At 37.3% G+C, this 60,948-nt stretch overlaps 2 protein-coding genes across 4 annotated transcripts; one reads left to right on the top strand and one right to left on the bottom strand.

Annotated features, from left to right (window-relative positions):
• The first annotated feature begins 614 nt into the window (after positions 1-614).
• LOC111147509 (mediator complex subunit 23) lies at positions 615-43,134 on the top strand. Of its 3 annotated transcripts, XM_022503531.1 has the most exons (30): positions 625-716; positions 1,081-1,112; positions 1,266-1,353; positions 4,042-4,166; positions 5,152-5,263; positions 6,789-6,887; positions 7,492-7,593; positions 8,252-8,321; positions 9,590-9,702; positions 11,187-11,282; positions 11,841-11,858; positions 16,938-17,138; positions 18,970-19,113; positions 21,164-21,309; positions 22,284-22,529; positions 24,473-24,615; positions 25,705-25,879; positions 26,784-26,947; positions 29,559-29,683; positions 30,725-30,930; positions 31,019-31,199; positions 32,196-32,366; positions 32,795-33,011; positions 34,650-34,886; positions 35,834-35,999; positions 36,751-36,823; positions 37,570-37,784; positions 38,924-39,044; positions 40,017-40,148; positions 42,012-42,864. In XM_022503531.1, exons 1-30 carry the CDS (start codon positions 678-680, stop codon positions 42,162-42,164), a joined length of 4,110 nt encoding a protein of 1,369 aa, XP_022359239.1. In that variant the 5' UTR covers positions 625-677; the 3' UTR covers positions 42,165-42,864. The 3 variants fall into 3 exon arrangements, with proteins under 3 accessions (XP_022359238.1, XP_022359239.1, XP_022359240.1); XM_022503530.1 differs by lacking the exon at positions 11,841-11,858 and having other exon boundaries at positions 615-716; positions 42,012-43,134; XM_022503532.1 differs by lacking the exon at positions 11,841-11,858 and having other exon boundaries at positions 29,571-29,683.
• Positions 43,135-45,092: 1,958 nt separating this feature from the next.
• LOC111147595 (arginase 1) lies at positions 45,093-56,955 on the bottom strand. The gene is made up of 8 exons (XM_022503722.1): positions 56,806-56,955; positions 53,242-53,314; positions 50,428-50,602; positions 48,102-48,261; positions 46,727-46,821; positions 46,107-46,211; positions 45,774-45,910; positions 45,093-45,590 (listed from the first exon to the last, which is right to left on the bottom strand). Exons 1-8 carry the CDS (start codon positions 56,860-56,862, stop codon positions 45,424-45,426), a joined length of 969 nt encoding a protein of 322 aa, XP_022359430.1. The 5' UTR covers positions 56,863-56,955; the 3' UTR covers positions 45,093-45,423.
• Between the last annotated feature and the right edge of the window lie 3,993 nt (positions 56,956-60,948).

Here is a 60,948-nt window from a genome sequence, read left to right as displayed (position 1 = left end):
GTAGACATTATTGTTTGACTAATTAAAAATCAGTAATAATGCGTTCTTCTTTTTTTTTTTTAACCTTTATTAAAAGCCTGCTATGTGTCAGGCACTGTTCAAGGCATACTTGAGAAGATATGGTTCCTGTCGTCAAGGAAATCGTGGTTTCAACTCCTGGCTCCGGAAAGTCAGCAGCTCACAGACGTTAGGTTGATCAACGATGCAGGAGGAGCTCTTCTCCCTGCCTGCGATTCCCTGGGCTCCAAGCTTCTTTCCTTCCCGGTAGGCAAAAGCATTAGTCCAGAGCAGGAAGTAACTCCCGCTCCAGCCGGCAGGTGGCGGCCTGCAGCCGACGACGCCTAAGCGTGACGTAGGCTCAAGGCTCCACTTGGGGGCGCTCTCGTCTGACTAGGCGGGCCGTCCTTCCCCGGCAGAACCAACGGGCTGAATCCTGGTTTCTTCAGGTTTCATTATCTGCGCGCACCAGAAGCTTTCCGGCTTCCGTGTGGGCGCCGGCGGTTAGCTGGGCCGGGGCGGGGGAATCCTCTTTGGCGGGGCGCTTGAGAGAAAAAGCAACCCCCGCGAGCGGACGTTTCCTGCGGGCGTCTCCGCCCCCCTGCCGGTCAATTCCCGGAGCTCGGGCCTCACCCGGGCCGCGCGCCGGGCGTCCAGGGCAGGCGGGGGCGATAGTACAGATGGAGACGCAACTGCAGAGCATTTTTGAGGATGTGGTGGTGAGTGGAGTCGCCGGGGATGCGGGGCGGTGGCTGCAGAGGGGAGACCCCGGGAGCCCGACCCCCCCGACCCCTCTCCTACCTTTCCTTTGTTGTAACACCTTGTGTGCCTGCCGGGGTTTAGCGAGTCCCAAAATGCTGTCAAATTCAAAGTCTCCTTTCAAGTCCAAGCGCCCTTCGTGACAGGCCAGGCCGGAAGTGATATTTTGTGCGGGTCGGCGGTTGAGGTGGCTTGTCCTGTGTTATTACCTTGTAATATTTTCCTCAGGGAGGTCCCAGTTTTGTTTTGTTTTTTCTTTTCTTTTGTTTTTTCTTTTCTGTTTTTTCTGTTTTTAACATCGCTTTTTGTTTTTGTTTTTTACAGAAAACGGAAATTATAGAAGAGGCTTTTCCTGGGTGAGTTATCTGTGCGTGGCAGGTTTTTGTAAGCGTGTCTTTGTAAGATTTTCCTAAGCTTTGTCTTGGAGGTATCTAAGGTCCATGAGATTCTGGTTATGTGGAATGACCCTTTTGGAACTAGTAGCAAATAATGTGATTTTTGTTTTTTAGAATGTTTATGGACACCCCTGAAGATGAAAAAACAAAACTAATTAGTTGTCTGGGGGCCTTCAGACAGTTCTGGGGTGGTCTTTCTCAGGTGAGTACTGCATTGTTACCACATTCAGCTGATGGGTTTTGACGCCTGCCTTTTTACATTATTTTGATGTTGCTGTTAGGGTCCTTCCGGAAAGGGAGGCGGAGAAATGTCCTCATTTGTTGTTTGTATATTCTGGTTTCCATTTGTTTCAATTTGCATTCTTTTTTTTTTTTTTTAGAAGATTTCTTTTTTTTTTTTTTTAAGATTTTATTTATTGATTGATTTATTTGACAGACAGAGATCACAAGTAGGCAGAGAGACAGGGAAAGAGAGAGAGAGGAGGAAGCAGGCTCCCTGCTAAGCAGAGAGCCTGAAGTGGGGCTTGATCCCAGGACCCTGGAGTCATGACCTGAGCCAAAGGCAGAGGCTTTAAACCACTGAGCCACCCAGGCACCCCTAGAAGATTTTTTTTTAAAGATTTTATTTATTTATTTGACAGAGAGAGAGATCACAAGTAGGCAGAGAGGCAGGCGGAGAGAGAGGAAGAAGCAGGCTCCCTGCTGAGCAGAGAGCCTGATATGGAGCTCGATCCCAGGACCCTGAGATCATGACCTGAGCTGAAGGCAGAGGCTTAACCCACTGAGCTACCCAGGCGTCCCCTCAGTTTGCATTCTTCCAGTGGAGAACTGGTAGTAAGAATTCAAACTGATGACAGCACAGTGTGAGGTGTCTTTAAAATAATCTCCATGTTACCTTACATAAAACCATTTTCGTCCTATTCTGATTTATTTGGTGCATGTGAGAACAGCTCTGGTAGGGATTGTAAGAGATATAAATTACATTAATTTACTCAACCAAGTAACTAGCTAAAGCATTGATACAAAGATACTTTGGTTAAAGATACTATAGTAAAGAAAGATGCTACAATAAGGATACTATAATAAAGATACAAATGTATTCTTTTTTTAAGATTTTATTTATTTGTCAGAGAGAGAGAGTGTGTGTATGCACAAGTGGGGGGAAAGGCAGGCAGAAGGAGAAGCAGACTCCCCACTGAGCAAGGAGCCAGATTGGGACTCGATCGCAGGACCCTTTGATCATGACCTGAGCCAAAGGCAGACACAACTGAGTGAGCCACCCAGGCGTCTCTACAGAGATATTCTAACAAAAATGAGGAAAGGAGCAATAAAACTTAGTAACAAAGAACAGTCACCAGAAAATGTATACATGAAAAAGACAAAATGTATGATCCTTAAAGAGCTGGTGTTCAGTAGTGTTTTATCTTTTCATGGTGTATTTTTGGTAGGAAAATGAGAACTGTTTGCATTTGAGCCTCTGGTGGTAAGACTTGCTACGCAAACATGGCTCACATCATGGCATACGTTCATTTTTTTAAAATCTTGTTTTAATTATCTTCTAATGGGTAATCTTTTTGTATGACTCCAGATGCAAAAGGTACCAAAAGGAGAACCCAATGTATAATCTACCTTCCATCTCCCTTAGCTTAATTACTGCTCTTTTTCATATCACCAGCCAGTATCCCCAGTTTGTTGCCTTCTGGAAATATTTTACACATATAGGATTCCATTTTTATAGAACATTCATATAATGTGTTCACTGTTCATTAGCACCTTTTCCCTCCTGCTATTCACTTCTGAAAGTAATTCTACATCAGTCCTTTGAAAGTTACTTCTGCCTTCTTTTTTACAGCAACAGAATCTGTTATGTGGCTGCACCTTCCTTTATTTAACCAGTCCCCTACTGACTGACACAGGTTATTTCTTAACTTCTCCACTCTCAACAATAATATAATGAACAATATTATGCACAAGTCATTGAATAAATTCCTGGAAGTAGTATTGCTAGGTTAGAGGGTATGTCTATTTATAATTTTTATAGAAATTGCCTAATAGCTTTCCATGAAAGTCTTAGCAGTTTATACTCCTCTAGCAGTAACTAAGGGTATCTGTTCCCTAGGGTCTCACAGTAGGGTATTCCTGAAATTTTTGATGTTTGCCAATCTAAAACAGAAATTATAACTCTTAAGTTATTTTGCATTTCTTTGGTGTTGAACATCTTTTCAACGTATTTTAATTTTTTTATAATCCATTGAACATTTTATGAATTAAGGATGGCCCTTATTTTCAGGAAGTTTGTATTCTAATGGGGGAGCCAGGAAGAAAATAGCTATTTCTAAATCAGCAATGTACATTCAACAATAGCAGTGTGTCTGAGAGACAGTGGTAGTGCAGACCAAGGGGACATGTAGGTTCTTCTTGAGGGCATCCTAGAAGTAAGACTGATATGGGGACTATATTTTGGTATCAGATTTAAAGCTATACAGGTCTAGAAATTTAAAATGTCATTGGATTCACAATTGGGCTCTTAGGGATTAGATTCACGTAATTCTCATAAGGCTTATATACTCATAGTGGATTTTTTCCCCCCACTGACACATCCTTGTTAGAGTTTTCTGTTGACCATGGGTATGTTAATAAAATCTTACTCCTTTTGGAGGTCCATGTAATAAAAATGGTGGGAGTTTATAGAACTGTATGATTTTATGCTTAATATAACTGAAATACTAAATCTGAATTTTTCCACTTTTAAAAATTGTTTCCCCCTTTAATGTTTATAGTGGAGTATTTAATTCGTAGTCTTGATACACTCCCAGACGTAGTATTAGGTATTTGTCAGTTTTAAAATGTCGCTTTAGATCTAAAGTGTAATCATTTTCTAATTTTCCAGGAATCTCATGAACAGTGCATCCAGTGGATTGTTAAATTTATTCATGGCCAGCATAGTCCTAAAAGAATTTCTTTTCTTTATGACTGCTTAGCAATGGCAGTGGAGACTGGTCTTCTTCCACCCAGGTATGTTTAATGCCAGATATGAGCAATCCAAAGAATTTTTTTTTTTAATTAATGTTTGGAAATTGGTCTATATTGTTGTTATAAAAGGATGAAGGAATGAAGAAGGAAGTTAGGCTCAACAAATAATCCTTCATAAAACCTTAGGTTTTAGTTTCTAGGATGTAGTATTCCTAGAATTGTATACTTAAAGGCTCAACACCAGGCAGGCTTTGCCTTTCAGTCCAAGGGCTAGGATTACTTAACATTTTATTAACATTCATGGTTATGGTGGTTGACTGAGCTCAGTAGGCAATTTTATCTCAGGGTCTTGTGATTGCACTCCGATCGTGGTTACAGCTGTAGTTAGGACAAAGGTTTCCCCATTCATATATCTGGTGGTTGATGCGTGACTGTCTTCTGGGCCTTAGCTGGGCCTATCAGCTGGAACCTACATAGGCCCTGTCCATGTGACCTGGACTTCTTCACAGCATGATGGTGTCAAAACCAAGCTTTCAAAAGAAGGCCAAGCAGATGTTGCATTATCTTGTCTTGGGGGTTGTAAGTATCCCTTTTGCCATTATCTTAGGCCTGCCCATGTTTAAGGGAAGAGAACGTAGATACTTCTCCCACTTCTTCATGGGAGGAGTATCATTACCACCCTTCAGAAGAACATGTGGGATTGAAAATCTTGTTGCAGCCATCCTGGAAAAATATAATCTACCACAAACTGATAGATGGTAAACATTTAATCAATAGCATTTGGTAAATTTCTTTCTAGTAAAAATATAACACAATATTACTTAGTTATGTTTTGTGTTCTATCTTTCACACTAATAAAAAATGTAATATACTATGTATGTAATTTTTTAAAAGTATTATTGAATAGTTATATACCTTTCTGAAGAACATTATGACAGATATAATATCCAGAGTACACAGACCTTGGCTATTGGAGAACTTGGCAAAATTGTGTCTTGTAACTGGAATGGATATTCTTATTTTCTAGGATGGTTTGTGAATCCCTGATAAACTCCGACACACTTGAATGGGAAAGAACACAACTTTGGGCCTTAACATTTAAACTGGTTCGGAAAATAATTGGGGGAGTGGATTATAAGGTATTTTTTCCTTATTATAAAAAGTAATCACTTTCAGACATGAATAATTTTTTCAGTGTGTATCTTAATTTCTTATGTAGTAGTATCTTATCTTATGCAGTAGTATCTTAATTTCTGATGAGAGAAATGAAATGGAAGTGTCTACAAAATCTGGTTTTTGTTGTATTTCCTAAATTAATTTAGGAAACAAATTTCCTAAACAAATTTCCTAAATTTGTTATATTTCCTAAATTATTTTGTTGTATTTCCTAAAGGGATTTAAAATTGCTGTGTTTCCCACAGCTTATCTGCTTTCCTCCCAATAGTCTTTAAAATGCAGATGGCTAATATATTGTTATGATGAGTAGAGAAGTCACCAGGCAAACTCTGGGCCCCTTCATCCCACAGATTGAGAATGTGGTGGCCTGTTGCAAATGAAAGAGCACAGAGCAGGGGTGTGTGGAACTGTGAAGTGTTGTGGGCATCAACTGATAAAGGGAGAAAGTCCTGCTTCACTTCTGCTTTGACCTCCTTTGAAGACATATCCTTCAGCACTTCTCTTGAGCCAAACTAACAGCATAGCATATACTCTCTGTGTATCTTAATACAACTCAGCATCGTCCTTGCTGCAGAACCATTCTCCTTCTTTCAAATCACTTTTGTTGCTGTCCTTTTTGAAATAATTGCCAATGCCTGACCCAGTGCTTTATGTCTGTATTTTCTCTAGTTTAAATGACTTAACTGGTAATTACTGATTTGAATCATGATTTAATACAAAATTTAATCTAAGAAGTTGTTTGTTTTGTTTTGTTTTGTTTCTTCCCCCACCTAGTTTCCTTAGCAGGTTAACATGAAGTTTTTACCTTCTTATTTGTATGGTGCTTTATAATTGTTTCTAATTTCTGTCATGTCTATGTTTTGTCTATCTTTTTTACAAGATTGATCACACAGCTTATACTCAATAAATGCATGTTGAATGAAATTTCTTCTCCATGTATCAGATTCTTCTCTGAAGTAATGTAACTGATAATAGATCAGCAGAAATGACCATTTAACAGAATAGCTTTATTGGATAAGTTTGAGTGATTAGGTATGTGATGAATGAGAAGGGGGAATGAAGTTAGAATATGACAAAGGGAGTGAGCAGAAGGAATCACCTGCCAGAAAGTTTAACATTAAGGCCCATGTCTGATATTTTCAAATTCTGTTCAGATTATTTCTGCCTCTCAGCCCAATTTAAGCGTTTTGGACCATTGTAACAATGGAAACTCTTGTAATGTGAGGGTCCAGAAAGCAGAGTGTGGCAAGATTAATTTTTATTTGTAAGGGACTTTCTTTGTTCATTCATATTGTTAGACATTCTTTAGAATTCTATTTTGGAACATGACTCGTCTTTTGGGCTAATGTTAGGGACTTGAGTGTTAGCTTTGATTGAAAATGTGATCTGGGAGGTAACTTTTTTCCTGAGCATGTAAGTGTTGAAACCTTTAGGTGTTTTAACTAGGACCGGGGCACTACTTAACTGTGGGTTTTTTTCTTGTTACAGGGGGTTCGGGATCTCTTAAAAGTGATTTTGGAGAAAATCTTGACAATTCCCAATACAGTGAGCTCAGCCGTTGTACAGCAGCTTCTAGCAGCAAGAGAGGTAATTTAGATATGTCTGCAATTCATTGATCATAACCTTAAAAGAGTCTAGTTTTATATAGTTTTGTGCCTTTAAAATGTAGTTTGTGGACTGTTTGTGGACTGTGGTAGTTTGTGGACTATTCCATTTGGGAACTTCTACAAAAATCACTTGTAGTTTTAAAGATGCTGTTTTGCTTATATTATATTTCAGAAAAAAATTTTTAACTTTTGATTAAGTCATGGTTTTTAATTGAGAAAATAACAATATAGACATTCAAATATTTTTAGCTGCTGTAAGGCTTTAGCCTATAGACTGCTTAAAAGATCTTTGTGTTTTATAACGGATATTGCAAGAATTACTACTTTGGTCTGTTGCTTTTCTGTTAGAATCTATCAACATTTAAAGCAATGTTACTTAGTAACGTCCATTTCATTGTTCATTAATCTCCATTTTTAGAGAGTCTTCACATATAAATGGACTCTTTGTGCTACAGATTAAGCCCAGTAAATCCATGAAATAATATATTTGCTTTTAATATCTTTGTTGTTGTCACTGTTGCGTTTAAAGATCTTATATGTGGAACTAACCAGGAAGAATAACATTGCTCTTTTATATTTCTTAGGTTATAGCATACATCTTAGAAAGAAATGCCTGTTTATTGCCAGCCTACTTTGCGGTCACAGAGATTAGGAAACTATATCCTGAGGGAAAACTTCCACACTGGGTAAATACGATATTTTCCAAGTTTTTTTGGTAGAAGTTCTAATAAAAAATAGCTATATTAATCTTATTTTTGTGTGCCTATCTTTAAAATGGTCACTTTTATCCTGAGATAAAATGTACTTTTTTATCATTATAATGTGTTCCTTTTATTTCTCTGCTATCCTGTTGAAACAGTTTATTGTCTTTTTGTTTTTTTCTTTTTTGTAAGATCTATTTCTTAGAATGTGCCTGGGGTGGGGGGGACAAAGGGAATGGGGGAGAGAAAATCTCAAGCAGACTTCCTATTGAGCATAGAGCCTGACCGAGGGCTTGATCTCGCAGCACTGAGATCATGACCTGAGTCAAAATCAAGAGTTGGATGCTTAACCAGTGGAGCCACCCAAGAACCCCACGACAGTTTCTGTATCATGTGTGAAAATATGCCAGCTTCATGAAATATCACAGGATGTGGTGGTATTATTTGGCTTAATTTAGGAACAGATGAACTGGGAAGGAATTGTTTGAAAGAAAGTAAAAGAGGACTGACTTTTGAGTAATTTTTACATGCCAGGTATTATATTAGATTTTTACATGCTGTCTCATTTTACATAAATGATGGTTATATTAAAAACAGTCTTGATTTTATTTTTATATTTACATGTTTTTTGTTTTATTTTTAGTTACTTGGAAACCTGGTATCAGACTTTGTGGATACCTTCAGGCCCACAGCAAGGATAAACTCTATTTGTGGTAGGATTATAATTTAAGATATACAAAATAGGACCTGAACTATTCAGCATTGGCAGATGGTATCTTACACATATTTTGGTGGTTTGTCATTTTGGTAATTTGTAGAAGCTTAAATAATAGCCATTTACTTGTTTTCAGGTACTTTGTTTGCATAGTATAGGGAGGGGAAAAGCAACTATCTTGCCTGAGTCTAAGCTTCAGATAGAATCATTCTAGAAGATACATTTCCTGGTGATTAGAGGGAATTTTTAATAGAGCTAGTAAAGCACCATGGAATATCCAGGCAACTAGAAGTCTCAACTGACCATTCCTCTGTGGCCATAGTACACAAGACTATCAGGCTGTTTAAGTTCATTCCAATTCACACTTTTGCTCTGTACTTCATTTATTTTCTTTTTCATTTTTCCATGTTTTGTTTCATTCTCAGAATTTGCTTTTAAGAACAAGCATGTGATTTGGCAATTTATGCAGTGCCCACTACTGTGTGGGTATATAGACCATTATTTAGTCAGTGACCAAATTTTGAACACTTCTTGTGAGTTGGGTGCTATTTTAGATTGGAAATGCAGAAATAAAACAAGCTGACTCTAGACAAATAATTTTCAGACTTCTGGCTTTTGTGACTGAACTGAGTGGATATTGATATCATTTAATGAATTCTGGAAGCGATGCAGGTTTGAGAAGGATGATGAGTTCAGTTTTAAGATCTGTTAAGCTTGAAGTACCTGGGAGACAGCCAAGTGACAGTATTCATTAGGCAGTTGGGTATATGAGTTGATGGTCATATGCTACATCTAAGCCTCTAGGAACATCATGCATAAAGTCAATTATGTTGACCCTAGACTAGAGATCTGCAAACTTTTTTTTATAAATGGTGATCTAGCAAATATTTTAGGCTTTGTGAGGTATACCATCTGTTGCAACTATTCAGCTCTGCCATTAGAGTGGGAAAGCATCAGTGTCCCAATAAGACTTTACAGAAATAGGTGGCAAACTGCATGTGGCCCATGGATTATACTTTGCTCATCTTTATCCTATATGCTTGGACAAATGCCAACATTTTTGAGTTTTGAAGGCCTGTAAATTGGTCTCCAACCATCTGGACTTAAAATAATCAAAGAAAATTCCCCAAATTTATATCTAATTACAACCTTTTTAAAACCAGTACCTGATTCAGAATAGGTATTTATTAAATATTCATAGAGTGAATGAAGGACTAGGCATTTGTGTTTACATTTACTTTAAAACATTTTCTGTAATACATACAGGCCGCTGCAGCCTTCTGCCAGTTGTAAATAACTCGGGAGCCATTTGTAATTCATGGAAATTGGATCCTGCAACTCTTCGTTTTCCTTTGAAGGGCCTTTTGCCATATGATAAGGTATGTTGATAAACATAATGGAACTTTGGTCCATCTAACAGTCTTCATCCTGAATTATATGATGTGTTGTGCTAAATTGTCTCTTCACAGAATGAAGAAGTATATATTTAATGAAAAATAGTTTATGGTTTATCATGTGACTCTCATGTCCACGTATACCCTGTGGTTTGTAATATTGGATGTTTATGCTCCAGTTTGTCCCGACAAAGCACTTAGATTAAGAAAACTGAATCTTTATAATGGAAACCTTTTTATTTTGCCTTTGCAAAGTGAGGACCAAAAATGAATTTGCACTTTTCTTAAAATTTGAAGAGTGTGTCTCTCCTTTGTTAGATTTTTTAAAAATTTTTTTAAGTTTTTAAAAAATTTCAGTAGTATCTATGCCCAGCTTGGGGCTCGAACTCAAGACCTCAAGATCAGGAGTCACATGCTCTTCTGACTGATCCAGCCAGGTGCCCCTACCTGTGTTAGATTTTTTGAAGGGAGGTTGGAGAACACAAAAGTGGAGTAGAATATTCTCAAGAGAAAAAAATCTACAAGTATTGATAAAATGAAGCATGAAATAAAGCCACAATGAAGTTTGATATATTCATTATAGTATCTTGGGAGTTGAAATGGTTACAGAGCAGGGTATGAGGAGGACTAGAGATTTTTCATGTAAGTGTTTTGTGTCAAAAATGATGTACAGAGTGATTAGGAAACTAGTCCAGAAGTGAGGGAAATAGCAAAACTAAGGTCACAATCCTGGACTCTTGGCATATTAGTTGGCAAAACTTAGGAATGTGAAAAAGTGGTAAACTAAATGGAATTTGCAATTATCATGATAGGAATAATACTGAAAACAGATCAATTCATTATGCACTTACTGTATACCAGCCACTGTTGTAAGAACTTTTTTCAGTAGCCCTTATTCTCAACTATCATCTTAGTATCTCCACTATACAGATGATGAAACAGAGACACTGAGCAGGGTAGTAACTTGACTAAGGCCCTATGTTTACAAAATGGTAGAATCAGGATTTGAACTCAAACAGTCTGATTCCAGGATCAACACTCTTAATTAACCCCTGTACTGTAAGTCAGTTGTCCTCTCCAAATTTGGAAGTAGTGTTTGTTTTTTTACACTTGTATGAAAATGATTGGAAACTACCTCCATTCCTTTTTGGTTAGATTTCTGAGCAGAAAATCCTTTCCTTACAGTGATGCTTAAGACTCTTCTGTGACAGTAACTAAAGTCTTTCTAAATCGAGCCTCTATATGAACTTGGACAAGTCCCTTCACCTCAGTTATATCTCCTATCAATTGAGGGGTGGGATCAGATTAACTGTAAGCACTAAAATCCTATGATTTTTTTCCACTAGATACTGCCTACTGTGTGAAGGTAACAGGTGCCTTTAGCAGATTTTTTTTATCCCAATTTCAAATTATTTGAATTAACATTTACTTTGATCTTGAAGCAATAATTTTTTTTATTTTCTTTAAAGGATCTGTTTGAACCACAGACTGCTTTGTTGAGATATGTATTGGAGCAGCCTTATTCCAGGGATATGGTCTGCAATATGCTAGGTTTAAATAAGCAGGTACTGTACTATGCTGGAAACCAAGTAAATTCTGCATAGAATCTGCACTATTCTATTCTCTTTTCTTTGCTAGAGCTAACTGAGCAAAACAGTTAAGAACTATTCGGTGATTTTTTTTTAATATATGGTTTTTTAAACGATGTATTGTTCCTATCATTTATATATTGCTTTAAAAATGTTTAAATTAAAAAGAAGATATTTTAAAAGTTGGTTTATTTTGCATTGCTTTTTTTTCTATAAGGCCAGTTTCAAGTATACCTTTTGCCAGAGAAACCTACACATGACTTAACCATAATTTTTTGATTTTTTTTTTTTGTTGTTGTTGTTGTTTGGGTGCCTATTTTTATAACCCTTGGTATCTTCAGCGTGGCCTGACTGCTGATTTTTTTCCCCCCTTTTTGGTATATGTTTATTTTTGGTGGTTTAACATGTGGGAGGGTTTGTGCTGACTCTGGGTTCCTTGAGGCTGGCCTCATAGTCACTGTTTTGTCTTTTCTTTTTTTCTTCCTTTATTTTTGTTCTGTCCTGTCTTGTCCTGCCCATCCTCCAATGCTCTAGACCTTGAACATTGCTCAGGTATGTTCACAACCTTACTGTTGTATTGTGACTAACGATACGCTGGCCGCTTTGTAGCCACTGATTCCATTTAGAAAATACATGTATGGTCGGGGCTTGAAATTGGCAGGACCATGCTGAGACCAAGGCCACTAAAATGAATTTCTTCTTGGGATATGAGAGTTGTTTTTGGTGGATTGTTTTTGGTTTTGGTTTTTGGTGTTTGTTTTTTTATATTCTTTTTTTTTTCTTTTTTCTTTTTTCTTTTTTCTTTTTTTTTTTAACAAAGAGACAACACCTGGCACACAATAACGCCTGTCACTTTTTGATGGGTTGTTTTTCCTTCCCACTCCATTTTACTTTTTTTTTTTTTTTTTAATACTTTAGGGCCAAAGCTCGCCTTGTGGAATTTTCAGAGATGGAAAGATGGATGGTGGCCTTTATCTTTCCAGATTATTAAAACATAAATAAATAACATCTATAAAAGTACTTATGTTGCTTTGCCTTAAAACAAAAACAAATTAAAAACAAAACAAAGAGGAAAAACTTTAATAGAGATACGTTATTTTAAAAGTTGGAGTGGTAAACTTTATACAGGGAAGGGTTTTTTGGAAACATGGGGATTGACTAAGAAATGTCACACTCTTAGGTGACCCCACACCTGCTTGACAAACACCCTTCTTTGTCAGTCTTTGCCAGAAGTGTCCTCCTCCTAGAGTGGGCTCCTTGCAACTGAAGCTCACCTGTAGTGGGAGAAAAACACTGTGGCCAAACTTTATAAACCAAACTCTTATACGGTCCCAAGTCTGTTCCAGGACTTTTCACCTTTGAGATTTTAAACAAAATAGTGGTTCCAATTATTTTTGTTAAAAATTTTTGAGCCCAACATATTAAAATAGACCAGCTTTTTGATTTTAAAAAGACGTTCTTGTCTAGGTTATATAAAATAGCGTTACTGTTTGCAATACTATAGTGAAGGTTGTGCCAGTGCTTCCATTTATAAAGCCCTATTTTTAAGGACATATAGCTTGGCCATAAAACTTGCTCAGTGTTGAAACTTTGCATGCCAAACCTCACCCTAGTAGCAGTATCTCTTTTATTATTTTAAGTTTTTTCTTCTGACAAATTTACCAAGTTTCCTTGTTTCGACAAGCCTATGTACATGTGAAACTGAAACTGCTTCACACTACAGTATCTGACAGTTACTTCATATAACCTGTCAATTTAACATCTTAAATACCAAGTCATTAATTCTGATCAACTTTCACTTGAGTTAGAGGTAAGTATTTAGTCAACTTTGAAAGAATGCTTCATGCTATGTCTTAAAACTAATTTTTGCAATGAACTTTAAGTCATACTTGACTCAATTTTTCTTACAGTTTGGTGGATAAATGTACCCGTGGTCATTCAAGCTGCGAGTACCTTCCCCCAGATATCCTTAGTTATCATTAGCTTTTTTCACTTGGGATGCAGCTCTTCTTAAAGTAGAAATTGACAAAACAATTCATAGAAGAGTATTTCTGATTTGATTATTTTAGTAACAAGTTTCAACCTAAAAAAAGTTTATGACTAAGACATAAATCCATAAAAAATAAAGTTTATAATGGAAATGCTGACAGAACATTATAAGTATTGGTCCCACTGTAAACATTGTCAAAAGCTCACAATTCATCAGTAATTGTTTTGGTAGAAAACTCTGTAGTGAATGGACTTGTAGATGAAAGATATATGCTGAATTGACTTGATATTTTATTTTTACCACCTAGAAAGTAGAGTAGAAAATGAGAATACAAAGTATAAATATATGATTAAAAATAAACAAGTTATCTTATCACATCTTTTATCATTACAGAACTATATCCTGCACTATACTTTCTTGTCCTTTCTCTAGCAATGCAATAATTTACTTAAAGCTTGAAACCTTTTAAGAGCTGTCCATATTGCATTTTCCAGTAGGAATTGGGCTATATTTTAACCTAAAGTCGGTCACATTCATAAAGTCATAAATAGCCCAGTTCTGTGACCATCAAGGTGGAGTGTTCACAGTGGAAGAATCCTGTTTTGTGTCTTTACACAACTTTGTGTTCTTTCTGCCAAATAAGAACATTACAAAACAGATATGCTCCTCAAGCTCTTCTGTGGTGGTGTGTAAACTCTGGCTACCCTGAGACAGTAAAGTACTAGACTAATCACTCAGTTATTTTTGAAAGGCACCATTGAAAGTGGTATTAACTGGCATAGGGTTCCAATTCTAATTGGCAGAGAATATGATAAATGGCATACAAAGGGATTTCTCTTCCCAACTTGTCCTGAATAGGTGTTGCTCTAAAATTGATTTCTAGCACTGAAATAATGATTTGAAATTAACTTAAGCCCACCTAACTACAATATGTTAAAGTTTTACCACAAAAGCAGTACCAGAACTATTAAATCAAAATTGTCAGGGCCACTTAATATGGGATATGGTTATTTAGACTGAAAAGCATTACCATTTGTTGTTTGGAATAGTGGTGGGAAAGAATCAGGGTCATGAGTAGAGGTTAATGCTAGTGTCTTAGTTAATGCCTTGTGCCTCATTTTCAGCTTTTACCAAAGCTAAAAAGTAAGTTTCCAATGCAGTTTGAGCTATTATGCAGAAATTAAATTGTTAAAATATTGAACTTGGGTTCTTATTGTTTAAACAGGTTTTAACTAAATTTGCATATAGATATGATGTAAACTAGCTAGTTTCTTACATGCCTGTCGCCTTGAAGACTTAAATTTACAAAAGCTTCAGAAAGCACATGGTAAATAGCCATAGACAAAGCATCCAGTGGCCTACCAAATTACCATAGCCTAGTGATTGATACTTAATCTTCATTAGATTATTAAACTGCTTTACAAATTTTCATTTGTTCCACTTTGTAAAATAATCTACATGGTGGAGAATATTAATTTTAATGTACTTATTTATTAGTGAAGTAAACTAAAGCTAAACTTATCCTCAAGTAGTTAACACAGATCATTTTATATTTCAGCGGGGTTTTTTCTTTTTTTTCTTTTTATTTTTGGTACTAATAAAATTGGCGAATAAACAAAGGAGCTAAGCTATCCCAAAACTCAGTTTGAGAAATATCCTTAGCTTTAACCAAAACACCTGGGAAACATAGAGTTAATCCTGATAGATGTTCTGCCACACTCAGACACCAGGGCATTGGATGCCATAGAGATTCCGGACTCATGTAATTCTTAACAGAAAATTTAGAGGTAATTTAAGTCGTGGTATGTATTGAAAGATCATCAGCTTTAACTGTAAATTTCCCAGTTCTTACCTTGTCAAAATCGTAATATTTTTGGTTTTCCTCTTTAAATCATTAACTGTATGACTATTACAACACGGTTAAAGATATCTAGGTAAACATTTAGTTTTTTAAAATAAATAACTAATACTAAAAAGGAAAATTCCAAAACGACTCAGGTGCTAAAAACCAATTTTATTTAGTTTGTTCTTTTTTCCTGAAGTAGACTAACGGAAGACCATTGTGGATGGAGGAATAGATGACAAATTGGTTAGTTTCCAAAATAGAGGCAAATTCCCATCACTAATGAAAAATTCCTACTGGAAATCCTGGCTTTACTTCTTTTCACAAATTTTTCTGACTCTTGTATACTTTGAATGATTTCACTCTAAATTTGTGTTGTCTGACACATTTCTTAGGTTGTTGGTGGTTGGCAGAACTAGTGAATTTCAAGCCCTGTACACAGTAGTTTTGCATGCTGATTTAAGAAATAGTTTGTAGTGTTGTCTGTTGCACTTTGCTCTGCTTCATAATGATAATTACATTTGGAGGGAAAGTACTGTAGTCTCAACTGGTGGTGTTAATATTGCTATTTGTAAACCTGTAATGTGGTTGAACTGTGATCATGGCATTGTGTTTTTGGAAAAACTATGAAACAACCATTGATGCTTACTGTTTTGGATAGATGTTTGTTTTATTTGCATGCTTTAAGGAAGTGCAGCTATATTGGAGCTTTACAAGTTTGGAGCTGGCAAAGAGCATGCAAAAGAGGGGATGCTACTCATTATGTTTTTTTTTTTTTTTTTCCCAAATCCGTCCCCATTTTGCATTTTTCCCCTAAATTTGAAGAAATCATATCCCTTTTTCATGGCAAAAGACTAATAATCATGTCTAAAGTTTAGAGGGAAAGCATCTGTATTAGTAATTGCATTCACTAGAAAGGCTTCAAACTGCCTGGCCATTAAGTCATATAACATATTTTATAAAAGAAATATGAAAATGGCTGAAAATATGGCTTAACATATTTCTTTTGGTAAAAGTATATTTTTTTAAATCACTTTTAAAAGCATAAATCTTTTTGCCTCTAGAAAGGGAAGTTGCATTTTCATTTTTAGTGTTTAAATTCAATTCTTTTTCTTGTTTTAGATTTTAAAATAGTCTAATTTAAAATTAAAGCTGCATTATGTTTGGCTTCTAAGAAGGAAGAGCAGAGATTAACTTTGAGATCAGTTTTTTTGTAGAGGAAGTTTCCATTTCAGTATCAGGATCAGTAACACACATTGAAAAACAGATACTGAGTAATTGTAGCTATTTAGATACATCGCTATATGTAAAGTTAGTATAAACTTGTGGTGGTTGCTTTAAAATACGTAGATTCTCTCTGCTTTGTTTGCTCTCATCACAATATTTGATTCTGGAGATTCGGGTTTTTAATATTTTGAGTTAGAATGCAAAATTAATACTGCTATCATCATTTCATATGCTTTTTAAATTATCTTTTTTTCAAAGGATAAATAACAAAATGTTCTATTGTGTAGTGCCCCTTGTCAAATTGAAACAATGACGTGTGAGTGAAAGTCAAAAGTTAATAAGGAGTCTGTTTTCTATGAGATCCGGAAAGTAATTATTTTTATGGAACTCATCCTCTATGATAATGTAACATGATGCAGCTTTAATAGACTAAATCTAACCTTAACTCAACTTAAGTTCAACTTCATTCCATGCTTCTCAGCCTCTTGTTACAATTAATGTCCATTAACCAGTAACTTCTAAAACTAACCGGGAGGCTTTTGGAATACTGTATCTAATCTCTGCCCTACAGCACAAGCAGCGCTGCCCTGTGCTGGAGGACCAGTTGGTGGATCTGGTGGTTTATGCCATGGAGCGGTCCGAGACAGAGGAGAAGTTTGATGATGGCGGCACAAGCCAACTCCTGTGGCAGCATCTCTCAAGTCAGCTCATTTTCTTTGTGCTTTTCCAATTTGCAAGTTTTCCACATATGGTCCTTTCTCTTCATCAGAAGGTAAGTACTAAATCTTTCATCAGAGTCACTTCACCTGTTGATGAGTATGTTTTAGACTGATAATGGACATTGCCTGGTGATTTCAGCAACAACAGAAGTTCTGAGCCCTAATTTCCATTTTGTGCAGTGCTTTTGTGGTTTCTAAACTTTTCACTTTCTTGTCACTATAAATATTGGTTTCAGTCATTTATTCCACATATTCATAGTGCAAGGATCAGGGAATACAAAATGAAAAGGCTCCATGCTACCCTCAAGGAGCAGCTTACTATTGGGAAAATATAAGAGTAAACAATTTGATTATAAATTAATAGTTCACATAACGGAAGCATATTTTCCTGCAGTAGGTATGAAGAATAGTCCCTATTCAAGATGTCAGGTATGACTTTATCAGAGATCTTAAAGCTAGCACTTAAGTACAAGTAGAAATTTGCCAAGAGGAAAAGATAAGAAAGTGTTTCCATTGCAATAAGATGACCATTTGGAAAAAGATTAATGTGTGTGAGAACCAGAAAGAAAAATATAAACAGGAAAATGTTGGTGAGATCAGGAAGGCGAGAAGACAAGACCAGACATGGAAAACTTTATATGGCCACATATTTGTTCTAAAGTTGTTTAGATCCTCTTTGGAAGGCAAATGAGGAGGGGAATGACATCATCATACACAAGTGGGAAGAATTACTGCTAATTGCCACATGTAGGTAGAGGGTGACATAAAGAGATGGAGGGGGACAAAATCAGAGACAAGGAAATTGTTAAGGGAGCCTTTGCAGTGATATGAGTGGGAGATGCTGATGGCCCAAACCAGAACAGAGAGGAGGAGTCCAAGACCAGATATGCTGATACAGGTATGTTGAGAATAGGACTTGGCCATGGATAGGTAACAGAGGGAGTACAGGAGTCTAGGATCATTTGGTTGTTTCTACTCTGGCAGTGAATGAAAAAGTGGGACAATGAATCCAAAATAAAGACTACAAGTAGAAGAATGTATTTGTGGAAAAGTTGGTTTTATTGTAAGATTTTAGACAAGGTGAATGGAAATAAATGTTGTTATACCTGTAACATCTCTACAACATGGATTATTTGGGGGAAACTTTTTTGTAAGCATTGTTAAAATCCTTCAAGCCACCAGTTAGTTACCCCCACTGCCACTCCCATGACGTTTTATTTCTGTTACAATCTGCCGGAAACCAGGAATCGTTTTTGATAACAACTTCTTGAAGATTTTAAAATTTTTTTAAAGATTTTATTTATTTATTTGACAGAGAGAGATAGAGATCACAAGTAGGCAGAGAGGCAGGCGGGGGGCGGGGGGGAAGCAGGCTCCCCGCTGAGCAGAGAGCCCGATGTGTGGCTCGATCCCAGGACCTTGAGATCATGACCTGAGCCGAAGGCAGAGGCTTAACCCACTGAGCCACCCAGGCGCCCGAAGATTTTAAATTTAAAAAAAAAAAAAAAAAATCCTTTTGGTATCATGAGGTATTGCTTGTGTTTGATGAGCTATTTTAAGTAATTATCTCATATTAAACTTGATTCTCTTGGATACATGGTCAACCTAGTCCTAATCCTATTTCTAAAACATTTAACTTTTGGTATGCACAGCTGTTTTGGGAGTCAGGGAGGAAACATATATAGAATATAAAAATAACTTAAAAGGCTTTGCTTGGTGTGTCTTGAGTTGAGACTAAATACTTTATAAATGCCAAAGCTAGATGCTAACTTTTGGACACCAGGGTTTCTCCTGGTTTTTTGTTTTGTTTTGTTTTTCTTTAAGTTTTACTACATCCATCTCTTTAACCAGCTGTGTAGATGTGTATTTAAACATCTTTTACAGTTAGCAGGGCGAGGACTGATTAAAGGCAGAGATCATCTAATGTGGGTTCTCCTGCAATTCATTTCTGGAAGTATTCAGAAAAATGCGCTAGCTGATTTTCTCCCTGTCATGAAGCTCTTTGACCTTCTATACCCAGAAAAAGAAGTAAGTTTTATAAAATAGTTAACAGTATGATGATTGGTTTATGTCTAATTTATATGTAGTGTGATTTCGTGAAAAGATCACTGGATTTGGAAGCTGAAAACCTGAGTTCTTTCCCAATTCTGTGACTAACCATAATTGGGGTGGACATCAATCCCTCTTAACATTAGTTTACTCATATGTAAAGTGAAGAAATTGAACTAGATTATTTCTGAAGTTTATTTTAAATTACAGTTGAATATCTTGTATAGCAAGTTCTTTCTCTACATTCTAAATAGGTTTACAGTTTTGAGCATTAAGCTGTTTTAATCTGTATACATTACTGAGAGATCAACTGACATCAGTATTAATATCTTTTTTGTTTGTTTGCCAATTGAGTATGTTCCACCTATTTTATTATATGAGTATTTGAGTAATCTATGGTATATTTTGATGATTGCCAGTTTTTAAAATACATTTTGTTATGGAAATTTTTAAATGCACTAAGAGGTAGAGTGAATAGAAAAATAGAAAAACTGCTATGTACTCATTACCAAGAAATATTTTTTAAGTTTTTTATTAGTTTCAGGTGTGTAAGAGAATGATTCAACAATTCTATACATTACTCTGTGCTCATGATAATAAGTGTACTCTTTAATCCCCATTATCTAGTTCACCCATCCCCCTATCTACCTCCCCTCTGGTAACCATGTTTATTCTTTATAGTTAAGAGTATTTCTTGGTTTGTTTCTCTCTCTCTTTTTTTTATTTCTTTGCTCAGTTGTTTTGTTTCTTAAATTCCACATAGGAGTGAAATCCTATGGTATTTGTCCTTCTCTAACTGACTTATTTCGCTTAGCATTATACTCTCTAGCTCTATCCATGTTGTTGTAAATGGCAAGATTTCATTAGTTTTTATGACTGAATAATTTTCCATTTTATGTATACACACACACACACACACACACACCGTATCTTCTTCATTCCCTCTCTCAGTGGACACTTGAGCTGTTTCCATAATTTAGCTGTTGTAGATAATGCTGCAGTAAACATAGGGTGCATGTATTCTTTTGAATTTGTGTTTTTGTATTTTAATACCCAGTAGTGCATTCAATTACTGTATTGTAGGGTAGTTCTATTTTTAACTTTCTGAAGAACGTCCATTCTGTTTTCCGTAGTGGCTGCATCAGATTGCATTCCCACCAGTAGTGCAAGAGTGTTCCTCTTTCTCTGCATCCTTGCTGACACTTGTTTCTTGTGTTTTGAGTTTAGCTATTCTGATAGATGTGAGGGGATATCGCATTGTAGTTTTAAGAAGTATCCTTGCTTCATCTTTCCACTCATCATTTTTGTTAACACTAGACAATTTTGTTTTTACGATTTTATTTATTTATTCAACAGACAGAGATCACAAGTAGGCAGAGAGGCAGGCAGAGAGAGAGGGGGAAGCAGGCTCCCCGCTGAGCAGAGAGCCCAATGTGGGGCTCGATCCCAGGACCCTGAGATCATGACCTGAGCCAAAGGCAGAGGCTTAACCCATTGAGCCACCCAGGCGCCCCAACACTAGACAATTTTAAAGCAAATTGCAGACATCCATGTCCTTTCCCCCATCAGTATACAATATATGTATATGTGTGATAGTGTATATTATCGTACTTATTTAGATTGTGTATTTCTTAATTGTTAGATGTTCCTGAAAAGCATATATGCGACTTTTAGAAATTCTGTGTTTTCAGTATATTCATCACATTCAGTAAAATTTTATGATGTATTTGTTTTTTAAAGAATATAATTTTTAAATGATTGTGAATGCCTCATGACAATAGGAAAATTCAGCTAAGCATCTTTGAATTTCTGTTAACTTCTTGGCAAGAAAAAACAATCCTGTAATTACATTTTCATTATTTTATAGCTGTTAGATCTTTTGATTTGTAGTATTGAATAGTCAAAGAACAATTGAAGTTAAATTAATAAAGGATATTTTAAAAAGAGGTATATCGATAATGGATTATTAGAATACATATAATTAGTTAATTCTTCTCTTTCCTATCATATGCCTATTGTTATTTTCCAGTATATCCCAGTTCCTGATATTAACAAACCCCAGTCAACTCATGCCTTTGCAATGACTTGCATTTGGATTCATCTCAATAGAAAAGCCCAAAATGACAACTCTAAGCTACAGATTCCAATACCTCATTCCCTAAAGCTTCACCATGAGTAAGTAATTTGTAGCTTAACAGTTAATTTTTTTTAATTAATAAGTAGTCTATTGTAGGCTAATCTTGGTCTCAGTATTTGTATCAAGTATGGAAATCTCCCCACACGAACTGGGGATAAAGGTGAATATTTAATGGGCAATGGCCTACCAAGAAAAATTGACCAATACCTATATCAGAAAACAACTCGAAAATTTTTATATGTATGCAGACATATATATATATATTTAATTTCCAGGTCTAATTTTTGCTTTTACATGTTTTACCTTAATTAAAGTTCTTATTTTCCAAAAGCATGTGAAAGTGTTTCAAAATTTCTTAAGTACTCAGGATCTGAGAATGATCTGACAGATGTCTTCACTCCCTGGGCAGCCGGGATTATTTGAGCTGCTCTGGCTGGTGTGCTCCCTTACACCATTTCCAGAGTTGTGATTACCCAGAGAGGATTCCCTTGTTAGATAGACTTGGTTTTAGACAGTCACCAGTGTTAGGAACACCTGAACTTCCCACCTAGAACTTCTGACAGGGACTGCCAAATCTCTTCATAGGAAACTGTAGGGTATGCAGACTTCACATTTCATTTGGCCTTCCCTTTATGAGATATTGCTTAATATCTTTTCACAGTGACATCTTTAATGATGCCACATTTTTGTGCTTAACCAAATAGATAATAAATAGAAATCAAGTTCATGAACTTTTGAGTTATTTCTTCATTATCTGAATCTTCCATGTATGTAGTAATACTTAGCAAATATCCATTAATTGATAACTTGTGATTACTTAAGTTCTTTTTGAAATGCTACGCAAACTTTTCTGTGTTTCCACTGTGCATTTGGGGCAGAAACTATAATACCTGTAGGAATAAAGGTAGTATTAGTAAATTATTTCATGAAATTAAATGTTTTTTAAAGCACAGACTTAACTTTCTGGAAATTATTTGCATTTTTTACTGTTTAATGGTACTTGAAATTTTAGGTTCCTGCAGCAGAGTCTTAGAAATAAAAGTTTACAAATGAATGACTATAAGATTGCCTTGCTGTGTAATGCATACTCTACAAATTCAGAATGTTTTACATTACCCATGGGAGCTCTGGTAGAAACTATTTATGGAAATGGAATTATGAGAGTACCTCTTCCTGGAACAAGCTGCTTGGCTTCAGCATCTATTACTCCCCTACCCATGAACCTCCTGGATTCACTGACAGTTCATGCCAAAATGAGGTATGTTCTTTTTTTTTGGTCCTGTATCAGGGAATTGATACCAGTGTAGTATAGGTTTTATTTCATGATTGTGTGTGTGTTTTATGGTCAGGTATACTTTTTAAAAAATGATTAGATTTATTTTATTACAAAAATAATATTTATTATAGGAATTCTAAAGTATACAAATAAACCTCAAGAAAATATTACCATAATCTCTTCATGAGAAGCAAGCATTATAAAAATTTTGGTGTATGTTCTGAGGCTTTTTTTTTCCCTATGTATAAATATATGCATTTATGAGTTGAGATTTTTCTTTTAACAATGGATTCTTACTGCGATATTTTTTTCTTTAAAAGATTTTATTTATTTGAGAGAGAGTGATATCAATGGGAGGAGAGGCAGAGAGAGAGGGAGAAGCAGACTCCCCACTGAGCAGGAAGCCAGATGCAGGATTTGATTCCAGGACCCTGAGATCAGTACCTGAGCAAAGACAGACACTTAATCAAATGAGCCACTCATGCACCCTGCAGTACTCTTTCATAACCATCATTTCCCCATAAGGATCTGTCAACTCTTTCTAGCGTTTTTTAAAAATACCTGTTTTTAATTTCTGTGAAGAAGTCTTTTGTGTGGCTATATATGGTTATTTAACCAGTTCCACATTGTTGGACATGAATTATTCTCAGGGTCTTAGTATTATAATGATGTCTAAACTACCTTTAAGACTGTCTTTGCATCTACCTCTAAAACATTTTTATTAAATAATTTGCTGGAAGTAGAATTGCTGAGTCCAGGGATATGAAAATTGTAATGCCTATGCTATGTTGATTATAAACAGGGATGATTTTAGAATTGACGTTTTCGTTTTCTAAAAAGACAGAAATGGCTCTGTTGGTTGTGATTCTAGAACTCAAGTACCGCTAGGAGCCAAGCTGACAATGTAGGTGAGTCCCACATGCTGCTGAGTGAAAGAGAGCCAGATATTCATACACATGCAAGTATGTGTATCTAGAAGGAATTGAGGCTGACTGAAGCGTGCAGGGCTTACCTCGTGGTATTGCCATATTAGCTCATTTCTATAATGTAAGAATGTAGACTAGTGTAGCTTGATCTTCTAAATTTTTTGAGAAGGGCTAGAAATCCAGATTTTTTTTTAAGATTTTATTTATTTATTTGTCAGAGATCACAAGTAGGCAGAGAGACAGGCAGAGAGAGAGGAGGAAGCAGGCTCCCCGCCGAGCAGAGAGCCCGATGTGGGGCTCGATCCCAGGACCCTGAGATCATGACCTGAGCCGAAGGCAGAGGCTTCAACACACTGAGCCACCCAGGCGCCCTAGAAATCCAGATTTTTATTTCTGGTCTTTTAGTTCTTAAGTATTGGCTCAGAGTTCAGACACTATGTAGATACAAGAGAATGCATTTGTGGGACATCGGTTCTAGAAGAATCATACTCTTTTTCTAATGGTAAACGTTGTCATAGCATTATGCATGTGCTTTACCTGCTGTGTGACAGAGTTGAGCTTGGATCTTAGCAGTGATTTTTTTAAGTAATTCTGTAATAAAAGTCATTTAATTTCTCAAATAGTTTTAGTTACATATTTGAAAAAGAAAACCAGACTAAAACCATTTATACATGCTCTTTTTGTTTAAATGATTTTGGGGTTTTTGGTTTGTGTGTGTTTTAGTCTTTTTTTTTTTTTTAATTCAAGTATGTTTTTATGAGTCATACCCAAATTTTGCTTTTGCATGAGCAAAGGGATCCTGATGCACATTGAAAGCACCATGGAAACCAGAATTAGTCTCAGTGCATCACTATCAAGTGTCCTGCACAACTTAAATGATTAAAATGGAACTCATGCATTTCATGTATTTAAGTTTAGATATATACCAGATTCCTTATGAGTAACTGCTTATCTATTTCAAAAATATGGATTTTTTTCTTTTCTTTTGTTTTTCCTCAGCCTTATCCATAGCATTGCTACCAGAGTGATAAAACTTGCTCATGCAAAATCCAGCGTGGCCTTGGCTCCAGCCCTGGTGGAAACTTACAGTCGTTTATTGGTGTATATGGAAATAGAGTCCTTGGGCATCAAAGGATTTATCAGTAAGACAGGACTTTTCTGGTGTTTATAACCATTAACGCATTCATTAGTTCAAAAGGGATTCTTTTAGGCCCTGGGGATACAATAGTGTGCAGATGTCATTGCCGTCATAGAGATTACCTGCTAATGAGGGAGACAGACAGAAAAATAAATGAAGTATGGAATATGTCAGATGATAAGTCTTATGGAGAAAAACCAAGCAAAAAAGAGGGATAAGAGTGTGAGAGTCAGGAGAGTGAGTTGTACTTTAAAGTTATGATAAGAAAGGAGTATTGTTCACATATTGCATGGATCCCTGGATGTGGTGCATATACAATGAGTTTTGGAACACTGAAAAGAAAATAAAATGAAGTTAAAAGGGGTATTTTGTTAAGTGCTTGGGATACAGTGAGCTAGACAGACATGGTCCCTATTCTCATGCAAGAATGTGTGGTCCGGTGTGCTGCTTCTCTGCTGGTTTGGCCCTGGGGCTCTATCTGACTGGCAAAGGAGTTTTCTGCATTTCAGTAGATAGCTTATAGTGTCTGTTAATTGTTATGCAGTTCTAAGTAATAGATACTTTCTTATATAGAAGTGTTTTTCTGATTCATGGTAATTACAACTTTTTAGTAATACAGTATAATTTTAATTTGAACCATAATTACTTTTCTTCCCAGATAATTGAGGGTTGAATACAGCTTTTTTGGGAGAGAGGAAAGAATAAGAGTGGGTGTCATGCAATTTGTATGTTAAAAAATGATCCTCATGCTTCAGAAGATTGGGAACATTAATGTTACGAAAGTAATTTAAAAAAACAACTGAGAAGTGAGGAAGGGTAATTTTTTTTCATATGTTGTCTCATTTTTTCAGATGAGCTTGAGTACCATTTGTCATAGTCCAACAAAAAAAAAAAAAGCAAACTTGGTAATCTAATTAGGATATGGATTTTTTTTCCTTACCATTAAGGAAAAATTAATGGAGAAAATTTGGAAAGTGTGTATGTGTGTGTTTATGATCAAATCTTGACACAGATTTTACTCCATGACTTTTCTTCAATGTCTTTTAACGCATAGCTTTTATAATTGGTACCTTAAATTGTCTTGTTCCTCGAGGTCAACTTTTGCCTACTGTTTTCAAGTCCCATGCCTGGGGGATCTTACACACACTTCTTGAGATGTTCAGCTACCGGATGCACCACATCCAGCCGCATTACAGGGTGCAGCTCCTGAGCCATCTTCATACTCTAGCCGCCGTTGCACAAACCAACCAGAACCAGCTCCATCTCTGGTGAGCTCTGGGATGATGGTCTTTCCCTAAGATTTCTTAGAAACTGTGTTGGACATGGGGAACTTAATCCCTTATAGTATTTGTATTCATGTGTCATAAATCTCCTCTGCTTCTAGGGTATTTTATTTCCAGTACAGAAGAAATAGAGGACAGCTTTTTAAATAGGAAGTTATTAAGGTAATTCAGGCCTCGCCTGGTGATCTTTGGCCTGAGAATGAGTACTTCCAGGGCCTTTGACAAATGTTCTAGTTTATTCCTTTAGAATATTGGATTTAGGGGCGCCTGGGTGGCTCAGTGGGTTAAGCCACTGCCTTTGGCTCAGGTCATGATCTCAGGGTCCTGTGTTCGAGCCCCACATGGGGCTCTCTGCTCAGCGGGGAGCCCATTTCCCCCTCTCTCTCTCTGCTTGCCTCTCTGCCTACTTGTGATCTCTCTCTCTGTCAAATTTTTAAAAAAAAAATTAAAAAATTAAAAAATATATACTGGATTTAAATACACTTCAGATTATGGTTAAATTATCATGTCACTTTGATTTAGCTTTAAGTGAAAATATATTTCAGATTGAAAAATGTGATTTTTGAAATGCTGTATATTCAGGTGAAATTGTGTAATCCTATAAGCCATGAGCTACCTTTTTCAAATGAGTAGTGTTAGATGGTTTTGCTATAAAATTTGGCACCTCGGTTTTTTAATTTTTTTTATTTTTTTGGCATCTCAGGTTTTTAAAACTAAACAAAGCTCATTCTCACACGAAGGAGGAGGGTGTTTTTTTAATCAAAGAACAGAAATTCATAGTTTTCATGTTTTTCCATTTAATCAATCTAGAATTAGATTTAAATCTATAATTCTGAAACCTTATATGTAACTTAACTTTTTCATTTTTTTTTGTTTTCCCACCTTTCAGTGTTGAGAGCACTGCACTTCGGCTTATAACAGCATTAGGGAGCTCGGAGGTCCAGCCACAGTTTACACGCTTCCTAAGTGATCCCAAAACAGTGCTGTCCGCAGAATCCGAGGAGCTGAACCGAGCCTTGATCTTGACCTTAGCCAGAGCAACTCACGTAACAGGTACAGTGAATATGGTGGTTACCACTGACAAAAACAGATGAATTAGAGCATGCAGTGTCCCTACTGATTATTAAGGAGATAACATACTGAAAAGATCTGTTTCATTTGTTTGGAAAAAATAATGGTTGTTTTAATACTTTCACCAGTTTAGTCATTAATGTAGGTTCTTCTGTGTACTCTTATTTTAACTGAATTGAGCTTCAGTTTTCAGCCATTTTACATCATTTTTAGGTAGTGGTTCTTGAGGTTTTTGGTCTCAGGACCACTTTACACTCTTAAAAATGAAGAAATTCCCAAAGATTTTCTATTTATATGGATTTTATCTATCAATATTTACTTTATTAGATATTAAGATAGATGCTTTTTAAAAATTTTTTAATTTAAATTCAGTTTAGGTAATATACACTGTATTATTAGTTGGATGCTTTTTTAATGTTTTTTGACTCACTTAAAAATAATAAACTTATATATTAACATAAATGGCATATTTTTTTGTGAAAAACAAACTATATATTCTCCAGACAAAACTTTAATGAGAAGAGGCACCATTGTTTCACGTTTTTTGCATCTCTCTTTAATACCTGTTGTAAAAGAAGCTTTGCTGGATTCTCATATTTACTTCTACATATCATCTACTGTAATATGTTATTTTAGAACTAAAAAAAATATGGCCCCACACAGGTAAGAGGTTTTAGGGGAGGAGTGTTTTAATGGCCTTTTCCAACAATTGTGAATATTCTCTGATGTCACACAAAATTGGACAAGTGATGGTTTCTCAAACATTAGTTGCAGCGTAGAATCCAAAGTTCTATCAGTGACCTTTGTGTACTCTTACATTATAATCCTGTGGTCTCTTTTGCACACCTAATGGATTTTTAAAATTCATGTATATTTTGGGGTGCCTGGGTGGCTCAGTGGGTTAAGGCCTCTGCCTTCAGCTTGGGTCATGATCCCAGGGTCCTGGGATTGAGCCCTGCATTGGGCTCTCTGCTCAGCAGGGAGCATGCTTCCCTTCCTCTCTCTGCCCGCTTCTCTGCCTACTTGTAATCTCTGTCTGTCGAATAAATAAATAAAATCTTTAAAAAAAAAATTCATGTATATTTTATAACTTCATGAATTAGTTTTTGGAAAGCTTTGGTTCACTGTGTTACATAGATCTTATAAATGTGGCACAGTTCGCTATTCAGTATCTTAAAATCACATTTGTTAATATCGCTGCAAATTTCATTAGGAAAATCATTAAGTTTTGGAAAACTATAAGGCTTATAGTAGTGGATACAGGTTTTCCAAAATTTTGATTCTTCACTGGAAAAGTCAAATTTTATCATTGGCAAAAGTTGTGGTCATTTGTTTTCCTTGAAGTAACAAGATCCCTTTGTTAATTTTCAAGAAAATTTCTGCTTAATGCCCAAATCCGAATAACTGTAGTTTTCTGTCAGATGTTCTTTCAAATAAAAGTGGAGTTCCAGTTAAAAAAAGGAGCTAACTTAACTCAATATTCCACACATGATCTTAGCCAAAAGGCCAAGAAGAGATTTAACTGAATATTTAAACAAAATTGCAAGTATTTTTCCTTAAGATACCCATCATATTTTGAAGGGTAGCTAGGACACTTTGTGCATACTTCCATTTTTATCATAACATAAAATTAGATGTACTTAAGGGCTAAGATACATTCCTTTCACTACTTCAAGTATATTATTGAATAAAACTGGCACTTCCCCTCTACAGCCTCTCTCCCCCATGACAGCGTAGTGAAGATTACAGTGGCTGTTAGTATAGTCTGGTGCCACTGTTTGAATGTTCTGGGGGCCAGCAGTTTTACTTACCATTCCCTTTGCTCCATCAGTGCACATATCAACACAGTAAAAAGGTTAGTACTATCTTCTTATTACTTTAATAGTTTTGACCTCATCAAATCCTTGAAAGGATATATTGGGGACCCACAGAATCTGCAGACCATACTTTGAAAACTGCTGTTTTAAAGAAGTAGTTATTGAATTTAGCAACCTCAAATACATTTGTGTGAACTATCTTATTTTACATAAATTAATCTTCTTGATTTAAAGAGTTAAAGTCTGTAGCTATTTCAACCACTAGAAAAGATACTTTCTTAATTCTGTTTCCTTGGTTCAAGAAAGTGGTGATACCTCATTGTCAGAGTGAACTACATGAGCAGTCATGGTGGGCCTGTATCACTGTTAGACCACTGGTGCTCTGTAACCTTAAAAAAAAAAAAATTGCAAGGGCACCTGGGTGGCCAGTCAGTTAAGTGTCCAACTCTTGGTCTCAGCTCAGGTCTTGATCTTAGGGTCATGAGTTCAAGTCCCTTGTTGGGCTCCACACTGGGTATGGAGCCTACTTAAAAAAAAAAAAAAAAAAAAGATTGCAATATCTTTTGTCTTCTTTTCATTAATTGTGCTCATATTTACTAATTAATCATTCAAATTATTTATAAACTAAGAACGTAAGTTTAAATTGAATATAACTAGTTAAGCAGTGAGCGTATTGCTATGCAATTCAATGGGTGTACATTGTTACTTTCCTTATGATATCACTTATAAATTGTGGGTCATTTATATCTGGATTACACCTGTTTGTTTATGTTTAGATTTTTTTACAGGCTCTGATTCAATTCAGGGAACTTGGTGTAAAGACATACTTCAGACCATCATGAGTTTTACTCCTCATAATTGGGCATCACACACTCTTAGCTGTTTTCCAGGCCCACTACAGGTAATTTGGTCTTAATTACATATTGAATGTATACAAAGTCATTTTTTCCGTTTAATATATATGAAATCATTCTTTCCCATTAACTCATTTCTTCCCACTTAGTGTTATTCTAGAAAGCTTGTTTTAGTGATTTCCAAAGGAAATTAGCTTATATTTCCTTTTTTAAAAATCTTTGCTATTCCAGAGTCTCTTGAGTTGTTCCTTGTCCTACTCCAGAACTGGATATATTCCTAAAAATAAAATTTTCGTTTTATCTTATTAGTTAACAGTTTTAGAATCTTGTGAGAATTAACACATTACCTAAAAAAATGTCTCTCTCTCTCTTAGAACTGAAATAGGGAGAAATACAGCTTAACAGAGCCTCACAGAATACACATTATTACACTTGACTGAATTTTTTTTTAAATCACACAGAAAAACTATTAACTTGGCTTTTATGATATGGAGAAAGGAAAACCTCATTTGTCCTCTACTTTTCAGAGAAAAGTTTAAGCGTAGTGAGCATCTGCTTTTTAGAACTACCAATAGGGCTAGAGTAGTAGTTCTCAAACTTACCAGAATTACCTAGAGGGCTTGTTCAGATAGACTGCTGAATTTAGAATTCAGTAGGTCTGGAATGGGGCCCAAGTCTGCATTTCTTACAGGTCCCAGGTGATACTGATACTGATGGTCTGAGGTAGTATAATGGATTTTCCTTATAGAGATAACAAAATATGTAACGAAAATGTACATACATTTCTTTCTTTTTTTTTTTTTCTTTCCAAAGATGAACAGAAGATCAACAGGTGATTGAGGAGGCTCTGAATTCAGGCTTGCTTGGAATTTCTGCTTAGGAAATCTAGGAAAGGAATCTTTGAGATAATCTCCTCAAGCCTGTGTATTTTCCCATTATAGAAATTCAGGTCTTGATTGCTAAGTTGCTTGAGGTCACACAAAGTTTATTAGTATCAGAATCAAGCCTAGAACTGTTTTCTTGACTCTATAGCGAGTGCTCTTCTTTTTAGTATAACCCTTGACGTAAACTTCTGATCTTCCTTTTAGGCATTCTTCAAGCAAAATAATGTACCTCAGGAAAGCCGTTTTAATCTGAAAAAAAATGTGGAGGAGGAATATAGGAAGTGGAAGTCAATGACCAATGAAAATGACATCATTACCCACTTCTCTATGCAAGGCTCTCCTCCTCTCTTCCTTTGTCTTCTCTGGAAAATGCTCTTGGAAACAGATCATATTAATCAGATTGGCTATAGGTAAGCCAGAAACCTAGATCTGCATTCCATTTGACAAACCGTTATACCATATAGCAATATAACTTATTTTTTACTCTTTGTTTTCTAGAGTATTAGAAAGAATTGGAGCCAGGGCCCTGGTAGCCCATGTGAGAACATTTGCAGATTTCTTAGTATATGAGTTCTCTACATCAGCTGGGGGTCAGCAACTCAACAAATGCATTGAAATTCTTAATGACATGGTATGGAAGTATAACATTGTTACACTGGACAGATTAATTCTCTGCCTGGTAAGAATACGCTTATTTAAGAATAAGTTTCTAAGCTGCTTCATTCTCTTTTGGATCAAGGTGTGCTACTGACAGATCTTGCGCTAATCTAGCTATATTGCTTCTAAGGATTTAATGAAATTGTACTATTATCAAGCATTGCTATCACTTCCTAAGGAGCTAGAGATTTCCCAGTGTCTTTATTCATTCATTCAGCAAGTGTGTATTAAATTTCTACTGTGTTCTATGCATAGAAAGTATAGAAATAAATAAGACAGTCATGGTCTGGCCTTGTGATACTGTAAAAGTACAAGCAATTAGCCCCTGAGTTGACTTCCAAAGGCTGCCACTAGAGGCAGAAAGTGGTTAAAAAAAAAAAAAGTCATTGTATTTCTTTGCAGAGTGCTAATAATCATTTCTCTACACTTTGGCAGCCATATTCAGAACTGAATATTTCTCATAGCCACCCAATATTCCCCATATTATTTTTCCTCTTCACTTGATGTCTATTTCAGGCAAAATTTTAAGAGAAGACACAGAACCAGGCTGGAAAATGCTACTTTTTAAAAACTATAATGGTGATGTTTGGGGTGACTTAGTTGATTAACCTCTTAGCTATGAAACATAAATATAAGTATGGTTATGATATAGTAGGAGAAATTAGCTAAATCTATAAATCAGTAAAATAGAAGGCTAAGATAGAGGTGTAAGGAAAATACTGCCTGGCAACAATGAGAGACCATCTCTATCTAGGTGAGAGATCTTGGAGGATGGATTGAATTTCAACCAAAAAAGAGGGACACTTTGGGCAAAAGGAATGGTGAGAACCAAAAATGGGCAAGAAAGTCAAATATGTTTAGGGAATTCTGAACAGTTGGTTAGGAATAGACTAAACATATAATAAAATTCTAATAATAGTGAGATATTACTATATTCACATATAGACTATCTAGTAGCAGACCCATGCTTTTGCACAGGTCAGACATTTTAATACCATTTTTCTGTTGTTCTCCAAAGGCCATGCGTAGTCATGAAGGAAATGAAGCCCAGGTTTGTTATTTCATAATTCAGTTGCTGTTACTCAAACCAAATGATTTTAGAAATCGAGTAAGTGACTTTGTGAAAGAAAATTCTCCAGAACACTGGCTACAGAATGACTGGCACACCAAGCACATGAGTTATCACAAGGTACTAATGCAGTTCAGTATTCAGTGAATCTTGGTTATGCTGTTCTTAGGAATTTGGCTAATTGGTTTGGCTGTTTTCTCTTTGGTTCTCTGTTTTCCCTCTAATCTATATAAAAGGAAATTCGCTCTCTAAACTGCCTCAAGGTTCTAAAGTAGCTCTATGTTAGGAATTTATTGAAAGTGCAGTTTTAGTAGATGTGAATAGTTACAAAATGAAAGTGTTATTACAAATTCTTTTTACATAAATCTCTTTTGCTATGTCTTTGGGATAATAGTTTTTCAAGTAAAGCACTCTAGATTTATTTCATTGCATCATAAAAACAAAAATGGTTTCATATTCTTTTAAAAATGACAAGTTTATTTAGCTTTATTTTTTTAAGAGAATAGAAAAAGATACCCTGAACTTTTGCCATTTATTCACTTCCATAGAAATACCCTGAGAAACTATATTTTGAGGGCCTGGCGGAGCAGGTTGATCCTCCTGTGCAGATCCAGTCTCCCTATCTACCCATCTATTTTGGAAATGTGTGTCTTCGATTTCTCCCAGTATTTGATATAGTCATCCACAGATTTTTAGAGTTGCTTCCAGTTTCCAAATCACTGGAAACTCTACTAGATCACCTTGGTGGCTTATATAAATTTCACGGTAAGCTTTTTCAAATTATAATTACATCTAATAACTCAATAAAAAAAAAATAAAAAAAAAATAAAAAAAAAAAGTAGTCTGGGCATGACCGTATGGGTAATCACGGTTTAAACATTTTATTTTAATTGTTTTTCAATAAAAGTGTTTTGAGAATAGTGCTATATAGTGATGCTGTGAAGTATAAAATAGATGACATAAAAATATGAATAGGTGGGTCATGGCAAATGTATTAAATAGCAGAAATAAAAGTGATATGCAAGAGATGACTCCTTTTACATAGTGTGTGATTAGTTGCCGAATAAGTAGAGAAGGAGAATGGTATGATATGAGCTCAGAACAGACTGAAATGACTATGAACTAACTCAGCAGGCTTCCTAGATGATAGGATTCGAGCTGTTGATATATGTGATTTATATAAAACAGGAAGAAAAAGAGAACACTCTAGGCAGAAGGAATCCTTTGGAAAAATCACAACATTTTGAAGACAGTCTCCTCATTGGCTAAATTGAGAATTTAAACTTTGTACCCACCTATAAATCACCTTAAGTGCCAGGCTGAGAAGTTTTGATCTTATAACCTGCAGATAATAAAGAGTCAGCTAGAAGTTATTGAGTAAGGTCAAGGCATAGAAAGCATTACTTTAGAAAGATAAATCTAATTGTAGTTGGCAGCATGTTTCAGAAGGAAGAAGCCATTTCAAAGACTTCCGTCAAAAAATTCAGTTATATGATTAGTACCTGAACAACTATGATGATATTGGAAATGAGAAGGAAGGGACAGATAGTCAAGGAAGAAGGAACAGAGCTTGATTAGCTGCTCGTGGAGAGACTATAGAAAGGAAGATGTCAAAGACAACTCTGAAGATTTAAACCAGGCGACTGGAGAATGGTGGAGTCAGCCACAGGAGCATGAAAGGCCTAGAGCAGCCACTGTGGGGACAAAGTAAATTTCTCTGGTGGGCAGTTCTTCTCAGTCCTTTGTCTAGATATCGTCCTCCTAACCAGAAGTCTGAATTGCATTTTAGCACTGCAGAATAGGTATGAAGTTCAAGCAAGCATTCCTTTAAAAAATTTTTTTTGAGGGGCGGGAGAATTAGGTAACATCCACATGGTAGAGAGGGGTATGCAGTGAAAAGTAGTTAACTCCATCATGACCTCCAGCTGCCCAGTTTCTTTTTCTGTAGGAGACCACTGTTATCAGTTTCTTGTGTATCCTTCCTTAGATATCCTGGGGTTAGTTTTTTTTCCCCCACAAATAATATAGGATATACACATTGTTCTGCACCTTGTGTTTAATGCCTTTATAATGTGTTAGGATTGATTATTTTATATCAATACATAAAAAACTCATTCGTGCCACACATGCCATGATTTACTTTGTTTTGACCATTTGGACTATTCGAATCTTTCTGCTAGTATAAGCAGCATTGCAGTGGATATTCCTTTATGTGCCATGTATATATTATTAGAAGCCTTCTGCCTTGTCCTAAAATAAAAATACTCATTGTATGCAATTGCCCAGCATATGAAATAGTTTCATGAGTTTCTGAGCTATTTTTTGATAATCTTGAAAACCGGGGGTTAGTTTTTCATTGTGGGTAACCAGATTAACATTGTGACAGTGTTTTCTTCTTGGCAGATCGCCCCGTGACTTATTTGTATAATACTCTGCACTATTATGAAATGCATCTGAGAGAACGCCCACATCTCAAGCGAAAGCTTGTCCATGCCATCATTGGCTCACTCAAGGATAATCGACCACAAGGCTGGTGTCTAAGTGACACATACCTAAAGTGTGGCATGAATGCACGGGAAGAAAATCCTTGGGTCCCAGATGACTCCTACTATTGCAGATTGATTGGCAGACTAGTAGATAATATCCTTTTCATTGTGATTTTTCCAGACCCTTCAGAAATAACTATATGTTGATTTGTGAGAATACATATTATCCTTTCAAGGTAATATTTTTATATATTCCAAAACTTCAGTTCTTTTTTGCAATTATTTTTATTTTTATTTATGTAAAGATTTTGAAAGCTTAAATTAGCATCAAGTTAGCTGCCAGATAGGCACGCATTCCCTTCATTAAATTTTATATCTAAAAAATAGACCTAATGAGGTTGTTTCAAAGAAAAAAATTACATTCCTAAAAAGAGGTACTCCATATTGTAGTAAATGTATCTGTTTGCTACTGGAGAACATAGAATTTTGTTGCTTTAAATAAATCCTTAAATGCTTTTTAAAAATATTAATAGATAATAAAACTTATTTTCTCTCTTTTTTAATGAAAAGGCTGCTATATATGTTTTTTTATTTCTTTATTTTGATTTCATGTTTTAAGTTATTAGCACACTATGCTTATCATGTTTGTACATCATGTTACTGTTTTGTGATTTGTTTTGCTACATGAAGGCATTTGTTTCCTGAAGTAAAAGAATTACTCATTATAAAGTAATCTTCTTATCAACTGTCTTATAACTATTAAAAGAAATAGGTGGATGCAGCCTGGGCTACTCTTATTGCCTCTCTAGCTATCTTGTCACAGTTACAAAACCACACGTATGTAAGAGCAACCATTTATACCTGTGGTTAATCACATGGTTGCTGTCAGTACATTTCAGTTATGTCAAACTGATGTGTGTTTGGTTCCTATTATTTGCCTCTTAATTTCTGTTCAGTCACTTCTTGGGGATTTATAATCAGATAAATTGGTAATAAAATAAGATGTTTACATGGGAAACACTTTTTAAAACTATAAAGCACTACAGATGTGAGCTGTTAATCTCAAATAAAACAAACAGTTATAGCTTTAACCATCTGCACCGATGGCTGGCAAATCTCCTGGTCCATTCCCAAACTGTGACTGGAGATTCAATGAGTTTCCCAACCCAGCTGCGCATGCACTGCATGTTACTTGTGTGGAGCTCATGGCCTTGGCTGTTTCAGGTGAAGATGTTGGAAATGCTCTTCTAAATGTTGTCCTGAAAAGGTATGTATCCTGTTTCATGCAATAACATTCATTGTTTATTTGTAAAAAAAGAATGATATTTTATTTGGAACGGTTAGACAAACCTATTGTCCCAAGGCTGATGCACATGGGATAGTAACTGTCTTTTGGTCCCGGATTTTATCTTTATGATATAGATGTAATGGAGTGAGCCCTGGACAGGGTCAGAAGACCTGGGTTTGTTCCCACCTCTACTCTTCAGTAGCTATTTGACATTTAATAAAATTAAGAATATTGTTAACATCTCACTGAAGATAGCCTTCAAGATTCCTTTCTTGAAGATCAACAAAAAGTAGAGGGTAATGATTGGGAAAGTATAAATAAGTAGAAATAGTCTTTCTTCCATCCCAGTAACCATTGTTAAAGGAGACAACTAAGAAAAGCCTTACTTAGCTTTTGGGTATATTAAATTTTTACTCAATAAAAATCCAATGTAGTTTTTTTTTTTTTAAAGATTTTATTTATTTATTTGACAGAGAGTCAGCAAGAAAGGGAACACGAGCAGGGGGAGTAGAAGAGGGAGAAGCAGGCTTCCTGCTGAGCAGGGAGCCCAATTCGGGGCTCAATCCCAGGACCCTGGGATCATGACTCAAGCCAAATCCATTGTAGTTTTATTGAAGTAGGTCAGTTGTTAGCCCTGAATTATATATATTCTCAAAATAAGATCCATTATCAACCATATAAAAATATTTTTGTAATTTCACATTTTTATTTTATTTTTCTTCATTTTTAGTCAGCCATTAGTGCCAAGAGAGAATATTACAGCATGGATGAATGCGATCGGACTGATCATCACTGCGTTACCAGTGAGTTAATAACTGTGATTTATACATAGTAATGGAATGCAGTTGTCCCTGTTGGCCATAAGAATAAGATGCATGTAAGATGCCCTGTACAAGTACTTCTGATGTGTTGCATAATAAGACATGCAGAACCCCTTTCCTTCTGTCAGTTTTTCTAAAGCTCATTCATTCTTTGCCAGCTTAGGTCCTGCTTCTTCAGTGAGCCATTCCCTGACCTTCCCTCATATGAGGTCCCCCTTCTGTGACCTCACCTATGTCTACTCGGCACTACACAGTTGACTGTTGCAATATCTTTCAGTGTCAGTAACACTGTCTAACCCTGTGCTCTACAGACTTGATTATTCACCTCTCCAAATCAGTCATTTTTTTCCTTATATGCCTCCAAAATATATATATTTATTTCTGAGTTATTTACGTGTAGTAGTGTTGTCTATATAATAGGTATCGGTAAAAGCAATTTACTGTGTAGTAAATACCAGATACTAAATGAACTAGGCAGACACATGTATAGAGCCCTCTTAACTCACAGACACTTATCCCCAGGTTCTTGTTGACTTAATTTGACTTACTATGAAGACACCCACTTTTGCTTTCAAAATCTCCATTACACAAGACAACATGCTAGAGAAGTAAAAAACATTAAAGAACAATAAAGTGCCATGAGTTTAGGCTTTGGAGTGGAATATTGGAAATGGGGTGGAATACCTGATAAGGGATATTTTTCATCAGGCTTTCCTCTGATTTTAAAGGAACCATATTGGATTGTCCTGCATGATCGAATTGTGAGTGTTATCAGCAGTCCCAGCTTGACATCTGAGTCAGAGTGGGTTGGCTATCCATTCCGCCTCTTTGACTTCACTGCTTGTCATCAGTCCTACTCTGAGATGAGCTGCAGCTATACGTTAGCTCTCGCACATGCTGTGTGGCACCATTCTAGCATTGGACAGCTCTCTCTCATTCCCAAGTAGGTATTATGATTTCGTAAGTAAACTGGACTTTTTTCATTTTGTGTTTATTAATCTCATTTACACAGGGGGTATATATCTCATTCAATAGAGTAACTTTCAAAGTGAGTTTTAATTAAGTAGAGTTTCTAGATAACGAGAAAGCTCTCATATTTCAAAATTGTTTGAAAAAATTAATTTGTATAGGGGCGCCTGGGTGGCTCAGTGGGTTAAGCCTCTGCCTTCAGCTCAGGTCATGGTCTTGTGGTCCTGGGATCAAGCCCCTGCATCAGGCTCCCTGCTCAGCGGGGAGCCTACTTCCCCTTCTCTCTCTGCCTACTGTTCTGCCTACTTGTGATCTCTCTCTCTGTCAAATAAATAAAATCTTAAAAAATAAAAAAGATTAAAAAAATTAATTTGTATGAGCAAAAAATAGTCTGGCATCTAGTTTTCCATTACAGTTTCAGGAGGTTTAGTCAAATGCATGCTTTTTCCAGAATATATCCCAAAAGCTGCATTTTGAACTGAATAACTCATAATAGCTATTTTCTGATAACTTTTCTTGACTATAAAATTGGTAGTAATTAGAGTCAAATTTCTTGAGAATGGCATTTATATTAGATTGGTTATTCTCTTTTTTATTTCAAATACAGGTTTTTCCTGCTATTCAAAAGTAAAGTATTCCTATGAAAACTTCCATAAGCCAAATGACATAAAGTGAAGCACATCCCGCCCTTTCTGAAAGTTCATTTCATACCAATTCACTTGTACAGAAAACCTACATTAGTACCTCTTTTTGATAACCTAAAGAAAACCAAAGAGAATTTTTGCTGTTACAAGAAAAGCCATTGCTATAATAATGTAGGTCTTTTGTAAAACCAAAGTGGCATAACACAAATTTTCAGAAAGCAGGCAGGGATACCTGTAGTTCACATTCAGTACTTTTACTGTTGAGAATGACTCCTCAATCTGAAGTTATTTATTTTGATAATCAAAGGAAAACCATAGCCAGTGCGAATGTAAGATTAATTAGAAAAAGAAACTTTGCAAAAAATTACAAATTTTAGGAAATGCCTGGGTAGGCTGTATCAACAAAGTTCAAACAATTCAGCTGATTTGAAGTGACAAGAAATTTTTATTTCTAATCTTCAAATTTTAGGTTTCTCACTGAAGTCCTTCTTCCTATAGTGAAGACTGAATTCCAGTTGCTTTACGTGTACCATCTTGTGGGACCATTTTTACAAAGATTTCAGCAAGAGAGAACACGTTGTATGATAGAGGTAAAATATAACCTGTGTTGTCTGTGATAAGATTAAGTTCTAAAAGATCTATTGATGTTTCTTTCCCAGGGTTTTCCAAACTGTATATCATCATAACCATTAGTAGTGAAATTAGTAGGATCTAAGAACAATTCAGAGGATTTAGTGTGCCCTTGTCTCTAATAAGTTTGATGTGGGATGTATTAAATTGGAAATGCAGGGGAAATACTCATTCTTAAGGTTGAAAAGAAAGTTAAGGATGAAGAAGTGCATTTGAGAGCCTGCACTCTAGTACAGAGGAATTAATTGAAATCATGGGAATGGATAAATCAGTCACCTAACAAAAGGGCAGAGAAAAGAAAATGAGACAAGAATAGAACCTTGAAGTATGAGCCACCACATGGAACCAAGAAGATAGAACGTAAAGTATCCCTGAGACCGCAGTTATCTCAGATATTGAGAAATGGTTTCTAGAATGGAAATCGTTTCTCTCTTATATTTTGAACGACATTACTGAGTTACGAAGAGAAATTGCATTTAAGCCCTATTAGGGGACATTTTGTAGCACTCTGGATTCTTCTGTAAATGCAGACCATATCAGGGTGCCAAGGAGACTCAGTCAGTTAAGCATCCAGCTCTTCATTTCAGCTCAGATTCTGATCTCGGGGTAGTGGGATCGAGCCCCATGTCAGGCTTCCTGCTCAGTGGGAAGTCTGCTTGAGATTCTTTCCCTCTGCTCCTCCCCCCACTCACATGCACACTTTCACATACTTTTTTTTTCCTCTCACTCTCTCTCAAATAAATAAATCTTAAAAAAAAAAAAAAAATGCAGATCCTATCGTATATCCCATCCAGATTTCTGTAATCAGTGACAATTCTTCAACAAATGTGTTATCCCTCTGTGTTAGTCTTATGATGGAGTCCTGCTACATCATTCTAAATAATTGAACCTTTTTTGCCCACTTAAATAATTTTATATTATTTGTTAAATAGATCGGAGTGGCATTTTATGACATGTTGCTGAATGTAGACCAGTGTAGTGCCCACTTAAATTACATGGATCCCATCTGTGACTTCCTCTATCATATGAAGTATATGTTTACTGGTGACAGCGTAAAAGAACAAGTAAGTTAATTATCTTTTAATGATGTTTAGTTTAGAAAACTTCAATATATGATGATAACTTTTGTTTGAGTACTTTTGTTATTTTTTTTTCTTTTAGGGGAAAAGGTTGATATTATTAGACCTTTTTAGGCTACATAAACACATTATTCTGCATATATAATTCAAGTACTAGTAATACATGTTATAATTTCTCACACTTTTTCCCCTTGATATTTGCAACATAAGTCATCTGAAAAAGACTTAGGTGGTTGATTAATAGTAATCTCATTAGGAAGAAACAGTACAGAATGGCTACATTTTTAATACCAGAGAGGTGCTTTGTAATGAGTGAAGAAGATCCCACTTTTCCCCACGGTGACTAGGGTACACTATGGAGACATTGGACAGATTGCAGCATAACTAGAAGATGGAAGCCAGGGGGATCAAAACAATAATTCATAAAGGATTCATAAAGTATTTGAAGGAACTGGAGGTACTTAACTTGAATTTTCAAAGTCCCAGGGAATTGTACATGTTCTCACTATTTGGAGGGTTGCCATTTGGAACTGGCATTAGATTTGTTCTGTGCGACTTCAAAAGGCATATAAACTCCAGTGACGTTAAAGGGAAGCACATTCTGACTCAGCATATAAAGAGCCACTTTCTGGTAAAGTCGTCTGTAAGTGGAAAGGGCATCGTAACTTGAATCGTGACTGTGTCCTATCTGTGGGAAACAGAAAGAAGGTTGGCTCTTTTAGAAGGGTGGAGGTAGGGCAGATAGATGAGGTGACTTCCCCTCTATACCTTAATGTTATTTCTTTCTCTGGCAGGAAAGGAAGGTAAACTCATGTATAAACTTATGAACCCCAGTCTACTGGATTCTTTCCTTGGAGCTAGGGACATGGAGTGGGGAGGATGTTCGTTTCTTTATTTCCTCAGCAGGATTGTCAGAGTTCTCTGAGTGGAAACCAGTACAGAAATGTTTGATTTAGCATATCCTTTGTATTTGGGCTTGAGAAACTTTGACACAAGGGAATACAGAAAGGAAAAATTACTGAGCTGCTCTTTCCTGGTAAGGTCAAAGAGCATTTGAATAAAGCTAAGAAAGCCATGGAACTGCTTGCTGTTTTATTTCTTTAAAGTATTTTAAGTAAAAGTAGATCTAATATTATTTTGTTTGAATTCCTAGTATAAATCAAAACCAAAAAATTAGCTTTGTAGATAAATGTGACAGACCTAAGTTATTCAAAGAACTTCAAAATATAATCATGATTCATGCTTCTGTGATGATGGCATTTTAAAGGATGGTGAACTGGGTCCCTGGGTGGTGCATTCAGTTAAGTGTCCAACTCTCGGTTTCAGCTCAGGTTGTGATCTTGGGGTCGTGAGATGGAGCCCTGAGACTGGCTGCATGCTCAGCGTGGAATCTGCTTCAGATTCTTTCCCTCTCCGTCTACCCCTCCCACTTGTTCTTTCTCTCTCTCTCTCTCAAATAATTAAATCTTAAAAAAAATATATTAAAGAAAGAAAAAGAAAAGGATGATGAACTGGTTGGATACATAAAATTTCCAGTGTAAACTATATTAGCGTTTGACAGTGGGATGACTGGCTAACTAGGTAAGTGAGTATGTTTTTGTAAATGTGGACATAAATAGATTATATGCACACATATAATGTGTGTGAGGGAGAACACATTTTTTTACTCATGTGAGAGAGAAATAATTGTATTTGCTTTTGTTAAAACATAAAACACTGAAAGAAACTTCTCATCTAGCCTATTCCACTACCTAGTTTATTATCTCCAGATATAAATAAAGCACTTCTTTAAAGGTGGGAAATTGAAGTTCTCTGGTTGAAATATTTTTTAATGTGTTTATTTCTTAGGTAGAGAAGATTATCTGTAACTTAAAACCAGCTTTAAAACTCCGTCTTCGATTCATCACACACATTAGCAAGATGGAACCAGCTGCCGTGCCTCCACAGGCCATGAGTAGTGGGTCTCCGGCACCTCAGGCGAATCAGGTGCCAGGGTCTTGACCAGTAACTCAGTGAAGTCCGGGTGTATGGTGGTGAAAATGGAAACACATTTGTCTTTGAAAGTGGACTCAAACCTGTTAAATCTGAACATGGTCGTGCTACATAGTGGTGTAGTAGAAGCAGTGGTGTTCAGATTGTTTTATTTTGATTCTAATGATGAATCTATTGATACTTTATAGCTCCCATCTCCCTATCTATATTTTTGTCTCTAAGAGATCAAGTAAGCTGCATGTTGCTCATATCCATAACAATTTATTAGATCTACCTAGGAATATGGAGGTATCTATGATCAAATGACTTTTGTAGATACTTCCAATCTTTCCTATTCTAACCACTGGTTTTATTTTCAATTTTTATTGTTAATGACTTCAGTCTTCAAATACATTGTTTTAAAGGCACCACACATGTAAAATAGTTATCTGATCATTTTATACATAAATCTCTTGGTGTATCTTTGGGATAAGAGATTTTTGTCAAGCGAAGGACTCTAGATTTCATTGCATTGCAGGAGCACAGTTTCATATTCTTTTAAAAATGACTTAAAAATTTTACCATAGGTTTCCAAAGAAATGGGTTAATGTTTCTATCAAGGCAGATTGGCAAGTTTTTGCCTTAAACTTATTGTATGAAATGAGTTGGAAGGCTTGTAAGAAAATACCATAGAAATGCATAAACTTAAATAAAATCGTGCTTAAATGGTGCTCTCCAATCTCTGTTTTTAAAAATAAATTATTTGCTTTTCCAGGTTGACACGTTCACCTAGCCAATGATGCGATTCTTTAAATTTTTATAATCTTAAAATTTTTAAGTATTTATATTTTTAAATATAGCATACATTTTGGTTCTTTAAGGTTTATCAGATTTGAGAGACAAACTGTTAATTTGGGGAGGGGGGAAATGGCATTAAGATTGTAAAAGCCTTGAAAAGTAAGTAAAATCTGTTGAATGAATAAACTGATGACTTACTCAATCTGAGTGAGTGTCTGCTGTGTTCCAGGCAGTATGCTGACTGCAGAGAACCGGGCTGTTGCTATGGGATGTACACTACAGTTGGTGACTGACATTGGCTTGGGACTTAAGAGTTACTGTTTTGTTTTTTAAAGAATCAGAGAAGTTTGAACTATACTTCAAATCTTTATTTCCAAATACATCCCTCTTAGACCTTTGTCTTCCTTGTGGTTCATATTATTCTGATCATTAAATCTTTATTTGCCATGCAAGCCCAGCTTAAAATTTCTATAACGGTATAAGTAATTTTTCTGTGTTAATGATATTCTTAAAATTCTCCAGAAGTTTAATGCTAGAAATGAATTCAGGTATTACTTTTAACATAGTTTCAATATATTCTTGCTGCCTTGAAGAATGTATTGCGTTGAGATCATAGAATAGGAATAATTGTGACACTGGTATTATACAAGCAGAATAAAGGAAGTGAAAATCAGTACCATTTTTCTCAAGGACAAATACATTCCAGTTAATTTATTAAAAGTTCCCTTTATTCCTCTCTTACTAAAAATATAGGAATATGATTTTTCCAAAATAGGCTTTTAAAAGAATTGTTAATCAGACATTAGAAGAAGATAGATTTATTTGGTTTTAGAATGCACCTGAGGGGAAAACAATGCCTTTATATTCATTGCATCCTCAAAGTTTTTCTTTCTGAAAATTAATAGTCATTTTCAGAGTGGCTGTCCAACAGGATTTTCTGCAGTGGTGGAAATATTCTGTGTCTGTGCTGTCTAGTACAGTCAGAAGCTACACGTGCCTACTGAATACTTGAAATGTGGAACTGAATTTTTAATTTTATTAAGCTTTAATTAATTTAAATAACCCCATGTGCCTACATTACTGAACATTATACTTTAAGTTCCATCATAATTGCTCTTACCTAAAAGTAATCCAGTAAGATACATCTTATTGAGTTTATAGTGTCAACACTTGGGTTTAAGATTCTGGGTTGCATGTGAAACATCAGATGATAGAGGCTCTTTAACACATAGCCATTACAGCAGTAAAAGTCCTTTCATGGGACCGGCTTCTTTACAGAGTCCGCTGGAGTTCTGTATAAGCTGGGGCAAAGGGGAAGAGTTTGCTTCCCTGACTTTGATTATATAGCTGACCCTTGAACAACGCAGGGGTTAGGGGTGCTGACCCCCACACACAGTCGAAAATTTATAACATTTGACTCCCCAAAACCTTAACTACTGATAGCCTGTTTTTGACCAAAAGCCTTACTGATAACATTAGCTGCCAATTAACATATTTTGTTGATAACATACATATATAATATGTATTATATACTGTATTCTTATAATAAAGCTAGGGGGAAAATGTTATTAAAATCATAAGAGAAAATACATTTACATTGCTGTGCTGTATTAAAAAAAAAAAAAAAAAAAAAGTCCGTGTGTAAGTGGACCCATGCAGTTCAAATCCATGTATAAGGGTCAACTGTAGTTTACCCTTTATTCATTTTATTCCATTTCCCTTACTATATTCCAGAGCTGAGATGAGTTTTGGGGTTAAGGATTGCAGCCAATGAGACACTAATTGCAATGAGTGAAGGGGCGGAGAGGGAAGTGTTTGGAAGCCAAAGATTATTTTAGGTGAAATTCCTGTCTGAATTAGAAGGTCTTAGACGCAAATAGCAGTTTCTTTTCTACCTCCAAAAAGGCTACCTGAATAGCAACCTTGCTTCAAATGTAAGCCAATATCATGTCTGAGGTTTAGAAAAAGTAAAACATGGTCATCTAACATTAATGAACTTGAAGATTCACAAGGCCTTACCGTTACCTGTTTTGGAGATGAAGAAACCAGGAGGCAGAGTTTTGTCTCACCAGTTTTACAGTGTTTGGGGGATGATGATTTCACTGAGGGCTTTTTAAATCCTTAGTAAATCCATGTGTTTAGAAACATATAAACATAATAGAACCTTATTATAAAGACTTTATTATAAAAAAATCACATCTTTTGAACAACATGGGATTATGGTCCCTTTTCAGGTGGGATAGTTTTATCTCCTGATATCAGGAGTCTGCCTCTGTGTGTGTCTTTAATTATACAAAACTTAGAATTTCCAAATCTTGAAGTTCACACCAAGAGGGAATTGATAGTTCATACTAATTACACCAGTATTTGCCAAGGCAGAACATTTTTCAGAAAGACCAAATTTTAGGGAGGATAACTGTAAGCTTAAGTAAATTATTAGATTGGCTAATTATGACATTAGCTGTGAGATTTTTACATGGTGTCTCCACATTTACTTAAGTGGGTTAAGGTAGTCAACAGGCTTATGATTACCCTCCCGCGCAACTCCAAAGCAAGCCAAGGTTATTGCTATTGCTGTGTTCACTGTTCGAGTTACATCTTCTGGTGTCTTCCCCAGAGATGGGTTCACTTCCATAATATCTAATCCTGAGAGTAGCCCTGCAACAACAATGGAAAATAATATAATTTGTTAAATAATTGACATTTTTAACTCAGTACTCTGTCCACTCAGTACTCTGTACACTCCAGGAGTGTAAACATGTGGTGATTGCATCATGTGATAGGCATTCTGGAAGCATCCAACAGGGCTTGATTTTCAGATCGGAGGGTATAAATATATACCTGTTTTGTAAATTTCTTCTGTAATGTAGAGACCTTCTCTGTAAGACAGACCTCCGACAACTGGTGTGCCCGTAGCTGGTGTGAGAGATGGGTCCAATCCATCAACATCAAAGCTCAGATGAATTGGCCTTTTTTTTCTTTTAAGAGGTGGGAAAGAAATTCAGATTAAAGTTGGTGGTTTAATACATAGCACATAAATATAGTTCTTGCCTTACTTTATAAAAAGTAACAATCCAGTGAAGTTCCATAATTTTACAAGAAGGCTTTATTAATTACATTAACATCAGTAGTAAGTCCTTTTAATAATATTTACATTACACACAAGCATCATACCTTCCTAGTAGATAGCTGAGTGTTTCTTCCATCACCTTGCCAATTCCCAGTTTATCCACTTCGGTCATTGAAAAATATTTAATACCCAAAGTTTTCAAAATGTAGCTAGGAAAGAGGAGATATTAAGATAATCCTACAGTTAATAAAGAGTCTAACTCTATGCTCTCTTGTTTCTTTTTAAAGAAAAGATGACTGTGGTAAGATACATAAAATAAATCCTATGAACTATATGTATATATCAATGTATTTTTAAAATATTTATTTATTTGTCAGAGAGCACAAGCACAAGCATGGGGAGCATCAGGCAGAGGGAGAAGCAGGCTTCCCACTGAGCAGGGAGCCTGACGTGGGTCTTGATCCCAGGATCAAGGTCATGACCTGAGCGGCAGGCAGATGCTTAACCAACTGAGCCCCCCAGGTGTCCCTATATCAATGTGTTTTAACAGCAAGGCAATTAGTATAAAAATCACCTGATTTATAGATAAATATTTATATGGGTATATAGGTATTGATATATATACTTGGTGCTTAAAATAATTTTTTTCTCATAGGCTTGGCCAGGTTGCCTAGCATGCAAAAGAGAGAAAATGAAGGTAATTCACACCAAGGAATAAACTTACTGTTCCCCAGGGTCCACGTCTCTTAGGCCAATATACACAATATCTTTGGCAGATATGCAGGGAGTCACCCAGGAGAATCCTGGTACATCGGGGATCTAAAATTACAATGTTTTCATTTGATTAGAATATATGATTCTTGAGCAAATCTTACATTGAAAGTTAAGGGCCTTTACTGGATTGCATATATCTTATATTTAGATTGTAAGTTTCCAAGAAATCATTAAAACACCATGGAAAATTCAGAAGAGAATGCCTGCCTCTCCTTGTGCTACTCTAGAGGACTTTGGCCTTACTCACCTTCACCCTGTAGCCCAGACCTGACCTGAATCATTTGTCATCATTTACCTGCTCTGTACCCCATTCCCCTGGGAATGGGAGAGCACCCTGCTTTCCCAAAACTCTGCTATAAAGAGATCAGTGTGCTCTCATGACTCTTTTGGCTTCCTTTTTTATTCCTCTTCGCAGTGAAGACTTAATCCCAAGGATGGTTTAGAGTGAGGGAGATTTTCAAGCAGCCCTTCTGTTACTCTCCAAATGTCCTGGAGCCAAGGGTGGCTATTCCCGTGTACTAACTACACACTTTGGAAATTTATAAACCTAGCACTTGGTCATCAGTTCAGAAAGTGTTACTTCCGAGCCCTTAACAAGGGGATTTGAATCTCCAGGTATCATCATAAAGACCAAGATTCTACAGTTGTAGATGAAAATGGTAAAATATGGATCTGGATATGGATAGTGATTTAATATCATTTTATCGATATGCTACAGAATATCAGTGAATATGAACCACAACGTTAAATCTTAATCTGGAATGTCATCTCACATCTTTTTAGAATGGAGCGAGGAGTTAGTTCTTATGATGTAGATATGAACTTTACACAGTAAAGATGTAAAATAATAAACCATTGTAATCCACATTTTAAAACTCCATTTTTGAAAAAGTTCCCATGATGTGGAGGGGATGCTTGGGAAACAGGAGAGGCCGTGTGGCACATGTAGAAAGAGGTAGTTTATAGACCAGTTCTGGCCCTTCCCTCGCTATGTGCTTGGCATGTAATCTTGAGCAAGTCAGTTAACCTCTGAACCTATGCTAACTTGTTTAGAAAGGATTACTCTCTGCCTCATGTACTAAAAAGGGTAGTTTAAGAATCAAAAGGGAAGACATGTAAAGTCAGTTTGCAAACTGTCATGTAAGGTAGAAGCACAGACCCTCACTTCCTTTATGTATCAACCCTTAGCTTATTGGTGCTGAGAAAATAGTTTGAGATTACACCAAAAACAAGATGGCACCAGGTTCTTCCTTCCGTTCTATCTCCTGAACTTCTGCTAAAGAGAAGATGGTTTCTTTCTAATAGAATACCAACCAGCCCCTTACCTTTCCTTTTAGTTCCTTCAGGAGGAAAGACACAGGTTGTCCGTGCAAGTTCCCACTTGTGGTTGTCAGTGGAGTGTTGATATCAGTGTGAGCATCCACCCAAATGACACAGAGATCTGGGTGGACCCGAGCATGGCCAGAGATGCTTCCGACTGCCATACTTGAGAGGAAAAAAAGTTTGTGTGAACATCAGGTTTGCACTACTATTCCAACCATCATATTATTAACTCAGTGCTCCCACTTGGTTTTCCTTTAAGTCAAAATGGCTGGTACTTCTAACGGGTTTTTAATTGCAGGTGCCAATTAAATAATTATAACAATAGAAAAGCATAGGTTATGCTTAATTACTAACAAGTTAAGTTTCCGTTAATGGTCTTAATAAAAAACTTGTGATTTTATTTTTTTTGGAAACCACCTTCTAATAAAATTGTTTTAACCAGAAATTAAATCTATATAAAAACACTAGCCACACAAGAAATTCCTTAGCATGAGACATTATTTAATTCTCAAGATTAAATCAGGCTCGTTTCCTGTATGCTCATGTGTCTTGGTAAATACTTCATTCTTTCAAGTGAATTACCACGGAGTCCATTTTTCCTAAAATCCAATTATTGTACAACTGGGGAGCACCACTCAGAAATCCTTGCATCCAGTTCAGCCGGCATTTCCCAGGTGCTCACTTGCTGTTCAACCCTCAGAGGCTCTGCTTGAACTTTCTACTCTTCCTGCCACACATTTAACGACCCGCTCTTAGCCAAGTCCAGAGCTCTCAAAGTTCACCTCAAACACTCCAAGCTCCAGAAAATTTACCAGGATGGAAGCGCTGAATAACATCTTACATAAAAGTTCAAAGATCGGGATTTGCCATCTGGCGCCTGTGTTCTCCCACCTACAGATGGTCAGGTGTCACTCAGGGAATTGTGAACTTGTAGATGCTCAAGGTGAAGGTAACCTGCCTTGAAGCTTAGGTATTGCTTATCCAGCGTAATATTTGTTTCCCCTTCAGATTTCTTGTCTTGTGGCTATTTGCCACTCTTAACATTTCCACGTACAAATTTTTCCACTTAAGAAAGAAAGTCAGCCCCAGTTTCTCAATTACAGTTTTGTCACACAGGAGCCCTGGAAAGGGTTTGGCTTTGGAGGAAAACAGGGAGCTGAAGTGATTGACTCAGGCATCAAGAGCCATTGTCACGTTTGTACTTTCTGATCTGGTCAGCCCTCTGGTGAGGTACTCGGGGACCTCGAGAGTAGACATCAAAAAGGCTCACACACAGAAAGGGTCTTTGCCGCATTATTTATAATCAAGAAAATTTGAAAATTACCTGAATACGTGACAATATGGATATGTATAGTGATTTAATACCCTGATGTATGCAACAATAAAAATTATGCTTATATACATTATGAGGTAACATAAGGAAATCAGTACTTTAGGTTAAGAACAAAGTATCGGGAGGTGCCTGGGTTGCTCAGTGGGTTAAGCCACTGCCTTTGGCTCAAGTCATGATCTCAGGATTCTGGGATGGAGCCCCGCATCGGGCTCTCTGCTCAGCAGGGAGCCTGCTTCCCTCTCTCTCTCTGCCTGCCTCTCTGCCTACTTGTGATCTCTGTCAAATAAATAACTAAAATCTTTAAAAAAAAAAAAAAAGAACAAAGTATCAGATAACAGGGATGTTAAACAAAGAGGGGTACAAGGGAAACAGTATGGCAAAGGAAATATGCCCGATTTGCAATTTCACTTGAAATGCTTGTTAGGAAATAAAATTACTACTATTTTATCTGTGTGTGTGTGTGTGTGTGTGTGTGTGTGTGTGTGTGTGTATGTGTTTCAAAAAGTTTGAAATGATTACTTTTATAACGGGAAACATACTTTAAAATACTGACTTAAATGAGTTGTTCCTGCTATCAGGAATCAAGTACAATAACCTGGCTAAGAACTTCCTTATGCTTATTCATTTAGGAATGTAAATTTGTGCTGAGTATTTTACTGAAATCCGCTCATGTCATATACTTTCTGCTGTAATATAGATAATGGAGGACTTCAAATAGAGCTCTCTATTTCCAAAAGAAAATAGTAATTGCACATATTGCACGGAGCACTGGGTGTGGTGCATAAACAATGAATCTTGGAGCACTGAAAAAAATATTTTTTTAAATGGGAAAAAAAAAGAAAATAGTAACTGAAACAATTAAAAAAAAAGGCAGAAATTTTGGTATCAAGTATGGATCAGTGCTTTCTCTTTCATTTTCTCTTCTCTCAGGGTTTTGGTTATACTCCCTTACGCCATTTGTGCCAGACTTCAGAGAGAGGATCATGAAACAAGACCTGTGGTCTCCACCCAGCACCAGGCTAGTCCTTCCACTCTTCTTGACGTCTGCCACCACGCCAGCCAGCTGCTCATTCGCTTTTCCCACAGACCTCGGATTCTTCACAATTTGAAAGGGAGGATCACTAGGGACATCAGAAAAGGGCACGTCCCCATAATCTTTCACATCACACTCTGTAGTTAAAACCAAAAGCTTCGCGTTACTACATAAAAAAAGATTACAAAACAATCTGTGTAAGATGATTCCAAATTTACAAAACAGTGTACTTTTTATAAGGATAAGCAGAGAAAACATCGAGAAGGACCATAAAATTTACAAAGGTAGAAACCGTGTCTGCTTTTGCCTGATATCGTCATCTCATCTGTACACCAGGTTCTCAGCAAATACTTCTGCGATCAATCCATTGAGGCTGGACACCAGAGTAGGGCCATGATAATCTTCCGGTTTGGGCTTAATGAGCGGCCTCGTTGTCTTTATCTCCATGTGGCCCTCTCTGCTTATGTGCTTTCTATCTTTCTCCAATAAGCATGTTTTGTATTTGTAATAAATAGTTTTTTAAAAGAATATATAAATATATATATTATCTATTATATATTATGTACTATGCATTATGTATTATATAGATGCCCAGAAGGAAATACACCTGTTATACCACTATTTTCTAAATTTTCTGACTATAATTGACAGTCCTTGGTTTCAATCCAATCTGTTACCTGCTGAAGCAGTTCGGGTCCCTCCTCTATGGATTGTACCTGCCTCAGAGTGGTATTGTCAGAATTCAGTAAGCATATGACTAGCAACGAGCTTAACAGTTCACTGAGCTCAAGAAATAAAGGCTTAATTAGTATGCCTTTTTAATAAGGAGAAATTGTAGATAACCCAAGGTTCCTAAGGACCTGGGTGCACCTCCTGAGAAGGCCTTGCATTAGGCTTCAAAGCACAGAGTTTCCGGTAGAACTGTGACATGAGATCAGTTCAGTGTTCTGAATTAACCTCATCATCTGATGTATTTACTATATGTTTGTGCATATCCAGGGTTCAGTAACACCCTTAAGAGATTGAACCCGATGTAAAATCTGACCAGATGATGCTTGTTAACTGAGAGACTAGTCCAGTTCATTTACACATCCCTTCTCTTCTCTATCCCCCTCCTTTTTTCAGCTTCATGACATATAATTCTTATTTACTAAAATTCACTCATTTTAACTGCAGTTCAATGAGTTTTAGGAACATCTACAGTTTTGAAACCACCACCATAATCAAGATTTAGAACACTTCCTTTACCCCCCTCAAATTCCCTCATGCCCCTCTTCATTCCCTGTGCCCACCCCAAGGCAACCGCTGATGAGCTTTCCGTTGTTAGACTTTCGCCTCTTCTAGAATTTCACGTAAAAGCAGTCATACTGTAGGTAGTCTTTTGTGTCTGCTCTCTTTCACTTAGCATGTTGTCTTTTACTTTCATCCCTGTTCTTGCCCGTGTCCGTGACCCCTTCCTTTTTATGGTTGAGTCCTAGCCCACAGTATGGGTGTACCTCCCACCATTTATCCCTTCACCAGTTGGTGGATATTTTGTGGTTTCCGTTCTTTTGGCTATTATAAATAATGCTGCTAGAAGCATTCAGGTACAAGTCTTGGTGTAGATGTGTTTTCACTTCTCCTGGGGAAATACCTAGGAGTAGATCTGATGGGCCAGAAGGCAGTTGGATGTTTATTCAAGAAACTGCCAAACTGGGGTGCCTGGGTGGCTCAGTGGGTTGAAGCCTCTGCCTTTGGCTCAGGTCATGGTCCCAGGGTCCTGGGATCGAGCCCCGCATCGGGCTCTCTGCTCAGCAGGGAGCCTGCTTCTGTTCCTCTCTCTGCCTGCCTCTCTGCCTACTTGTGATCTCTGTCAAATAAATAAATAAAATCTTAAAAAAAAAAAAAAAAAGAAAGAAAGAAAGAAAGAAACTGCCAAACTGATTTCCAAAGTGGCTGTATCATTAAGCTTTCCCCCCAGAAACATGATAGTTCCAGTGGCTTTGTGTTCTTGCCAACATTTCATCAGGATTTTATATATAAAGACGATATTTGCTTTAGCCTATACTTTTAAACTCCATATGATTTTTTTTTAAGATTTCATTTATGTATTTGACAGAGAGAGACACAGCGAGAGAGGGAACACGAGGAGGAAGAGTGGGAGAGGGAGAAATAGGCTCCCCGCTGGGCAGGAAGCCCGATGTGGGGCTTGATCCCAGGACCCTGGGATCATAACCTGAGCTGAAAACAGAAGCTTAACCCACAGAGCCACCCAGGCACCCCTCCATATGATTTTTTATCTGCAAGCTCACATTCTGTGTATGTATCATGTATGCAAATGCACATACACACATACCTCTTCCTCCTCCTCCTCATCACCATCACTGTTCTATTTCCTTTGACAAACAGGAGTCCTCTTGCTAGCAGGGTACTTACTGCTGCTTGTTACTCTCCATTTGCAATTCCCCTGACGCCCCACCCCTCACCCAACTGCAGTTCTAGCTCACACATTCTTTTATACTTTTATATTCTTTTATTCTTTTATGGCTCCTGGCTGGAAAGACAAAATACCTTTCATTTTGTGAGTGAGAACATTCATCCAACAATAGTTATGGAGCATTTTCTCCATACACTGCTTTTTTTTTTTTAATAGGCTGTACCTCTCAAGTTACCACGAGTGTTGCCATTCTGTGTGAGAAATGTCAGTCCACATACACCCCCTCTTTTAGCAGAAGCCTGCTGCTTTCCCCAGCGTGGGAAGGAAAGCAGGCTGGTCATCTTCCAGTGGAAAAATTACCTTGTTCTTTCAGTTTCTCCAGCAGGCCGGCCTTTCTCAGCGCTGTGGGGCCTTCTTCCACCCCTCCTCGTGGCTGAACGATTAAAAAAACAAAATAATTCAGACATGATCAGATGCCCACAAGAGAAACTCTTTTCATTCTTTAATCAGGTGAAGAGTAACTATCATTTTCAGAGTTCCTCCAGAGCCAGGAATTTACCTCATGGTCAAGTCAGGCGGATTGAACGAGTCCCGGGTCAGCTATGAGGATCTCGAATGGGAAAGGCCGTCTCACTTTCCTGTAGGCATGCAGCTAACAAATGGCAGAGCCTCCACTCATATCCTTGGATTCCAGAACCTGCGTCTCCTCTTCCCATGACAGACACCACGCTATCAACATGGTGAACGCGTATCTTATGCAAAAGCACTCTGAGAGACAGAGAGGCAATCAACTAAAAAGAGAGGCCTCTTGTTGTTGAGTAACTCATGAGCTAATGGGGAATTTGTATATTTAACCCCAATTACAGTCCTTGGAGATGTGCTTCAGGGCCGGTACAAGAGGTCGCAACCACAGAAACAGGACCCTCCAAACCCTGCCGGGCAGGGACAGAGGGTGCCAGGAGAGGCTGCGGGGAGTAGATGACATTTCAGCTGAAAACATGAGTTTTCAGGAACAGGGATGGCGAGGTGGAGCTACTTTGCAAACCCAGAGAAAAACTTGGGTAAAAGCCTAAGAAAACAATCGAGCCTCGCATTAGAGAGCCCTACGTGAGTGTCCACAGGGTGATAAGTCAGAGAGCTTCCAGGGAGAAAAGAGGCCACAGAAAGTCATCACCTGGGAGCTGAATCCACAAAGACCAACCCGGTATTTCAGGTTCTGACCTGCTTCAGCACGACTGACAAAAATTCTCCCCTTGCTGTTTTCAGCAAAGACACTTCCTCCTTGCCCCACAACCTCTCCAGCTTCCTGGCAGAATAGAAGCCTAAACAGAGAGTTCTCTTCTGTAGCTCTCGGATTCTGACTTCCAGCAAGGCTTGTAGACACAGGAAGTTATTTTGGGTTACCCAACAGAAGACGTGCCAAAAGACACGTGTGTCTGTCCCTAGGATTGGGGCCGTGGCCCCAAACAAAGCAGCTATATCTATCTAATTCCGATGACAGCTGACTTGCCTGGTGGCCAAGCACACCCTGGGTGTCCCATTCCTGCTCCAGGCGGCAAGTTTCTGCCACCCCTCTGCCCCATGCATGCCTTCTTGTGTGACCACCCCCAGACTCCTCCTTCTTGAAGCAGATGTAATTGCCTCTTCTTTAAACCTCAGTAGAGTGCCACTTGGCTCAAACTTTGCCATTGGCTTTGTGTTCATCTACTTTGTCTTTCCTCGGTGATTAGATTTCAGCCCAAGGGGGCTACGTGTCATAGTGCTTGTCAGATGCTCAAAAGCTGGTCACCTTGAGAAGACCCCCTGGCCGGTTCCCTCTTCCTTTCAAGCTTTGGAACAAGTTTTACAGACCCTTCCTCTGACACTCTATTTGCACCAACACAGTGGTTAGATTTCCCGGAGTGATACTTCCCATCATTCTTTTGTATTCGTTTTATTCAAACTGCTGCTCATGATGAGTCTTTTCTCGTTGCTTGGTTTATCTGCCCACTTTGGAAATCGCTTTGTTAGCTCTACTGACTTCAAAGCTGGGCCCCCAGCCCTAACTGGCCACAAGCATCAAATCTGCGGCAGCTCGAAAGGCATCGACACAAGTCAGGGGCATAGGCTTCAGGATCACGGAATCCTGTCTGGAATCACACAGTCGAGGCGAGTTAACTTAGCCAATGGCTAACCCTCTCTGAGTCTTAGTGAACGGTACAATAAATATCCTACTTCTCTCATTTCTGGCCATCAACTCTCCCCCATCACTCACTGCCTTGCAAGGGAGTGGAATCTTTTCTCAGACTCAACCTTCTAAGCCATATGCCCTTAATCCTCTCCTTTGCCTATTTGTAAACCTCTACCTCCTTTAGGTGAGGAGAGACGCTAACACGTTGGCCGCCATTTTCCTCCCATGCTACGGCTTAGTGTAGAAACACCTCTCTCTGAGCCCTTCCTGTCAGGAGACAATAAGCTTCTTTCTCACGGGGTCAAGTTTTAATAGGGGAAGAGCTGTAGAGGAAAAGAAATACTAAGAATAGAAAATAGTGTCAGGCTGTGTTTCAAAATACTATCCTTTCAAAGGGCCATTATTATCGTAGCATAAAATCTTCTGGTGAGGACCAAGGGCCAGGGTATATTCAGGCTGCTGCTTGCCTTCCTGCCTCCTTCCCTCCCCCACTTCCTCCCTTCTGCCTTACTTTCTCCTTCTTAAATTTTTATTTTCCTTCCTCCTTTCCTTCCTTTCAGTCAGTTATTTTCACTCGGCCTTCTGTTGCAAGAAGAGGTGAGTATATTGTGGTTTTTATGATTAATCTGAGCACTAGACACTTCCATGTCAGCAAAATGTCCCTGTGTTCCGGAAGAGAGCTTTGAAGGATGACCAGGAGAGGTGCAGCAGTGTTTACTGACAGTCCAAATGCAGTTTGGGTCTCTACCCTCTGACCTCTCCCAATCTATTTTGCAATAACACACTGGAGTGCCAAGCACAAGCTCAAAACTAAGAGGAGTGAACCGCTGTCCAGATGGGCAAAGAGAATGCTGGAAGACGGAGACGACCCCGTTTGAAACAACCATGATGACAAAATATCAACCCTCATAGTTTCATTTGCTTTTGTTTTTGTTCCTTGTTTTCCCCCTTTAAGCACAGATGCCTGCTGAAGGCTGAGGTCTCTAATCACACTATGTTTGCCAGAATGAGTGCACTCACCAGAAGAAAAGGCTGCAAAGTTCAAGGCTGCTGGAATGTGTTGGCAATCTGGGAATTTCATAAATGCATTAGTCCCTTCAATGTTGCCAACTTCCAAGTTGGATTTTCTTTTCTTTCCTTTTTTTTTTTTTCCTCTCTCAAAAAGAGATACATAAAGGTTTTTACCTAGTGCATGAACTAACACTTTCACAGGATTGTGAAAGCCCTCAAATAACACGAATCATTCACCAAGTTGCATAAAGCAGTAACATTTAGGTTATGCAGACTAAAAGAAGTCTGAAAATTGTTGCCAATCCATGAGATGTTTCTAGGCATTAACACATGACTAAACCAATGCATTTTCTTAAAATCCTCTCGCTTCTGCATAGGCACTATGAAACCGAAAGCAACGAGCACATGGGAATTTCAACGAGTAGCTATAATACAGACGCAGTCCATTTCCATTCAAATAAAAATATGTTCTCTCAAAGAATACAAAGAAAAATGTAGTAGATTCAAATACAACCGGCTGCGGCTGAGATTAGGAGCCACAAGAATAAGTGAGTTTGTGACCATAATTCTCCAACATTGCAAAATGGTAAAAGGACTTTAAAAATATATATATAAATGTCAGGCCCAGTTGTCCGAGGGAACAGAGCTTAGCAGACATTAACATTAACACCTTACCTTACGAATTCTGAAGTCTGAGACTTTGTCATGAATTTCAGTTATTGAAGGACACATTTGGTACTCACCTGGCCCTTTGAGAAAGGCACTCCGATGACCCCTACGAATTTTGACTTGGAACTCATGCTCTGGCCCCTTCTCTCCACTGCCCCGAGCTCTCCAGCCAGACACCACTCTCTGCAGCCCTCAGTGACCGAGGGCACATCTTTTTTCCATTTATAACTGGGCTGAATCTGTTTACCTTATTCTAATGAGGAAGGCTGGCTCCACCCACCGCACTGAAACACACTCAGGCCAAAGTCTTGCAAATTCTTCATACCTGGAATAACCACGAGTCCTTTTGAGTCTAGATCTCTAATTAAGGGAGCTTATTCATGTCACCAGCTCACTTCCATTTTACAAAGTCAGCTGGATGACTAGAATCTTTCCTAACCACAGCCTTGATTTCCTAAGCAGGATAATCTTTTCTAACCACAATCAACTAATCATAACCACATAAGTAGTGTCATGGTTCCAGCTGTGGAAATGCAGGGCAGGGCTCCACCTCCTTGAGGCCTTTGAATCCTGTGTGGAATAGGGCTGGGCCTGGTAAGTTGGTCTCTCACATCCCTTCCAACTCTGCAGCCCTTAGCAGGTCTCACACACTGGGATTAATGGTTAATCCATGAGACACGCCTCACACATCACCAGTGTATAGTATCCAGGAAAGCATAGGATTTCCTTTTCTCATTATTATTGAAAAGAAAAATGAATGACCTAAGAACCCAAAGATGTTACCGTACGAATTTTGAAATACGGTGTGCAGGGGAAATGACAATTCTTGGGATTGTAATATCAGAATCAGAGGTAAAAATTGCCAACATTAAGTTTTTGTCATATGCCTGAGGCTATTCTTTTATATGATCTCATTGAATCCTTAGACCCATTTTATTTTACTTTTTCTAAAGACATTTTTATTTATTTCTTTGAGAGAGAGAGAGCACAAGCAGGGGGAGCAGCAGGCAGAGGGAGAGGGAGAAGCAGACTCCCCGCTGAGTGGGGAGTCCGACATGGGGCTCGGTCCTGAGCCAAAGGCAAATGCTTAACCTACCAAGCCACCCAGGCACACATCTTAGACCAATTTATAGCAGGTCTAACCATTATTTCCATTTTTACTGGTAAAGAAACTGAAGCTCAGAGAAGTTGCCAGATGCTAACAGGTGGTAGAGGAAGAGCTGTGAGTCACTGGCATTCTGGGTCCATCTAACCATTAGGTTTATAGTCCAAACATGGGCGAAGTGTCAGGTCTCCATACCTGTCCAATCTTTGGGTCCCTGGACATTGTTTATCATCAGGAAAAAATATGGATTTAAGAGAGATGCACCCTAAAAATTCCTCCAACTTTAAAGTGATAACATTGGCATTTAAGGGGAGAATTCCTTGAGTCGAAACTAATGCCTTTTTCCTATTGATGGAAGAGAATATTGTGGAGTATTTAAATGTCATAAGGGCTAGGAATTTTGTCTGCTGTATCATTCCCCAGGGCTGAGAACAGCCCTGTTCCCACTCAATATTGTGTGTTCCTACTCAATAAATACCTATTGAAAGAGAGAATGAGGAAACCAAGGACTCCACGGTCCGTTTTAATAGGACCATTTTCTAACGAGGCTTCTTATTTTCACTTGTGAATTTGTCTGTATATCCTAGATATTTACTTGTGGTATTTTGTATAGTGAGGCTTCAACTTCTTATGGTGTTCGTGTTGCAAATAACTTTCCAATCTGTCAGTATTAATCTCATAATTTCGTATATGTTATCACTCAAAATCTTTCATTTTGAAATAGATAATTGACTATTTCCCCCTTATGCTTTGTGTTCTGGCAGTTTCATTTCAGTCCCTCCTGCCCTCAAATCATAAATACGGATTTCTATATTTTTTCTGTTTGCTTCAGAGTTTCTTTCATATTTAGTTCTACATCCGCTCTTACACCATGTAAATCCTCCAACTCTATTTTCCCATGTAGTCCTCCAGTTTCCACAATAACCTCTGAGTGGTCCATTTGTTCGTCACTGAGCTGTGTGTCCTTCACGTGCCAGGTTCCCCTAAAAGCATGAGTCTGTCACTGAGTTCTTTCTTCTGTTGCATGGGTTGACTTCCTGTGGTGACACTAGGCCCACACTGTTTTATTATCATGGCTGTGTGGTGTATCTTCCCAGTCTTTGGCCAAGAATAACATTTTTGTTCTTCGTTTTCAAAACCAATTCAGCTACCTATAGGCCTCTATTCTTCTATATATTTAGAATAAGTTATTAAATTCCTAAAAAAAGAATTCTGCCAGAATTTTTACTAAATTTGTAGGTTAATCCACAAAGATTTGCTTTCTTTCAAATTTCATGGTCAGCATGTTTTTTTACTCTAACATCTTGAAAGTTCCTCTTCTTCTATCAAGCTGAGATTGTCTTCCTAATTGATCCATTGATCACAACCCTTCAAACCAAGTGAAACATACTATCTCTTGACTGCCATGTCTTTCTTGGGTCCTCTGTTGGTTGGCTGGAATATTCCAGATATTTAACTTGGTTTTTTTTCTGTTATGTGACTACTATTCTCCTTCAGGTTACCACCCAGTCACTCTCTTCAAAACATCTTCTGACCTCCCTCTGTCCTCCTCAAGTATGTGGCTCCGTCCAGAACCAAGCACATACATCTAGGCATAGACAGAGTCAGTCTGGCTCATCAAAGACAAAATGGGTAATGCTTGGCTTTTCCAACTACTGATAAAAATGTTGAACAAGGCAGCACTTACGTAAGAGTTCCTTGGCATTCCACTGGAAACCTCAGCTCAGATGAGCACAGCTCCATTAATTAATCATCCACCCATATGTAGATCTTCACTCAACTCACTTGACCTTTGTCCGTAAGGGCGCCATAAGGAAAACTACCAGGTATGTCTACGAATTCTTGCCAACCTTTGTCTGCTACCTTTTGTCATCTACTAGTCTGACTTCCCTGTCAAAGTAATGAATCGACCCTGACAGGTACTATTCTTGGAAAACATCCTGACCTCTGGTGATCCCTGCTTCCTTCTTGCTATAAACACAAACCATCTTTTCAGTCTCAGAAGTTGTCATATCAGGACTTCTAAAGGAAGAAGACAGAGGCCCTCTTACCTACATCATCCCATCAGAGCCCCACTTTTCCCAGCCCAACTCTTTTGTTTATTTCAGAGTATACATATTATATATATATATCATATATACTCTATATGTAATGTTGTTAAAGCCCTTTTCCTAGCAATACAAACCTCTTAACCAATCTCTTTCTCTGTCTCTTTTTTAAAATTCTATCTGGTATTTCCCTGAGGATGGGACCACATCTTATCTGACTATGATCCAAAGCCACGAGGATGAGATTTGGCACATGGGCCCTCGTCTCAGTTTCTTAGGACTATGATAACAAAATACAACAAACTGGATGCCTTAAGACAGTATAAATCCATTGTCTCAGAATTCTGGAGACTAGCAGTCTGCCATCCAGGTGTCGCAGAATCATACTCCTCCTGAAACCAATAAGGGAGGTCTTCCTTGCCTCTTCCTAGGTTCCGGTGGTATTTCAGCAATCTTTGCTATTCCTTGTTTTGTAGATGCATCATGCTAATCCTCCATCTTGACCTGGCATTCTCCCTGTGTCAGTGTGTTTTCACATGCCCATCTTTTTATAAGAGCACAGGGCCCATCCTACTCCAGGATGAGCTCATCTTCACAAATTAAAACTGCAATGACACTATTTCCAAATAGGGCCACATTTTGGGGTGCTAGAGACTGGGACTGCAACATATCTTTTGGGGGGAATACAATTCAACCCTTTACTCTCCTCAATGAATGCTTTTACAATAATGAAGGAAGGTGAATAAGCAAATTGCCTGATGAGATGAATCAAAAAATGACATCACTCATACTCTCTCTTTTTTCCTCTTTCTTCTTTTTTTTTAAGATTTTATTTATTTATTTGACAGCCAGAGATCACAAGTAGGCAGAAAGGCAGGCAGAGAAAGAGAGGAGGAAGCAGGCTCCCCGCTGAGCAGAGAGCCCGATGTGGGACTCTATCCCAGGACCCTGGAATCATGACCTGAGCCAAAGGCAGAGGCTTAACCCACTGAGCCACCTAGGCGCTCCTCCTTTTTCCTCTTTCTAAGGCTCCAAACTATGACCCATTTCTACATGAACTTTTT

Source organism: Enhydra lutris, unplaced genomic scaffold, assembly GCF_002288905.1.
Source record: "Enhydra lutris kenyoni isolate GAN:26980312 unplaced genomic scaffold, ASM228890v2 scaffoldscaffold17, whole genome shotgun sequence".
Lineage (NCBI taxonomy): Eukaryota > Metazoa > Chordata > Mammalia > Carnivora > Mustelidae > Enhydra > Enhydra lutris.
Note: the sequence above shows the minus strand (reverse complement) of the source record. Positions and strands in the feature narration are given on the sequence as shown.

Bases quoted from the DNA above. Each gene is read 5' to 3' on its own strand.
- LOC111147509 (XM_022503531.1), top strand. From the start codon at position 678: ATGGAGACGCAACTGCAGAGCATTTTTGAGGATGTGGTG. The intron at 7,594-8,251 runs GTAAATACGATA...TTTTATTTTTAG, and splicing joins AGGGAAAACTTCCACACTGG to TTACTTGGAAACCTGGTATC. The intron at 8,322-9,589 runs GTAGGATTATAA...TAATACATACAG, and splicing joins AAGGATAAACTCTATTTGTG to GCCGCTGCAGCCTTCTGCCA.
- LOC111147595 (XM_022503722.1), bottom strand. From the start codon at position 56,862: ATGAGTTCCAAGTCAAAATTCGTAGGGGTCATCGGAGTGCCTTTCTCA. The intron at 50,603-53,241 runs GTAATTTTTCCA...TTTTAACTACAG, and splicing joins GGAGAAACTGAAAGAACAAG to AGTGTGATGTGAAAGATTAT. The intron at 48,262-50,427 runs GTCTTGTTTCAT...TTTCCTCTCAAG, and splicing joins GTGCTGGGTGGAGACCACAG to TATGGCAGTCGGAAGCATCT.